Genomic DNA, 72,089 nt, shown 5'->3' with positions numbered 1-72,089 from the left:
TATTTTACTTGCAAGTCAGAGTTAGACAGTGGGACAGAGATCTTTCATCACTGGTTCACTCCCCAGAAGGTTGCAAGGAGCCAGGAGCTTCTTCTGGGTCTCCAACATGGGTTCACATTCCCAAGGTCTCGAGCCATTCTCTGCTGCTTTCCCAAGCCATTAACAAGGAGCTGAACCAGAAATGAAGTAGCCAGGACACAAACCAGCATCCATATGTGATGCCGGGCCAAAGGTATAGCCATTGTGCTGGTCCCAAGAACACTAAACATCTTAGATAATATGTGACCCTTCTGGATTTTGATGCTTTTTCCCTTTAAGAGCTGCTGTATATTATTATGTTGTTGTTGTTGTTGTTGTTGTTGTTGTTGTTATCATTGTTAATAGCTTACCTAGACTCTACCCATGAAATCTCTTTCCCACACTGTATGAATGTTCATTATTTTTCTCAGTGTTTTTCCTTGTATTTTCTATTTTTAATATTACAGATCAATAGACAGAGTTCCCATGTACTGATTCATTCCTCCTGCATCCACAATAGCCAGGGCTGGACCAGGCCAAAGCTAGCAATTTAGGACACAGTCCAGGTCTCCCACCTAGGTGGCAAGGATGAGACCACTCCTGTCACTACTTACTGCCTTCCGGAGTTTGGATTAGCAGGATCCAATACTGGGAGTGGAGCTGGGATTTGAACCCGGTGCTTAGATGTGGAATGCAGGTATCCTAACAGTGGTTTTCCTGCTAGGCCACATGCACCACATTTCTTTTGCTTGTTGAGCCTGACTTTCTTAAGGGTTGCCCCTGTGTTTGTTCAGCTTAGAGTACAGTCGCACATTGGACAGGAGGGTACACAAATACCTCCAGCGGCCAAGGCGTCTACTCCTTAATGATGAGCATGGATGTGGCCTGGGAAGTATCTTCAGAGCTCAGATATAAACGATCAACCCCCGCTGTCATTTTCTGCTGCATTTTGCATGAACATAAGAAGTCTCAACTTCAACAAAAAATGGGGGAATTAGTGAGACTGTACTCCCCTGGAGTCGCTGGAGTCACCCCTGGGAGCGTTTGCCAGCCAGCACCTGCTGTCTAGGTCCTCAGTGCTGATGAGGCTCCTTGGCGCTTCTAGCCTGGTCCTTCAGCTGCTTCTCTGTATTCCAAGATCCATCCTTCCAACAACGTAAGTCCGCTTTTGACTCAACTAGCCCAGAACAGGTTTCTGTTACTTTCATGGCAGAAGGCTGACAGGGTGTGGATGAGATGATGGAATGTTCAAAGCCTCTTGCAATCATGCGGTTCTAAGACAAAGAACAGAGGTATGATCCGGCATCTCTCATAGGAGTCAATCATCATAGATGTGCTGGAGAAACAGTACTTGGCTCAGTTGCTTAAGCAGATATGTTGGCTCTAAACACGTGAAAACAATGAAGTAAAGCGTAATTTGCAGCCCTGGGGATAATAGTTCCAGAAACAGGCTCAAAGCATGCTTAGTGGTGATGTTCAGAAAACCTTGGAAGGGAGCGCTGCCACTAGACCACATCATCCACCAACGCTGACGTCAACACTAATAGAACAACGGCGAGAATGTTGGAGGAGGGGCAGAAATCGGTAACAGAAAGAGGGCGTGGACACTAACCTTAACCATAACCACTAACCAGCACAGAAATCAATGGCACTGACCGAAAGCTGAAGAACTCGAGACAATCTCGCTCTCTCACCAGAAAAGAATCACATGTTATATATGATCTCTCTTGATGCGTTTAGTGGACCCAGTACAATGTTGCATCTGCTCACCATGTTTTAAATCTTAGCATGGTTGCAAGTGAGTAAAACTAAATAAAGAAAAATAAACAACAGGGGTTCTTACTCTGATTTGAGAGAAGGAGCATAGTTGTAAGGAATTTGGAAAAAAAACTTCTCTTGATTCATCTTCAACCTTCTTCATGAAAATGTCTTCCAAAAACAAGTCTCTCTAGACATTTAAAATTTTTTTTTTTTAAGATAGAAAGTGTTTGTCACCAGACGAAAAGCATTAGGGTTTGTTGAACAAGGAGATGGATTTCTCCGCTTTTGAGCTTCTAGTGGCAGGTTAAATCTACCTCGGCCAGAAGAGATGTTTATGAATTGCCTGATTTCTCTGTCTGCTCATGTGCTCTCCTTAATGGCAGCACATACGTTAAGAGACAAAGCATATTTGATGGAAATTTGCTGTGTTCCCCTTTTTAAATTATTTAGTAACATTGGGTAGCTAAGAAATTGACTCTGCTCCCGGAAAAGCCCATGCTAATTGTGGCCAGCAAATTAGTAACTCTAACAGATTCTACAAAGCAGGAAAGGGCTCCGGTAAGAGACCAAGTAAAGAGTGCAATTAGCTGGCTCGCCTTCGCACGTCTTGGCTCGGAGTCTCTCTGAAGAAGGAAGAAGAAAGCTCTGCACCCAATTGAAGAGGACCAGCTTTCTGATTGTGTCCTGGGGGATTCCGAGAAAGCTCACACAATCTGATGAACACCCTCAGGTCGCACTCGGCAGAATCCCTGACCTCTGCCGCATGCTATCTATCACACGCCTGTATCAGGAGGAGATGCCAAATCGCAAGCCATTTGGTAGCACATAATTGCTCGGATATTGACAGCAGAGCTGTCAAATATATTGTCTCCTCACGTTAAAAAAGGGAGGGAGCACATCGTGCGAAACAAGGCAATATAAAAACAAATTTGAATAAACGTTAGGAGGTCATTAAACCAATCTAAAATTCAAGTGGATATTGAAATAAATTGAAAGATTCAATATAGAAAAAGAAAATTATCCATAATGTATGCATTCTAATAAGACCCTTTCTAGTCTGTTATAAATAGCGATGAGTTGAAGAATTGAGAGAAGGAACGAAGGGCTGGAGGAAGGAGGAAAGAAAGGAAGGGATAGACTTGTATAATAGAATAGTTCATGAACGTGCGGGACTGGATTGAAGTGGTACGTGCAGGATGTGGGTGATTTCCCAGATATAAAATTAGATGGTACTGAACTGCACAAAGGTCTAGGTTCCAGTTCTTTTGCTGACATAAAAAAAAAAAAAGCCCCAGGGTTTGTTCTCGGCTTCTCTTTAACACTTCTAAACCTCCCTCCGACAGGGGGGATGGTAGCCGTGTTGAATAGAGGAGGCGGCAGGCTGAGTCTCTTGGGCGGACAATGCATTCTAGTTGGAGATGAGTTACGTTGTTTTTATTGCATGTATTTTCTGTGGCTACTTGTATTTATGGCGAACAAACTGATTCCCATTTGGGCTCAGCCTATAAAATTTCCCCCGTTGTTTACATTTTAAACAAACAGTTTAACACTAGATAAATAGGAGTCCTGGGTGAGAAAACAGAGAAGACAGTAGTGGGTCTAATGTGGTTGAGTAAAACTTTTGGAAGGGGCACTGAAATGATGTTAGTGAAGCAAACATCAGCTTTAAGTCTTATGTGTCTGGGAGACACAGAAGTTGGTGCTCCAGTACAGGAGGACACTGAGGTCAAGAAACTGGGCAGGGCTTGCTGAGGTCCCATAGCCTGATCTAAGCCCACCACCACCTCCTGCAATGCTGCTACCGTTATTTGATTCACAAAGGCCATCTGTGTCACAACTGGCTAAATGCGTCCAGTTGGGAGGCAAGCCGCAGAGCTGTGCATTCTCTGCTACATGTAAAATTTGCTCAATTTACGGAGCTGCAGTGTCATCTAGTGGTACTCTTCGGTAATGCAACTCCTGATGTCACTGAAAAGGACAACAGTTTTATAGAAAATCCCCCAGTTTGAGTTCCACCTGAGTCCTAGCAATTTAACAGGAACACTAGGTAAATGAAATGGCCTTCTCCTTCATGTTTCCTACCAAGAGGCACAGGAAGCAAGCTTGTCTCATTCATGCTGTCAACTGTTATTCTTTGTTCTTGGTGATATCTACCCATTTTATCTCCTATTTAAAAAGAAACCACAGCTCTTCTCTAATTAATAGGTAGTTTGTGGAAAACTATTTGCATAAGTACCTTTTTCCTTTGTAAATTTCATCCTCTTGATTTAGTCTCCTTTGATCATTCTTGCCTGTATCAATTATTCATATAATGGTTGAAAATGGTAATTTTCTAATTGCCATGCACTTCTATATTTTTTACAGTTTTACTTTTTTTATTAGAAAGGCAGATCATATTTACAGAAAGAAGGAGAGGCAAAGATCTTCCACCCTGTGGTTCACTCCCCAAGTGCCCGCATCAGCTGGTGCTGAACTGATCTGAAGCCAAGAGCTTCCACCAGGTCTCCCATGTGGGTGCAGGGTCCCAAGGCTTTGGGCCGTCCTCCACTGCTTTTCCAGGCCACAAGCAGGGAGCTGGATGGGAAGTGGAGCTGCCGGGATTAGAACCGGCACCCATATGGGATCCCAGGCATGCAAGGCGAGGACTTTAGTTGCTACGCTATTCTGCCGGGCCTTCTACAAGCTTTAAAGTATACAATAAATAAATAAATAAATAAGATTTTAAGCAATTAGATATTTTAAATTATTATCCAAAACAAACAAAAAGCAGGAAAAGGGTGAAATACTTGTGCAGCTAGAGACCTGAGAACCTCAGTTTCAGCTGCTCAAATTTCTTCCCCACTGTGTACAGTCTGAGACACAGCTCTCTCCATTTGGAAATTATCTTGCTAGTCAAGGAAATCTATCATAAATGATGAGTTACAATTCCCCAGACATCTGAAGAATCCCTCAAAGACACGTTTCTAGGAAAGCTCACATATGGAATGCTGACTTGTACAGAAAGCCCAGATACCAGCATCAAGTCCTGGTCATGAATACCATTAGCTCTGATCAACCTTAATTTGGATTTGAGGAAGCTGGCAATCCATAACAACAACAATTGTCCTAAAATATAACTTTTCCCATCTTGAAAGCAAAGGGAAATGGAGTGTTGGTGACGGGACGGCTGAGCGAGGGACTTACAGGATACAGAAGTCGATGCAGGTGTCATGACGGGGCTTACAGGTCCCACGGTGCCAGCCTCCTGGGCACAAGGTAAGAGACCCTTCTGTGCCCCAGAGTGAGTCACCGGGCTGCTTGGATTCCCCTTCCACCTTCTAAGGTCAGCAGCACCCTCCAGGGATGGGACCATCAGAGCTGCGGGATGCGGGGCTGGGCATGGCGACCACCACCTGCTCTGCCCCAGATCCAGAGCTAGGGGCCTCAGCTTCTGAGAAACCCGTCGTTTTCTCCCCCTCCACTTCACTTGCATTTTTTTCTTAATCAGAAGGCATGAAGGGGTCTTCTTCCCTCCATCTTAGAGGTCCTAGGGGTGGGGCCCCAGGTGATGGGGCTTGGACCTCTGGACTTGGAGCTGGAGGAACCAGCTGGCCCAGGGAGCAGGGTACCAGGCATTGGGGCTCAAGTCAGGTCCCCAGCGCCAAAGACAATGCTCTGGCTAGGTTGTGGTTCCTACTGGTAAGCATGAGAGCTGGAATGGGGGCAGTGGTCTGGGCTGGACATGGCTACAGTGCCCCTCAACATGGGTATGAACTGGGCTAACTCCAGCACCTGCTGGTGCTCCTGAGAGCCAGAATGGGTGTAGAACTGGTTGCAGTAGGTCTCAGCTCCCACCGCATCATGTGAGAGCTGTGTCAGGGAGTGGACCAGGTGTGGCTGGGTAACAACACCCAACAGTAAGAACTGGGTTGAGTTTGGGCCATTTGGACAAGGCCACTGTTCCTGCCAGGACAGAAGATGGACTAAGACTGGACCAAGGACCCACTGGTGTGCATGAGATCCGCCACTGGGAGGAGACCCGATAGAGGAGCTTCAGGAACTCCCTTTGTCAGGGTACAATCTCTGCTGGTGAGTGCAAGAACCAAGGCAAGGAGCAGCCCAGACCAGCCAGGTTACAGTACCCACCAGCATATGTGTGGCTCAGGTCTGGGAACCAGCGGTGGAAATCAAGCCAGGGCAACCGGTGTGGGACACAGGCATGGCAAAGGGCACTTTAACCGCTGGGCCAAATGCCCACCCCAGGCACTCGGCAGATGCATTCCTGAGGTATCGTTTCTTCAAGCTATGATCTGCATGCATTCTCTCCCAATGCGCAAGAAACTAGAAAAACCTAAACCCATAAAAGAAACAGAAGCAGCGCATAGGCAGGCTGTGAACCTGTAAAACACAGATTGAAAGTTTTAAATGTTATAGAGCAAATTAGCTCGTTAGCACACAGGGTCTTTTAGATGTCACCCCCCTCCTCCACCAGCACAATATACCTCGTAGTAACAAAAATAACTCTAAGTACTCCCTTAAAATCTCAGCTGGGCTTCAGTTTTAGGAAGAGGGGAGGAGTTCTAGGGTAATTAAGGAAAAGCTGAGCGCTTTGGAAAAGATTTATGAAGCAACTAGACAGATGATGGGAGTTTCTACTGTTTACATCTCATGTGTGCCTCTTAGAATGATTTAATACTAACCCTGGGCGGGAAGCAGTTTAATCTTTTAGAATTCTCTAAACCAAAGTTTGACACCTCTGCCTTAAACACTTCCCATCTGTTCTGGCGATCCGTTGGAGTCCATGAGCTGCACAAATTTGTGGCTGTAATACACAGGGAATAGGTTCCTCTTAAAGGCTTCCAGCACGGCTTACAACCAGAAGCCTTTAACTTTCATATCTTGATAGAATGTGACTTGTCACAAATCAAGATTCATCCTACATCCCAACCATAATTTATTGACTGTTTTCCCTTTTCTCACAATTTACAGTTTTGATCTGATTGTCTTTAAATAGTACGTTATCCCAGAAACTGTTTTATCTTTTTGCTTAAGTTCACACTTAACATTTTTAAGTTTACACTTCTTTTAACATAAAAGACATGGATGTTTTGATCCTTCTATTTTTAAAAAAACAAAGATTTAAAGCTTTATTTATCTAAAAGGCAGAGAGAAAAGAAAGAAGGAAGGAAATAAGAAAAAGCAAGCAAGCAAAGAATCTGCCACCTGAAGATTCATTCTCCAAAGGGAAGCAAGAGCCAGGGCTGAGGCAGACCCGCTGTCAACGCAGTGGCCCAGGGATGTGAGCCGTCCTCCACTGCTTCCCCAGGACACAGCATGGAGATGGAGCAGGTGTGGGAGCTGTGGCAGAGTAGCCTAGACCCCTGATTGCAGGACCGGCATCCCATACGGTCACTGGTTCCAAATTCAGTTCCCTGCTGTGGCCTGGAAAAACAGCGGAGGACGGCTCAAGTCCTTGGGCCTCTGCAGCCATGTGGAAGACCTGGAAGAAGCTTCTGGCTCCTGGCTTTGGATTGGCTCAGCTCTGGCTGTTGCAGCCATTGGGGAGTGAATCAATGTGTGGAAGATCTCTGCATATCCTTCTCTCTCTGTAAAATCTGCCTTTCAAATAAAAAAAATAAATAAATCTTTAAAGATAAAACATTAAAAAATACTAAATAAAATAACTTGCAGAATAATCTCCAGGGTGAAATATTAGTGATTTATCTTTTTTTTTTTTTAAGATTTATCTTTATTTGAAAAGTATGTTTACAGAGAGAAAGTGAGAAAGAGAAAGATCTTCCATCTGCTGGTTCACTCCCCAAATGGCTGCAATATCCTGAGCTTGAGCCGATCCCGAGGCAAGAGCCAGGAGCTTCTTCCGAGTTTACCATGTGAGTCCTGGGACGTAACCAGGTGGGCCATCTTCTACTGTTTTTCCAGGCACATCAGCAGGGAGCTGGATCAGAAGCAGAGCAGCTAAGGCTTGGCCTGGTACCCATATGGAACACTGGCACTGCAGGCAGTGGCTTTACATGCTATGCCACGGCGCAGGCCTTCCTAAATATATTCCTAAGCAGAAACATCCAAATGCTGAGACTCCAGAGTGTCCCACGTGTCCCATACAATGTTTGAGAATTAGAATTAGGGCACAGTGTGATGGCTCAGTAGCAAAATCCTTAGGTTGCATGCACTGGCATCCAAATGGGCATCGGTTTGTGTCCCGGCTGCTCCACTTCCCATCCAGCTCCCTGCTTGTGTCCTGGGAGAGCAATCAAGGACAGCCCAAAGCCTTGGGACCCTGCACCCATGTAGGGGGCCTGGAGGAGTCTCCTGGCTCTAGGCTTCAGATCAGCTCAGCTCCGGTCACTCGGGGAATTAGCCAGTGTTCAGAGGATTTTCTCTGTCTCTCCTTCTCTCTGTAGATCTACCTTTCCAGTCAAAATAAATCTTTTAAAAAAGAATTAGACCGGCGGCGGCTGTGTGCAGCCTCGTTGGATCCTTGGAATAATGGCCCAGGAGGGTGGGGTTTCTCGCCACGGTGTCTATAGCCATTACTTACTTGCTACCTGCTAAGCAGAAAATGAATATTTTAAATAAATGTTAGTGAAGTTAGCTTTACAAACTCCTTTCAAAATTAATAACAACCTAGTAAAAGTTGGTACAGTTGTTCACTGATCAACGTATAATATGAGCTGGCTTTTGTTAATCAGATGGCTCTTGCAAACAAGCTTTTCATTTTTGCTGTCCTCAGTTTTGTATATAATACATAATTTTAGATGGACAGAAAGTAAGCAGCACATTTAAAAAATAATTCTAATGAGACATGTTAGAGATACGAGAATTTTGCAGAATAGTTTTGTAAAGTGAGTGGCAGCACAAATTGGAAAAATAGTAACAGGAAAGTTTAGATAGCAATCTAGAATCAACGGTTTTAAAGTGATTAACAGTCTTTTGACAATGTGAGAGAGGTCTCTGGCTAGTAGGCTTATTACCACTAGAGGGAGCCATACTCTGGTTTCTCTTCAAATCGTATTAATCTTTCGCCTTTTACCACTAGAGGGAGCCATTGGCTTTGTTTTCTGTTTAACCAAGCGAAACAGCTATAGTCTGAACACTTTTCTATTTTTTTTATTTATTTTATTTTATTGTATAGTTGTTGACAATATTTACATAGTTAATTATGGTCCATCGTGTATCTGAGGTAAAGGGGGATATTGAGGGAGAATCCCCACCCGGCTTCCTGCCCACCCCAAGTCCCAGATGTGGAGCATGCTCTGAGATATTTGCTCAAGTGGTTTTAATAGTTCTCCAGTTATGATTCGCTGCCAGTTTCGCTCGATGAGGTCGTCCACTGATTGATATGGTCCATCATAAAGTCTCCGTTTGCCCCATATTTCGCTGCCAACATATAGCTGAGATGAATGATTGATCTGCTCTGTCTTCTGTCTTTTCTTGATTAGAGTTCTGAGTCCAGCAGTTCGATTGGGGAGATCTCCAAAGAAACTTTGAGGTATTCCCAGACTAGATTCTTGTATGTTCTAGCAAGCACAGGGCCCGGCACAGTCCATCACCCTGATCAGCTGGTGGTTTCAATTGCTGGGTTGGTTCTGTTTTCGGTCCCGAGTTGCACTGGAACCAATGGGTGTTGCAGTCCAGTCTGGTTCTGCCCAGCACATACTCGGCCCGTCAACTAGTGGGAGCTGCAGCCTAGCCGGGGCGACCCACAATAACCCCCACCAGGCCCGCCCCCTACCCTGGCTTGCCAGTATGAGTAGCAGTAGACCAGTCTGTCCCCCATCCCATTTGGCTCTTGTCATTGTCAATGGGTATTAAAGCTTAGCTCCATCTAACTCAACCATCCAGCCCTCACAGATGTTGTTGGGTGCCTCTCTGTCTAGACATCCCAGCCCCCATCCTAGTTTTCATGCCCTCCCGCGGGAGTAGTAACCCAAGAGGGGGGAACCCACTATTTCCCTCCCGGGTCTCTCTCAATCCCGGTTTATGCACTCTTTAGGTGGTTCTGTGGTTTGACTTGACAGAATTAGCCCCCAGTGCCAGCTTCTGCCATCTGATGCTGTGGCTAAGCCCTACCAACCCTCACCCACTCTAATTTATGCTTGCACCAGTAGGAACAATCAGCCCAGCCTGGCTTTTCCCTGACCTAGTCCACATGCAGCGCACAGGTGAACACTTTTCTAAATGCAATACTGTCAAAGGTGCCAGACTCGTCAGAGTCTATCTAGGAAACTCTGAAATGCACACTCAGTCACCCTTCCAACCTTACCTCCAAAGCAGAATCAAGCCAAAAGTGAGGGTCAGCACCTCCCTCTTGGGTTGCCACTCCCACTGGTGAGCATGATAACCATGTCTGGGACAGGCATAACTAGACAGTGGCACCCAATGGCACGTATGTAGGCTGGATAGTCAGGGTAGGTTGGGTTGAACTAGGCATCAATGTCCATTGACACGTATGAGAGCTGAGTGGGATGTGGGACAGACTGGACCAGTCTGCTGTACGTACCGGCAAGCACAGGAACCAGGACAGGGGGTGGGCCCGGTGGGGGTTATTGTGGGTCGCTCTGACTAGGCTGCAACTCCCACTGGTTTGCATGGGGGTTGAATGTGTGGTGGGCAGGATCGGCCTGGACTGCAAAACCCACTAGTTTGTGTAGAAGACAGGGCTGGAGACAGAACTGACCCAGCAATTGCAACCACCAGCATGTCGCATAAGCCGATTGAGGCGATGGACTGTGCTGGACCTGTATTGGCAAGCACACACAACAATCAGGTATGGGATCACCTCAGATGAAGTTTCTTTGGGAATCCCCCCAACTGAACTATTGGACTCAGAACCCCAACCATGGAGAGAATTGCAGGTTCCATGGTCTGACCATGGAGTGCATGTGTCAGAGCTGGGCCTCCTCAGTGGCTCAGACGGAGCAGTAAACAGCATATGCAGGTGCGTATGGAGGATAAGGCAGTACACTGGAACCTGCAGAGGACACCTGGTACCACAACAGAGGATGGAGGACAGAACAAATTGACCAACTATCCCAGCCAAGTGTTGAAAGTGAATAACGGTGGACTATGTCAGCCAATGGATTCTAGAGAGATTTCATTGTGCTTGGAGTAGCCAGATCGGCAGTAATTCAGAACTGTCGAACTATCAAAACTTTCTGAGCAGTGCTCTCAGAGCCTCAGAGAATGCCCCCCATCAGGAACCCTGGGGTGGTGCTGGGTGGCTGTCCTCCATCCCAGCTAGGGGGCAGAGGCATTTGGGAGGTTGGGTTTGGCTTCTCTTCTTGTCTCATCTCCTTCCCCAGATACAGGAAGGAAATAAAGAGAATGAGGAAGTGGTGATCTCACCCACATTCCTGTAGCCCTTGACCCTACTCAACTATGTAAAAACCATCAAGAATAAAAACAATTTTTTAAAAAGTGGGGGGGTCAATCTGCTTCTGACACAGAAGGCTTCCTACACCCTTTGAGATGATTCCCAAGAAGCAGCCCTTCCAACAAAAGGGTTTTGTCACCTTTGTGGTATTGGCAGGGATCAATACAGACTTGGGTCCCATCAGACAAAAGCAGGACCTCCTCCGCCTACAAACAGAATGTCAACAAAACCTTGTACAGTAACAGTGAGTCAACAGGCGCAGGGTGCGATTATCGTCAAATGTAAATTTATTAAGACATTCAGCTATGTCTGTCAGTATACATCCAAATTTGCTACTAAAAATAAAATAAAGTCACATTCCACATTAGGAATACCGAGTCTGAAAAAACACTTTATGAGCCGAGCCTATTGTATAAATAAATGACTAGTTTCTTTTCATATCAAAATTCCCATAAAAAATTACATTCCCCCCGCCCCCCGTTCTACCTGTAGCCATGATGAATGTAAAAATTTAAATATGACACATCCTTGCCAAAGAAAAGGTGCAGCAGTCTATTAACAGCTTTAAAAGTGGCATTTGCAGAGTGTGATCATACAGTTAAGTACTCATTCCCAAAGTGCAAATGTTGCCGTAATTTAACACTGTTTTGATTCAGTTGCAAGAATTAAACATTACGCAGGATTGAACAGTACACCCAGGGCCTCTATCGGTGCCCTAAAGCCCCTCCCACTTTGGTCTCCTTTTCTAAAGAGGAATCCAAAGTGTTCATTAGAGTTTTAGTTTACGTCACACAGCCAACAAAGTATACCATGTATTAACAAAAATTTCATATACATCAAAATACGGGAGACTCCATCATAAAGTTCCAGAGTCTCAGATGCCAAGAATGCACCTGCGGGGACCCCCTTGCATGCCTGCCCATCCCCGGAAACCTGGGCCGAGGCTGTGCCGGCTTCCATCTGAGCACGATCAACACTCCTACAGCTTGGATCTCATCTCAGGGCTCTACAAAACTCAACCAAAACCTGTCTGAGTTCCAAGGACCTGACAGGAGGGGGCTGGGGAGTCCGTTGCCCATCCTCTGTAACAAGAGCGCCCCGTCCCACATCAAGGGAAAGTCGGCTCCACCTCTGCCCGCGACTTCCCTTGCTGTCCTTGTTCTTTAGCCTCGTTTCCTTTGCCCCTTTCAGACACACACACACACACACACACACACAGTTGGTTTATTTATCCCTCAGAGACCAGAGGCAAAGTTTTTAAAGTTGATGAGTTGGATTTTCTTGGCAAACCTCTACAAAACATCAGCATAGGATATATAAATACGTTTTCATTAGCAGACACTGCAAAATTCCTCCCACAACTGTCAAGGGGATGAAAGTAGGTGGTCTCCATTGAGAGTGTTTCCTGGATTAGATGCCTGGAATGTCAGTTTCCTGCCCAATCACTTCGCACAGTCATTCCTCAACACTGAGCGTGAACTCCATGTTGCATTCACTCCTCCTACTGCTTGGCAGCAACGTGCTGTCCCTGCATCGGCCTCTAGGTGGCCTCCGCGGCAGGTGCTGTTTCTTTGGCACTTCCAGGAGGAGATTCTCTGGGGTCCACAGCCCCTTCCTGGATGTGTGCTTTTCCAGCAATGCATTCATTATTGCCCCTTGAGCCTTCCTGAGCTGGAGTTCCTGGAAGGTGCTCTTGGTCTGGGGGTGCAGTGCCTCCAGGGAGCCCGGCATTCTGCTCCCCTCCAGGGTGAGGCTGTGGGACAGGCTCGGCTCCTAACCCCGGGGGCTGGGAGGAGGTTTTGAGGTTGCAGTGGCACAGGGGGCAGGTCTCCTGGACATACAGCCACTTCTTCAGACAGCCTGCATGGAAGAAATGACTGCAAGGCGTGATCACAGCAGACTTCATGTCCTAGAAGAAAAAAAATAATAAACGCCTCATGAAGGTCTATTAGCTCAGTTTCTGAGATTACTCTCTTCAGTTATTTTTCTCCCACCATACAGAAAATCTGACACAATTCTCACAAGAAAATTTGCTTCATATTTCAGTAATGATCCTGTTACCTCAGCACCAAAGACCCACTAAAAGAATAAAAATAAAAAGTAAAACAAGACAAAAAGACAATGCAGAACAAACTACCAGCAAAACTGCTTTTGTTTGCTTCTGCCCTAGTATGATTAACAAAGATCACACAACTTCAGCACTCTTATTACTGGGTCTCCCCTGGTTATGATGTGAGTACAATTAAAACCTCAGAAAATCTGAGGAAGACTGGATCTTTCACAGTCATGCTTCAACACAACTGAACAGAGTATTTCATGATGAGATTATTTGCAAGGAGACAAACTGAAATTAGCCACGCAACACCAGGGTATTGGCAAGGAAGTGGCAATTCACTAGGACCAATGTGTACACTCAGTTGTCAAGACGTGGTCTCCAAAAGCCAGCACAAGTCAGTGTCTGTCACGCTGCATCCGAACTGACTAACAATGCAAATCCTAGCAGCCTCCCCACTTCTGAACGAGGATACCTTAAGAGTCACAGATCTATAGCTGCAACAAGCTACCCTCATGACATGAAGGCTCTTTAAAGTTATTTTGGATAATCACTAGAATAAGGAGCCGTGCATTGGCATTAATGTTTCTTGCACATATATTTGGGGAGAGAAGCCGAAGGACCTAATATTTTGCTAAGTACACACATTTCAGGAATCAACCATTAATTGTGTCTCAACACCCCTAACACAGGGACATGGCTATCCCAGGAATTCCTTGCCAAAATCTGGTACCACTCAGGACAGGAGTCAATGTGTAAGCAGAAAGCCATCCAAAGAGCAGCCAGCCGCGAGGCTAACCATGTGACAGCAGCAGGTAGTCCTAGCACCTTGAAAAGTGATGTGACAATACAAGTACAGAAAAAGAAGACACTCGCATCCCAGAAATGGAGAATTTAAGATCTGATGTGCTTTGTCCAGAGTGCAATGAGGCTACCTGGTGCGAAAGAGCTAGAGGGTACTTTAACATGAAGAGTAAAACTAACAGAATGACCACCTGACTGAGGGGAGGAGGATTCTACTACTCCTCATTCCCTCCAAATGCAAAATAATCCAGAAAAAACTTTTGCTATCGTCCAAGTCTGTTTTAATTACAATTAAAAAGCAGTGGTTGCCTTTTCCTATTACAGAGAATTCTAGATAGTTTTAAGTACATACAGATATATACACTCTCCACTGAAACCTCACATTCCCTGTATTCTCACTGGCCCTGTGTTTAACCTGTCTCTAACGGAGGTAAGACAGATTTTACATGAAAATTTTGGCTGTTGCTAATCCCATCATTTCTGTCCGTAGTAGCATCAGCACAGTTCTGGAGTCCAGCCCCCTTGTCAAGTCCCCCTTTTGCACAGGTGACTAGTGACTACAACCCAGACCTATTCACGACTGTTTTACTTCCAAGGCAATTTAACAACTACCTTTACTTTGTACAAAAGGCAATTATTAGCCCTTTTTTGGTATCTATGCCAAAGGCAACAGCAGGCCACTTCCATGTTCACCAAGGAGAGCTTTGACCATATGCCGAGACTGCCAGCTACCCTGTCTCAGGAGCCTGCCCAACTCAGGTGGGCACCTGGGTTCATCACATGACCACTTCTTCCCCATCCCAGAAATGCTCAGAGGAAAATAATCAGGCTCTTGACACAGCACTTTTCAGAAGTAGCTGACTCCCGATTGACCATGTATATATGTAAAAGTGTGTGTGTATATGTGTGTGTGTGTGTTTAGGGGTAAATATAAAATACACCTGACCTGTTTTTCCTTTATTTGTGGGTAAGCAATAATGTTGAAAACAACAATAAATTAGAACCTGAGGGATGGAACTGAAAGCTTAGTTTGAAAACAGAATGGAAATATTGTATCAGGATTTTAATAGATTTCTGAGGCCCAAGTTTTGCTTCTAACTTAGAGCGGGTAACTCTGCTGGGATAGTCCAGCTGGATTTGCTTAATGTGCTGTAATCCCAAGGAGCACCTGCGTGATCAACCGACCCTGATGGAGTCTCACCAAGCCAGTTACCTGGTAGCAGATGGCACAGATGTCATTGTGCTTCTCCAGCTGCTCTTCCGTGGCGATGGGCAAGGATTTAATCTTGTTCACAGCATCCCTGCGGAGGAGGAAGCTCTTCCACCCAAGCTGGGCCCGAAGCCACACATTGTAGTAGGAATGAATGAAGATGATCATTGAGCCCATGACGGTCCACTCCCCAAAGACCGTCTCAGAGACGCCGTAGGCCACAACGCACAGGGCCACCAGGAACTCCAGCAGCCTGTAAGTGCCGTTAACGTAGTAGATGACGTCATCCATGTTCTCCACGGGCTCTTTTCTGAACTCCTCAACCATAAATAAGACATAAATGAAAAGTGTTCCCAAAACCTGAAAAACAAGACATTTTTCATACACACATACATAAGCATATACACACTGAAACTAAATATGGCTATTAAGAAGTTTTAGTGAACAAATTTTTAAAAAGTGACAAGTACCTGCCATTTTTTTTAATTTTTACTCTTCTTTTTAATATTGTTTACATAGCTCAGAGGGAGGCCCATCTGAGTCTCTGGTTAGGGTACAGAAGGGTCAGCTATGGAGAAAGGTGGGTGGGACAATGCTTCGGGTTCCCCTCCACACCTCCCGGCGCCTGCACCTGGGAGAGGAAGGGGGCTGCTCCTTGCTGTCAAACTATATCAGCACCAGGAGGCTGGGGGACGGTCATCTGATGACGCCTTAGAGACCCCTACGAATCTCTGATATTTTAAGATGCCATCTTTAAAGTCTAAAAACGAACACCAAAAAAAAAAAAAAAAAAAAAGAATACCCAGGGAAAAAGAAAAATAATTCCAAAGCATTTAAATTAACTAAACTGTGGGTAATCTCAACAAGCCAGGCATTAATACCAAACAGCCATGCTTTCAGACATAACTTTCTAAAACCGTCCAATGAGCGAACCATTTTCTCTGATGTATTTTCTCCTCTTTCCAGATGTTCGCTTCTTCTTTCTGCCAATATCATCTTTACTCTTTTCATTCTATGGCCCTTCTTATTCCTTAACTCACAAATAGCTTTTCCTTTTACAGGGAACAATGAACAACAACAGAAAAAGATGGGACATTATCCCCAAATAGGCTACTTATCACCATTAACCTTATAGAAGTTTAATTCCTTTTTCTGGGAGGAAAAATGAAGTCAATTATTACAGAAAGGTAGTTAATCTTGGGCTTACCTGAAGAGAGGTGAGAATGCTGCTGGAGATAATGATCAGAAGCCAAAAATCCATGTGGAAAAACTGGCAAATCATATACGCCATGTACGCAGGGAACACCAGTAAAAACAGACAGAGGCTTACAGCACGGAAGTGTTTCCATAAACTCCTGAAAAAAGATGAAATTATGAAGCGCCTGCCACCTTATCACACCACTGAGGCTGGCAGCACACAGCTATCTACACGGCATCTACACTGTTTTCTCCACGCCAGTCAAAGGCTTAGCATTTCCAGCACACTGCAGTCAGTCAATTGTTAAGCAGCGTCCATCTCTTTTTTTCCTTCCATAGTTTGTTTCCAATTTCACTTCCAGCCTTGACTTTTACTCTTTTTTTAAATGTATTTATTATTTTTAATTCATTAATTACATTGTATTATGTGACACAGTTTCATAGGTACTTGGGTTCTCCCCACCCCTCCCCAAACCCTCCCACCATGGTGGATTCCTCCACCTTGTTGCATAACCACAGTTCAAGTTCAGTTGAGATTCCCCCATTGCAAGCATATACCAAACATAGAGTCCAGCATCTTATGACTTTTACTCTTAAACCCTAACCTTTCCACAGCAATCTTCTCCGTTAGGAAAGGCAGAGGGTGTAAGAATCATCTGTGGAGATGACCTGGCACTTTTCTCAAATTACCAAGCATTCCTCTCTTTGCCACCTGCTCCACTCTGTGCAGCGTGTGCAGAGCCTGATAGGGAGCGCTCTGCAGGAACAGATACGCAGTGGAGATGAGGCAGGAGGCCGGCACAGCTCCAGCGACAACTCTGCCTCTCTCCTCCAGCTCCCGGTCTAGCCTGGTCATCACCCGCAGGATGACACTTCCTAAAGCTCTGCTGATTTTCGGCACCTTCTTGAAATTTCAAAGACTGGCTTTGAGGTTCCCCATTCACAATTTTCACTCCAAATTTATCCAGATTTGTCCCTCAAGCCAGGTGGTTACCTGTCCTCTCAACAAAGCACAGTTCCCATATATCCTACTGGAAATGAGTCCACATCTGACCACAGTAGCCAGCCTGTCTACACCGTGACCCTCCCCGAGAACGTCCCACAAAACCACTACCCTCACTCTGTGTGCTTTGTTTTCACTGCTTGCTTCACTTTGTAAGTTTTGTCTCAGTAAGTATTCCCAAGCAGTACATTTTAGGATTTTGTTTTCAAAATAAAAACAACCTATACTGTCATACTTAATTTTATTATGTTATAATTCATTCAAGTATTATTTTAAAAGAATATATTTACTTGAAAGACAGAATGACACAGACACAAGAGAGAAGGAGAGACAGAAAGAACTTCCACCAGCTGGTTCACTCCCCAAATGGCCAAAACAGCCCGGACCAGACTATGCGGGAGCCATGGGCTCAGACTTCCATCCAATATCCTGGTGGATGGCAGGGTTCCAAATACTTGAACCAAATGTCCCTGTTTTCACAGGCATATGAACGGGGAGCTAGATCTTCTGCTACTTTCCAAGGGGCATCAGCACGGAGCTGGGCTAGAAGTAGAGCATCCGGGACCCAAATGGGCACTCCACTACAGAACGCCAGCATTACATGAGGAGACTTAACCTGTTGTGCCATAATACCATCCCTGCAAGCATGACTGTTTTTAATATGGCATGTGACAATTATCACATTTTTATTCACCCCCTTTCCTGTTTGACTGGCATCTGGGTTGCAGCTAGGCTTTTACTGTTGGGATTTCTGCTAGAACATTCTTCTACTTGTCTCCTGCCGTGCAAGTGCAAAGTGCCTCTTGAGTGCAGACACATCTGTGGGAAGACAACGGCAAACTCTTCCTTCAGTGACTCCAAGACTGTAGACCGTGCAGAGCTGTCTCCCACCTTGCGTTCAGACAACCCTGCCTCCTCCTGTTATCTGTTCACAGCTCTAAGGTAGTCTGCCACTGAGTCTTGGTTCACATTTACCTGATGACTATGGACGCAGGGCGTCTCCTCACACACTCTCGCTAACTATGCGGCTGCTATGTGTTCTTGATACCAACTCTCAGGAGGGCACACTAGGAAATGCTTCTCCCAGTTTATGATGATCTTACAAAGGTTCCTCTAGGTTAAATACTGCTATTACAAACCTAAATTCAATGCATTAATCTTCTTTCACAAGCAGCCTCAGTCTTGAGTAATTAACTATGTCAGTTTAAAAACATCTTCCTACTCAGAGGTCCCAAATGCCCTAATCTAAGTAGACTTTTAACTTTTTGTTTCTGATATCAAAGCTCCTACAGTTCTGGAGTTGATTCTTGCATTTGTAGCTAGAAACAGAGCCCCACTTTCACATCCTTCCAAACAGAGACCACTTTTCTAAAGCTTTATTTTAGCCCTGCCCCATCTGCGCTGTTCTTGCCACCCTCACACATGCATACAGTCTGGCTTAGGGGCTCTTCATTTCACTGATTCTGTGTAATAACAGAGACACCAACTCAAAGTAACTCCCAAGACCCCTGGACAAGGCTTTGCAGTTGCTCCTTCGTCTCCAGATCTCCTCTGCACTGGGTTTTGGAGGAAGAAGCCAGAAGTGAGGCCAGCTCAGCGCCCTGGAAAGACTTGGCAGTGGATCTGTAGGCTCTGTTGATAGCGGCATTACATATTCTAGTTCCTTTCTCGTTTCCAAACTGTCTATAAGGTTATATTAATCTTAGTAACAGTGTGCCACGTTAATTAGTATAATTAACAATAAAGGATATTGTCAGAGATGACAAAATATCTTATTTAAGAAAAAGCAACCTACTCTTCAGATCTAAGACATGGCCATTCAGTTGAGCTGGGCTGTGAATTCAGCATTTTAAATGACTGTTAAAAAAAATATCTTAAGCCTCAAAAACAAATCTCAAATAACTATAATTAACCATCATGATCAAGCTGGTCTGAAACACAGCCAAGAGTGCCAAGCTTATTTAAACAGTACAGTGTTTGGCAATGTGGTTTACAGGAACACAAAGACAAATCTGATGAACCACAATTAAAATGCTAATCCTGGAATGTTTCAGAGATCTTTGTCACAATTTACCTAAGAGACTGCTTACTCCAACTGATAAATCCAGATACTTCCTAATCAATAATCAGGGATAAGTGTTTGGTGCAGCAGCTGGGACACTCCCTGGGGTGCAGTGAATTCCAGGACTCTAGCTTCAGCTTCCTATTAATGTACTCCCTGGAAAGTGGTATGTAATGGTTCAGTCACTTGGGCCCCTTCCAGTCACATGGGAGATGCAGCCGAATGGAGCTCCAGGTTCTGGGTTTGGGGTTGGCCCAGCTCTGGCTGCTGTGGAAAATGGGGAGTAAACCAGTGGATTAAAGACATTCTCTCCGCCTCTTTGCCTTTTGAATAAAAACACAAAGTTGACAATTCAAAAAAGGAGTCATGCTTGTTTTATATACATAAATCTGAAAAGCAGAATGCAGGAAAAATAGTGACACTAAATTTTAAGCTTTTTAAAAAATAAAATTTCCATATGTAAACTGCAATAAGCCAAAAAACTAACGACTTGGGTTTTTAAAAAGCTTTATTTATTTCAAAGCCAGGGCCGCAGAGAGGGAAATTTCTATAATGTAAGACATACATGAATACAGCAGTTGATTTCATTTGGAAAACTCCCACTACGATCTTGTCTACGAGCCTATCCAGCATGGCTACTGTTCCAGACGCCTCTCCTTATGACTGCCTGACTGCCTTTATTGTTTCCTCCTCCATTCGTCTTTCTCTTCATATCTTCTCTCCTTTAATTACAAGTAAGCACTACACGGAATAAAATTATATATCATTTGTCATATTTAATAGCCTAAATGTCCTGTTCTGTGTTCTTCATTTAAAAACGGGACAAATATAAAAAGCGTTAGATTTCTCTGTAGGAAGGGTTGGCGTATGATTACATGACCTCTGATGTAACTTCTAATCATAAAAAATTATAAGAGGAAAAAGCAAAGAAACACAAGTCAAATGTCTCGTACGGAAAAGTAAAAAACGTAAGCTTGCTTAATTAACCTAAGTAAGCACCGATTACTCATCCATTTCCCATCTCTAAACATTCCCCAAATCTTTAGTAATTCATTTAAGGACCCTTTTAAAGAAGTTTACTTACTTGTCTCTAGATGCTCCCAGCGCCAAAACAATGGGATCTGCAATCTCTAACATGGACTGCAGGATGGAAGCTACAACGATAAAGAGGATGATGCTGAGCAGGAAGGCCCGGTGGACGACCTGGAGTTCTATCAGCCCGGTCTGCACTGCCAGGATCAACAGTGTCACCCCTTCGGTCATGCCCCTACAAAGCGGACATTTCACAAAAAATTAAATCCAACTAAAATTTCACTTCATTCAAAGAGACAAGAATCCAAAGGCTTAGGCCTATCACAAACAGTACACATAGATAAAAAACTAAATTTGTATTATTTTTGAAATTTGGTGTCCACATGAAAATAAAATAACACAAAGTCCTAAAATGTTTAATACCAATCGCTTGTTTTAATAAAGAACTTATAAATAAGCAAAGGACTGGCACAGTTTCATAAACAAGAGGTAAGAAGATATTTTGAGGTTTGATCGTACTAAATACAAAGAATGTCAGAGAAAATGAGCACCAGAGTGCTGAGATATACAAAGTTAAAACTTTCCTGGGGAAAAATTTGCTAAGCTAATTTAACATAATCACATCCTTCGAGTCAGTAATCCTCCCAGTAATAACAGAGTGAACAGCAGAACATGTTCTATGACACCACAAGGAGGGAGAGGGTCAGCAGAACCCAAACTCCTGGTGCCTTCCCCCAAAGAAACGGCAAGGCCCTTCAACGTGAGGAACCTTATTTGGATCTGGAGTTCTGCTAACAGAAATGTTATCTTTTATCTCCTTTGACTTTTACTATCAAGAATGATCAATTGGTATAGTCAGTTTTTTTCCTTCCAAAAGACAGATGGAATGAAGGATTTCTGGGCAAAAGGATATTAACCTGTATGTGTGGGATTATCCCCCTACAGCTGCAGCCAGAGGATGATGAGGTGGGCAGGGTGGAGGAGTGGCGAGGGGCATGTACACGTGGCCGGCTGTATTGTTGGACACCAACAGAGCAGTCCATGAGGGCCATTGTCCTACTCTCACAACTGTGACTTTCTTTTTTGATTAAAAGATTTTTCAAAAGTCTGTTCTGTACACAGATACAGCAGAGTACTTTAGCCCTAATTTTGCAACCATCCCTCAGAATTTCTTTTTCCCCTAAAATTTTTCAAGCAAAAAAAATTCATTGATAATAAAAAGTCTAAGAAATTCTAAATTCAAAAAAGTCTAGAAATTCTAAGTTCAAATAAAGAACTTACCGGTTCATGGCAGGATCATTCATGAAAGCGCGGTAACCTTGCAAGTAAAACTTGCAGAGTGTCAGAACCCCCAAGGCAACGAAAGAAACGGTGAAGACCAAACCCAACAGGGAGTAAGGAGTGCTGCAGCATTCAGCAATGCTGGAAAACAGAGGGGCGGGAGGAGGGAGAATGATTCCACTTGGAATAAAATCACTGTTCGACTTTAAATAACAACCCAGCTTAATCTAATTAAAACATTCCTAACTGAATTTGATAGGAATCATCTAGTCACTCCAGTAATCATTTAGCTGACAAGCTTTTGAAATAATCCTACAAAAATGTTTTAAAATCTGAATTGAATTAATATTAAAACACCAATAGTGTGTAAATGAAGCAATCAGGACTGAAATGTCAACATGCCGCCCACTGGCCAGAAGTTTGGTTAAATAAGGAGTTGCAAGAAGCAGAGCCATAAAGTATGAACAATGTGAACATCCAACCTTTTGCAAAGTGGCCAACTGTGTACGTTTCTTTTGAATACATGACAGCATGCTCATTATATATTTGTTAGCACTTGAACAAAACAAGGTCTTCGAATTACAGTACATTTGAAGGAGATTAAAAAGAAGAAAACCAAAGACCTAGCTGCAAATCTGGTGTGATTATTTGCTCAAGGAACTAAAACATGTATGCTTGAATAGAAAGACAATTAATGTCAAGGCCATTTGAAAAAATTTCTAATATCAAATTTTAACATAAGAGTTTCCTGTGATATGAATTATAAGGATAGCTATAAGACCTCATATTAGAGCTCAGAAATATTTCCGTAGAATAAATATTAATGTAGATGTATTCTATAAATAAATGCACTATTGTGTATTCATGATCTGACTTTAGCATTTATGCAGCACACATCATCTTGAGGCTTAGTACTGCAGAAAAGAATTTCATTTGTGTAGATGAAGAGATTACTTCAGTATACAGATCCATGTTTCCATACAGTAATTTTCCCACACAATTATTTCTAAGTTGGTTGTTACGTGGATCAAACTAAACTATCCACAGAAAAGCAGGCCTGGCTGTCTGCCTGGAGCCGGGGTATTCACCATCATAGTGGCTGACTGCTGAGAAAGTTAGTAAGGCATTTTATGGTAGTCCTGCGAATCCAATTGCCTAAAGGTCTGACATTTTTCTAACAGAAATCACAATTCAATGTTTAAACAAAATGTCTACAATTTAAAAATGATAATTATGGCTGAAATACCAAAATTTTAATTCATTCTCACTGAAAAAAATCTAAAAACTGTAGGTGAAGTCTCAAATTTTGTTTATTCTCATCTCTGCATTTAAAGAAATTTATATCCAAATAGTATGATTTAGCACTAATGAGGAACACGCTCTCTTTCTCTTTAAAGGAAGAGGTTTTTGCCCAAGAGTTCACACTGAAAAGTTCAAGTGGTTTCAACCTAACTTTGGGGAAGTGAAAGAGCTTGGGAAATTTACAGAAATTTTTTCCTCTCTCCCTCTCTCTCTCAAAAAAAAAAAAAAATCTGATTTCAGATTCTGTTTTCTGGCTGCAATGAAAAACCTTCTGTTGTTCAGCTTGTTTGCATGAGCTTTTTGTGGGTCTGTTTGTTTTGTCAGAGCATGGTAATAAATACCCATCACCTTTCTATAAGTAAACTGCTTTTTGGCAAGGAAACATAAATATAACCTGGCATATGAAAGTGCCCTCATGGTCAGTGAAACTTTTTAGATATATATATATATATATCAACAAAGGAGTCAGCGTGAGGATTTCTCAACAGCCAAATGGAAACATTCTTTATCATGAGAAAGGGCACTCTATCTTAGCCTTGTAGAGAAACAGAAAGAAAAACTACCTTGACACAGCATCTACAGTCCCAGTATCATTTTTTTAAAAACAAGTATTTTTTCTAAACAGGAAAGAATTCATTCATTTATCTGAAAGGCAGAGTTACAGAGAGAGATCTTCCATCTGCAGATGGCCACGACTACTTCACAACAGGACACAAGGATCAGGGACAGGCTAGGTCAAAGGCAGGAGCCAGGAGCTTCCTCCGCTCTTCCGCACAGATGGCAGGGGTTCAAACACTTGAGCCATCTCAGGTGCTCTGCCCAAGCCATGAGCAGCAAGGTGGATCAGGAGTGGAGCAGCTGGAACAGCTGTGGCTTGAACTCATATGGGATGCTGGCACTTATGGCCTTGCATCCCCACCCCACGATGCTGGGCCGTAGTCTGTATTATTTTGTCTATGTAAACTGACATTCAAATTAACTCACAGCTTAGTAACTTGCTAAGCCTATGATCCTAGGCTACACCTACTCTGATCATGCTTTCCAAAGGTTAACAACTGATTCTAGTCGCACACTGAGGATATTTTCCTAGCAATAAATTGTTTCTTTTTCTTTACATGGCTAATTTTTAGATCATTCAAAAATCCTGCAAATATTCCATAATATTTATGTAACAACAATAACAAACATATTTAATACTGAATTGGTCATTAAAACCTTGACTTTTCTATTTTTCACAGAAGCTACTTACTTATATTCAGAAAGAACAAAATCTGGTTCAGTACTCATTCTATTTCTTGCTTAAAATAGGTACTGTTTCATTATGTTTTTATTGATACTTAGATTTATGTTTTCCATTTTAGTAAGTGAGATGATCTTTTTTTAAAGATTTATTTATTCATTTTTATTGGAAAGGTAGATATACAGAGAGGAGGAGAGACAGAGAGGAAGATCTTCTGTCCAATGGTTTACTCCCCAAGAGGGCGCAAAGGCTAGAGCTGAGCCGCTGAGCCAATCGGAAGCCAGGAGCTTTTTCCAGGTCTCCCACGCAGGTGCAGGGTCCCAAAGCTATGTCCTCAACTGCCGTCCCCGGCCACCGACAGGGAGCTGGATAGGAAGTGGGGCTGCTGGGATTAAAACTGGTGCCCATATGGGATCCCAGCACGTTCAAGGCAAGGACTTCAGCTGCTATGCTATCGTGCCAGGCCCATAAGATGATCTTTAAAGACAAATTTGTATTGAATGTTGTCTGTCTCCTTCCCCTGTTTAGTAAACAGTGCTTCATCAATACTGGATGGCTCAGAAATATCTTTAGCAACTAAACTTGAAATTTGTATTCAATGACTTATGCAATTACTTTGCAAGAAGACAGACTTTTTTCTTTTTTAACAATTTATTTATTTTTATTGCAAAGTCAGATATACAGAGAGCAAGAGAGATAGAGAGGGAGATCTTCCATTCGCTGATTCAGTCCCCAAGTGGCCAAAACGGCCAGAGCTGGGCCGATACAAAGCCAGGAGCCAGGAGCTTCTTCCAGATCTCCCACACAGGTGTAGGGTCCCAAGGCTTTGGGCCATCCTTGACTGCTTTCCCAGGCCACAGCAAGGAGCTGGATGGTAAGTGGGCCCCCTGGGCTACGAACCAGTACCCATATGGGATCCTGGCGCATATAAGGCAAGGAATTTAGCCACTAGGCCACCGTGCAGGGCCAGAAGACAGACTTTCAATCTTGCCATTTATGAAGTGACAATGAGTCAGGGACCCAATATTTTAGTATATATTACATTCTGAGGGCTTGAAATTCAGAGTAGAAGAAAGGCAAATGTGGGATCAGCACAGCAAGTACAGCCACCACTGAACCTCCCACATGGATACCAGTTTATGTCCCAGCTGCTCCACTTGCAATCTCACTCCCTGTTGGTGGCCTGGGAAACGCAGAGGTAAATGCCTGGGTGTTCGGGCCTTGCCCCCACTGTGGGTGACCTGGAACAGTTTCCCAGTTTCAGCCTGACCCAGCCCTGGCCTGTTGCAGCCAACTGGAGAGTGACCACTGGATGAAATATATCTTTCTCCAACTCCAACTTTCAAATAATTAAATCTTTAAGAGGAGGAGGAGGAGGAGGAGGAGGAGGAGGAGGAGGAGAAGAAGAAGAAGAAGAAGAAGAAGAAGAAGAAGAAGAGGAGGAGGAGGAGGAGGAGGAGGAGAAGAAGAAGAAGAAGAAGAAGAAGAAGAAGAAGAAGAAGAAGAAGAAGAAGAGGAGGAGGAGGAGGAGGAGGAGGAGGAGAAGAAGAAGAAGAAGAAGAAGAAGAGGAGGAGGAGGAGGAGAACATGGATCCTGTCAAAACCTTATTAATAACGACACTAAAGGGGAAAAAGGACTCAACTCTAAAAACTGAACAACAAAACCTTAAAAGTCAAGGAAGTCTTCAATTCTTTCAAGTTAAGGCAGTAAAGTTTGACATACTCATTTCATGAATTATTTGAGTCTTTCTCAACATTAAAGCACAACTTAAAAATAAGAGGATACAGTATAAACACATAGATAAGTGGCCAGTTTTGGACTTATGCTGGGCCAACTCTACTTTTTGCAGCAATGTCACCGAGGTGGATTAACTCCTAGCATAGTTTCTTTAACTATAAAGCGGTAATAACAATACAAGCACCTATCTCCCAGGGTTGCTACAGAGATCAAATGTGAGGGATAGTGTTTAATAGCAATGTGAACACTCATCACATAATACATGATAGTCATTTTGTAACATTTTTTTCTTAAAGACCCAAACATTTAACTTGAAACTGGGAGAAAAAAAAACCAGCAGAAGGTTTGACAACCCACTGTGTGTCTTTCTGTAGGTGACCTGGTGCATTCGGCTCTTAGTGCTGCCAGAGAGAGCAACACCCTTGCTTATCAGCACCTTCCCACACTCACACTGCAACACGAGGGAGCCACCAAATGAAAATCCTGTCCTCATTAATTATAAAACTGTATAATATGACTGATGAATGCAATCTGCAAACCTGACTGTCCCTAGAGCAAAGTTCCCAAAGATTTACATACGGTACCACAGGCTCTTCATTACCTAGTCAGGAAAAGGAAGAGAAGCCGCTCCCGTGACGCAGGCTGATCACGGGTACTGAAATAGGAGTAGATCTGAAGCGCAAATAAGACGAGCCAGAAAACCATAAAAAGTACTGGGACGACCAGTTGATTCCACAGGGACATTCCCAGTGCGAGAAGGCCATAGACCTCCACCACCTGAATAAAAACACAAGACACACAAACATCTCTCAGCACCTGAAAGCTGAAATACAGAAAGTGAAAATTTAAGCATGTTTTCTTTTTCTGCAGCATCATTCCAGCTAAATACTTTTGTTTTATACATAATAACATGTTTGTAAAGCTTAAAAAATGTGCTTTTGTTTTAAAAACTACCATACACTCTCAAATAATGGCAATGGTAAGTTGTCCTGACCATTTAGGATTAAAATCAAAATAAGGTCGTATTCAGAACCACGCTACATCAGTAGGTTGGGGAGATTTGGTTAATGCTCTTTTCAGAAGAATCAGTACTAGCATGAGTGGTAGAATTATACTTTCTCAGGGTTTATTCTTCATTGTCAGAGCTGAAAAAGCAGTTCCAAGAAAAAGAATCTTTAACTGTTAGAGAAGTTTACTCTGTTATAGAGCAAATATAGCCTTCCCCTCCCCCCAGACAAATCAACCTCCCTTTCTTTTACTGGGTATTTACAAAGTCACATGTCGCAGTTCATCTGGTTTGCCAAGTACATTAACATCAGCAAAGAGATGTAAACTTGCAGTGTATTCTCACCCAATTAACCAGTTTTCTACGTTATAAAACAAATTCTTAGTAAGAATCAATTGCTAGAATCTGATTCACTCTGAGATCACAGAAGCTTCCAGAGCTACAAAGCACAGAAAAGATGCGGGAGACAGCAGGGTTCTGCCAGGCAGCCAACAAACAGCCACCGGTCCTGGTGGAATCTCTCCCAATGTGATACCACAATGTTTCCGCTAGCTGTAAAGATCAAATATTAAGTCAGAATGCAATGATGTGCAAGTTGCTCCACACTTAAAATATTTTCATCTGTCCAGCAAATACTATTTCTACAACAGAGTCACAATTAGCTTTTATTTTCCCCACCTAGAAAAGATTCACAAAAAGGAAACTGCTCAGTGGACTGTAAAATTATTACTAGAGGCAAACTGATCATGGCTGGTGAGACAGAATTTTCTTTCCTTCCATTCAAGGAAAAGACAAGTTAAAAAAAAAACCCTGTTTCCATTTCTCGCTCATCCAAATTTTTGCAAGTCATGCATTTCAGAACCTATAATTTATTTCCAACAACATCAATTTTTTCCCAAACATGAGAATAAACATTTAGAAAGTAGAAACTTCTTCTTTCATGCTATTAAATGCTTAACAGTTAATAAATATTTATTGAATATCTACTGTTTATTACAAACAAGGATAGCTCAGCTACACAAGACCAAAATCAAAGAAAAAAACACAGATCTTAAATCTACATTTCTTACGGTGAATACAACTCCACCCTGTCCTTGTGAAGTGGCTGGGTCCTCACTGACAGTGTGGAAATAACCTCCTTTTCTTTGGAAGATCCACTTCTGGGAAAGCCAGCCAAGTTAACAGTTGTGTATGCAGAAAGAAAATAGGCTATGATCAAGCGCTTAAGAATTTTTTTTTTCCATTCCTAGTGCCACAAGGCAACATCTTTCCTAGTAGTTTCAGTTCAGTCTCTGAACCTTACACTGTGCTTTTCCAGGTATGTACACAGTGATGACATGCAACAGACCTGCTTTGTATGTTGAAGCTCAACAGTGGAACAGAAACATTAATCTCCCAAATGTCTATTGCTTGTCTCAGGACAATTTGTCCCAGTGCAAAAGCTGAAAACGTACAGGAGGGATCATATTCCAAGAAGCATGTTCCACTGGCTTCAATCCCTATACCTAAACAACATCCATATCATAACCCAGAACTATCTAACTGTTCAGTTTAAATATGACAGGCAAACAAAAAGAAGAAACTGTGAACTACAATCAGGAGAAAACTCAAGATTTGGCCTCTTTGGGTACTTACTATGTTTGTCTTCCTAAGAGCTCTTATATACTTAACATCATCTGCCTAGAACTGAACTTATTGTTTAAATCTCACAGCAACCCTAGAAAAGTATGCTATTAGCTCCATTTTACAGAAAATGAAGCTGGGATTTGGTCTGAAGTTACAGAGCTGAGAGCTGGTAGGTAGCCTTAGGATGGAGACCTAGACATTGTGTTTCACAGGCATTTCATTTTGCTGACACATACCTGAACTGAAAACAGTTGCTGGTTTAAACTGTAGAAAAGAAAGTCATCGTAACTATGATCATGAAAAAAAACGAAGCAGACTGTCACGGAATTTTATCTACCTGTGGGTGGCTTACCTGAACCAATTCTCTGTATGCAGACTTAGCAAGATTATAAGGTACTAAAAGATTAGATCCAAGAAAATAGAGAACTTCCAATCCAGTAAAAATCATAGCAAATTTGTTGATGATAACAATAGTCTCCAGAGGAACAAGGCAGAGTCGTGCTAGCAGAGGAAGCATATGAGCTGAAAAGAGCCAGATTTGCTTCGTTTTCATGACACAGGAGCATAAAGTACACACCACCAACTGACCTAAAACACGGGATAGAATGCATTTAATTTTAAGTATATGGCATCCACAAAATAAAAACAAACCAAAAACACTGTTATAAGGATAACTGCACAGCCTTTGAAGAAGTCTACATTATCTCGGTAATACCTAATGCTAAATTTTTAATTATTTTGCATTTTATTCAAAAGGCAGAGAACGACAGAGAAAGCAACACGGAGATATTCGCCACCCTTAGGTCCTCCCCACACTGCTTGTATCAGCCTGGCCAGGGGTCCAAAACGCAAACTGGGCCTCACTAGAGTCATGCTGGCTGCCCCCTAGGGCATCCCAGCCGGAAGCTGGACCAGAAGCAGAGGAGGGGGACTCAAATCGGGCCTTCTAACATAGGAGGCAAGCATTTCAAGCAGCGCACCAGCCACCGTGCCTGCTGCCAATCACTGGATAATCTTTTAAATCAAGTTTAAGTTACATCTGTCATAGTTACATTTCATTTAAACACTGTAGTTATGTACTGTCTTACAAGCTTTTCTCAATCCATTCCATTTATCTCTCAATACTAAAATATAGCTATTATACACGGGTTTTTTTTAATAGTTGCGTGATATACTACACTGAATTTAAAGTAAAACATTAGAAGGATACTTCAAAAAGTTCATGGATTAAACGGAACTTAAGAATTTCAGTGTAAAAATTTTCTTTTGTAATCAGTGCACAGTTTATCATGATACAATTTCCATGAACACCTTAAAGATCCTTCATAATAGCACCTGGGGTTTTCAAAATATTCCATAACTATAAAATACTTTCTGTATGCATAACTTTAGACATTATGACATCCTTGAATAAACTATTAGGCACATACTTCCTAGCATGGCACACACTTCTTAGCATTTTCTTAGACTAAACTCCTAAAGAGAAGAATTAGTATATCAGAAGAAACGACTGGCGAGGGTTTAACACAAGTTCTATCAGTAGGTCCTCCAGAAACAACTTACCTTTATTTTTACCATCTGCTTACTGACGTCAATACTAAGTACAATTTTGACAGGAAAGAACAGAAACACCTCTAAGTTCTTTAAAACATTGCATTTAATCGGTTGCCAATGGAACTGAGTATATAAAATTACCAGTGAACTGTTTCTTTACATTTCTCTGCCCATTTCCCTGTTGGCGCTTACATCCAATCGTTTGATACACACATTAGTCTTCAGCCATCAGATGACCGTGGTGGCACGTGTGTTAGTATCTTTAGTGACTTTTTGTTTATTCTTTTCTAGAAGTTTCTACTAAAATAATCAAAACAGCTAATGTTTTCCATAATGGTTTCCATCTTTGCTGCTGTGACCAGCTATAGAGCTTCCCTATTCAAGACATTACAAGACCTATCTCTGAGAGGTTTTTTGAAACTTCAGGGGGAGGGGACCAGTGCGGTAGCCTAGTGGCTAAAGTCCTTGCCTTGAACACTCAGGATCCCATATGGGCACCGGTTCTAATCCCGGCAGCTCCACTTCCCATCCACCTCCCTGCTTGTGGCCTGGGAAAGCAGTTGAGGACGGCCCAAAGCTTTGGGACCCTGCACCCGCGTGGGAGACCTGGAAGCAGCTCCTGGCTTCAGATTGGTGCAGCTCCAGCTGTTGTGGCCCTTTGTGGGTAGAAGATCTTTCTCTCCTTCTCTCTATAAATCTGTCTTTCCAATAAAAATAAATGCATCTTTTAAAAAAAGTTCAGGGCCCGGCGGCGTGGCCTAGCGGCTAAAGTCCTTGCCTTGAACGCCCTGGGATCCCATATGGGCGCCGGTTCTAATCCCGGCAGCTCCACTTCCCATCCAGCTCCCTGCTTGTGGCCTGGGAAAGCAGTTGAGGACGGCCCAATGCATTGGGACACTGCACCCACGTGGGAGACCTGGAAGAGGTTCCTGGTTCCCGGCTTCGGATCGGCGCGCACCGACCCGTTGCGGCTCACTTGGGGAGTGAAACATCGGATGGAAGATCTTCCTCTCTGTCTCTCCTCCTCTCTGTATATCCGGCTTTCCAATAATAATAATAAAATCTTTAAAAATAAATAAATAAATAAAAATAAAAAAAGTTCAGAAGAATTAAAAAATATAAGTTTATTTTGGTATTCCCCCCCCAAAAACCAAAGTTTTGAAATCCACTGTTTTTCATATGTTTTTCGTAAGTATTTTGCATACATTTGTTATTTTTACTTTTGAATATGATAGAAAGTAAGTATCGAAATTTGTTTTTTCAAATATTTGGCCAGTTGTCTCAAAACCAGCTGAAGAAAGATTGTCTTTCCCTTCTTGTTTCTGCATTTTAAAGCAAAGGCTATTAATACTTTAAAAAGATAAATCTAACAGATAATAGTCAATAAAAGCAAGCTCATGAATATGACAACTATGGTATCAATAAAAATGCAACAGAGGCAGAAGATACACTTGGGAAATTCCAGAAAAAATTCAGGAGAGGAGCCCATGCTGCAAATCCATATGCAGTAACAGGATTTCCAGAAGGAACAAAATACAAAGCAACAAGCAAGAAATCATCATGAGCTGAAAAGAAAGTCCTCAAAGAATTCACACCCAACACGAGAGAGGAGTGATGCAGGAACAAGATTTTCTTCCCAAAACTGGGGGACTTCTTTCAATTTTTAGAAGTGCATTACTTTAATTAAAAAAAAAAAATTAAATCTGAAGCACAAAAACTCTGAAAGGAAATACTTGGAGGAAATGCTTGAAAAACCAGGAACAAAGAAGAAAGACCTGTCACTCCAGCACCTCTTACTTTCACTCCGCCCAGAGCTGGGAGGCTTACGTTTCCTTGTGTCATGTGATGTGAACTTCCTCTAGCCTCTGAAAATCCCCCTAACCCTAGGCCAGCACATGCTGTGCTCAGCTCGGGGTCACGGCCTTCACTCTTCCTCCTTCACAGCTGACTGTGACTCATGAGACACGTGCACACATTCTCCCCAAGAGAAAACCTCTCAGTCTGTCACGCGGGGACAGGAGGAAAGGATTCATGCCGCTAGAGAAATACCCACTGGAGCTCTAAAATAAGCTGCTTGGTATTGATATGTTTATTCCAACTGGTAATTACAACCAGATCAAATTCATAGTTTATTCTCTGGATGTCAGGATTCCATCATTACAAATATCTGAGTTTGTAACACCCTAACAAATCATGGTATACTCAAATTGCCCGTTTTATTTAAGTGATACTTATGGTTTAAATGGAAAAAAAGGAGTAGGAAGTACAGAAAAAACAAAACTGGAATAAAACAGGCTATTTAACAGTTAAGAATTTATTTAATTCCCACTTAACTGAATTTTAGTTAAGTAAACAGATACCATGGCCACTGTTAAGAATTTAAAGAAACAGGGCCCGGCGTGGTAGCCTAGTGGAAGTCCTCACCCTGCACATGCTAGGATCCCATATGGGCGCCGGTTTGTTTCCCCGCTGCTCCACTTTCCATCCAGCTCTCTGCTTGTGCCCTGAGACAGCAGTCGAGGACAGCCCAGAGCCTTGGGACTCTCTACCTTCATGGGAGATTGGAAGAAGCTCCTGGCTCCTGCCTTCAGATCAGCTCAGTTGTGGCTGTTGCAGCCACTTGGGGAGTGAACCAGCGGATCAAAGATCTAACTCTCTGTAAACCTGATTTTCAAAAAAAAAGTAAATAAATTTTTAAAAACAAAACAAAACACGGGGCCCAGCGCAATAGCCTAGTGGCTAAAAGTCCTCGCCTTGAATGTGCCGGGATCCCATATGTGCCGCTTCTAATCCCAGTGGCCCTGCTTCCCATCCAGCTCCTGCCTGTGGCTTGGGAAAGCAGTTGAGAATGGCCCAAAGTCTTGGGACCCTGCACCCGCATGGGAGACTTGGAATAGGCTCCTGGCTCCTGGCTTCAGAATGGCTCAGCTCTGGCCGTTGTGGCAGCTTGGGAAGTGAATCAACAAATGGAAGATCTTCCTCTCTGTCTCTCCTCCTCTCTGTATTTATCTGACTTTCTAAATAAATAAATAAATAAATAAGTCTTACAAAAAAATTTAAATAATTTAAATTTGTGCAGACATATCACAAAAGAAAGCTTTATAGGCTTTCTAGCAAAGTATTCCAAATATTTCTAATACGCAGTAAATACTTTCATAATTGAATATTACTACTGTTAGATACACCACTTCATGGGATACGATCCTAAAGCAACACATACTTCTGTCTCCCGCTGACTTAAATCTAGCTATTCTACTGCGAGTCTCATATCTTTTAGTCCAGCTCACATTACAGTCTTGATTTAATAACTAAACTTTACAATTGACTTGAAATTGGGATTCCCGAACTCCAGCTGAAGCCTCCTATGGGACTGGACAGAAACCTGCCCTGGGAGAGTTGTTCCTCGACACAGCACGTCTCCGCGCTCAGGTTCACCCGGGGCTGACGCGAGCAGGGAAAGGAGCGGGAAACTGGATGCTGAGAGCGATGTGGTCTTGGTGTTCCCTGGACGTCAGGTGTTCTGTCCCCAGCACTTCTGATGAGTTCTTCTGGAACTGCTCTGATCACTGCAGCACCCCTGGTCGTTGGTGTGCAGCCACCTCTGACTTTTTTGGGTTATTTTCTCAGTTTCTGGGAATCTGGAAGCTCAATTCCTTTTGGGACCTTCTCATTCCTCTAAAGGACCTCTTGAACAAGATCTGAGAAAATCCCACAAGACTCTAAGGCCCTCACCTCCTCCACTGCAGACTCACTCACATCCAGACCACCAAGTGCAGTAAAGCAACACACGACGTTTTACTTCACCTTCAAAACACTGAAAAAGCAGCTAGCTATATATCACACCAGACCTATAATACATAACAAATCATTTTAAGTGTTCTAAAAAGACTCATTTTAAGAAGTTAAAATAGGAGAAAGTAACAAAGTATTTCAGAAAACTTAAAAATTAAAAATATTATCAGTTGGATACTCAGTCTCTATAAAACTTAACAGGAGATTTTAGACTATGTCTGAACAGCACAGATCAAGTGCTCAATAGCCATTCATGGCTTGCTTAGAGCCTATCATCAGACACTACAGGATACCTGCCTATCCCACAAAAGATCGGCCTCTCCAAACACTGAATCCTCCAGATGTAAATGTCTGTGGAGATTTTTCAGGAAAAAAGAGGTCACTCTAATAAGATTCTCCTTCAATCTCCAATATTCAATCTTCTAAAAATCTTATATTTAAAAATCTATTTGAAAGGTAGAGAGATCTTGCATTTATGGTTCACGACCCCCAGTGGCCAGAACAGCCAGGGCTGGGTCAGAAGCAAGTCAGCGGCTTCGTATGGATCTGCCTTGTGCGTGCAAGAGGCCCAGGCACTTGGGCAGTCTTTGGTTGCTTTCCTAGGTGTGTGACCAGGGAGCCAGATTGGAAGTGCAGCGTAGGAGATGCTGGCTGGTAGGTGGCAGCTTTCACAGCTGCTCCATCAGGTCAGCCCCAAGAGTCAACCTCTTCATGTCCTTCTACATGACTGAGTCCAACAGTCATAAAATGGGTTTTCTCTCACTTCCTTTTCTGCCCTTCTGGCATTGTAGGGTCTCAGTATCTCACTTTGAACATCATCTGTATTATTTTTAGACCTTCACCAACATTTGTATTTTTAACATTCTGTTACCTGGCAGTAGCTGATATCTTTCAATAAGTAAATTTAAGCTATTATGTAATTCGTTTTAATCTTTCAAAGTAATAGTTTCCTCTGCCTAAAAATATTCTTGGATACTTAGAATACTCTTACACACAAACGCACAAGCAACTATGGGTTCTGCACAACATGAGTATAAATACATAAACCAAGAAACACCTATCTGTGTGGGGAAAAACAGTCACATTAAGCAACGGTTATATTTGGAAAGAATCTAACAAATAGATTTGTCTAATTTTAAGCAAGTATACATCAATTCTATAAAACAGAGGCAAGGTTGGTTGGCACCCTCCTGTACTATTAAATTATTCTCCAATACTCACCTATCAAGGCTGTGGTAAACCGATTCATGGAGAGAGGTTCTAAGTACATTGGTCCTTCATAGGCAGACTCCAGTTCACTCCTAACATAGTCCCTGGATGAGAAAGATATAAGAGATCAGACACATTCAAAGCACAAACGGAGAACAGAAACAGACAAGTCACAATATTCTTACCAAGTGCACTATCTTAATAATGTCTCTTTTCATATGGAAGGGAAAACTTAGCTATGATGAATTATACAGAAAGGGACTCCAATTCCAACTTTCACACACTGGAAACAGACACTACTGCAAATAAATTTTACTATGCACAAAAGGCCATGAAAGCTATACTTGGTGAATTTTTCTTGCTTCTCATGGCCTCATCAAATTATTTTATGCCCAGTAGAAGTCAGTAGAGACATCATCTCTCAATCTTACTGGTTAATTGATAACACCTAATGCTTATACATTCAACTGTCTCCCCCCTTTTTTTTCCTGCTTATACTCTCCTATCTTATATCCCACCAAATTTGGTCCCCAAATACATGTTGTTAAAAATAAAATCAAACACCATTAAAAAAAATTGGCTCAGGTCAATAGTTAAAAACCATTTCAACATTACAGGGAGTCTGTAACGAGAATATTTAAGTGGGCTACATATCTATTTTGTAATAGACGTTGGGTCAAACAAAATATTCCTTTCAAAAGTTAATTCATTTAGCAGAAACAACGGGCTGTAAGCAATAACCAAAATTCATTTTACACTCTAAGGATACACAGGCAGAAAGCACAATAATAATTTAAGTTAACTGGCAATGCTAAAAGATAGCTGTTCAATTTTTTGGCATCAAAGGGAAGTTTGTAAAAAAAAATCTTTTCAACTGTTAAATGCTACATTCACTGTACTTTTAAATAGTTAAAATATTTCAAGTATTTCTGAATAAACTTATACATATGTATTTACTTTTTCCATGAAATTACTTCCTGTTAGGCAACCAAGCTGAATTCCTTTGGCATAGCATAGCCAAAAAGGAAAGAGCTTTACATAATTAGCCTGGGGAGTACAGCCCTCCCCCCCCCCGCCAAATCAAAATGTATAAATAAAATAATTTTTTAAGATTGGGAACAGTTTTGGAGATGATTAGAAGATCAATGACTAAATCACAAGCAACTAAGCCCAATGCTCCTTGGTCACCCGATGACTACTGCTCACCCACACTGTATTAATAATCTTCTGCCAAAGAAAAAGTCACATTCTGTAGAAGAACAATTTCAATGTCATGACTGTTAACCTAAGGCCATTTTATTCCTGAAGGAATATTTAGCAATGTCTGGGAACATTCCTGGTTGTTAACAATTAGGAAGGTGAAGGTGTTACTGGCACCTGGCTGGGAAAGAACAACACTGCTAAAAAAATGCCAGTGAAGGGACAGCCCCCAGCAGGGAGCATTACCAGGCCCAAGTGTCAAACCTGTGGCATGCAGGTAACCATACTTCAAAGACACAAACATTACACGTACAAACAGTCCATTAATAGCTGTAACCATGAATGTAATTGTCCTTTTATAATTTTAGGATAGAAAGCTAAAATTTTTAAATTTTAAATAATCCAAAAATATAAATGCCATTACTATTTACAAAGTCCTTGAAATGTTATTACCGAAACAAACTTAGAGTTAAAAGAGATACAATCCTGAGACCAACTCATACTTAGGTCTTGAAAGTCCAGTAATTTCTTTGGGCTACAGTATATCCCTCTACAACAGGGACACTTCCAGCAGAAACCAGGGAAAACCCAGGGACAGAAAGCAGCTGGTTGCCAGGGACTGGAGGAAATGAAAGGAACTGCTTAATAGGCACTGCATTTTATTCCGAGGTAGTGGGAATTTTGAAATAAAGTGATAAAGGTGATGGTGATACGCACAATGAATGTACTAAATGCCACTGAGTCAGTCACTTAAAAACAGTCGATTTTATGTTACGTGGATTTTATAAACCAGGGGTGTTTTACCCTGATTACTCATGGTATTGTATCAGTGATGTTCTGAAATACAACTCAGAAAACTCAACGCTTTTCCAAAACTTCTTCCTGCTGAGACATTTGTTAGTCATTCGGCCATGCTTCACAGCCTATTTTAGTTATTCCTCACTTACAAAGTTTGTCTTTCTCTAAGGGTATATCTTAAATTATAATTCCACATAACAAAACTTGTTAGGAAAAAAGTATTCTCTGTAATGTTTAAATAGATTTATTTATTTAGTTAGTTATTTACTAGAATAGGACACTAAGGGAGGTCTGCATCTCAGGAAAAGAAATCATCAGCTTTTGCTCCCAGACACCTTGAGGTTAAGCAGCATCCTCCCTTGCTTATCATACTTTGTCCTCTGTTAGGACCCCAGGAGGAGCTCTCACCAACCTGTCCCTTTCCTATCCAACTGAACTCTCCGTATCAATTATTTTACTCTAGAAAATCAGTACTTCCCCTCTGTCCCTTTCCTCATTGCTCAATTCCCTTCTCTCTCCAGACAGTTCTGGCTGACATCTCGTTAAGATCCACTTCAGTGAAGGTGGCCAGGCACCAGAAGAAGCCTGCAGACTCTCCCACTGGGCCAACTGGGTTTAGCTTGCCAGAACCAGAGGGAACTAGCACAACCATGCAGCCCCTACGGCAAAGAACTGAAGTAAGTACCAGTGTGAAGCAATATTTGTATCTCTAACTTATGTACAACTCCGGGGCATCTCTTGCTGGCAATGAGAACTCTTGGTTACTCAATCCCCCTAGAGACTCACTCACAAGATAAATACAAGACAGTAAAACAGGAAGGAGCCAAACAGGATATACTACCTCTCATTTTAGATCAATAATTAGTTTCTAGATCAATAATTGGAGAAAGTCACAAAGTTGCACATTTTAATATTTTATTCCAATAAGCTATTCAAGAGACATTATGACGTTTCAATTTAGAGGACTAAAAATAGTAAAATACATTTATTATGTCAGAAGCAAGAATTTCTGCTATTCTATGAACTAAATCATACCTTTTCTTTAACTCTCTTTTCAATTGTGCAATCTGTAGAATCCTAACAACCCTGAGCACAGTATGTCAAACACTCCTCAAACCCACCTCCCTTTTCTTTTGATGGAAATTGTTTGAAGGCATAATGAACACAGAAGATAAACGAAAAGGGTCTCAAAGACAAACTGAAGTTAAAAAATTCTTAGTCAACAAAGAGAGAAGTCAAAGAAAATAAACCAAGCAACCAAAGAAATAAATAAAAAAGAAAACCTCTGTGTGTTTGCAACTTCACCAAATGAGGAAAGGCCTCTATGTACAGTAGTCTTTACGCTCTGACTCTCCAGCCCCCTGCTCTTGTGTCCTCAGCAACTGAACAGTTCATTTACTGAAATTGTCTTGACACCTTTATCCTCTCTCTCCACTTTGTTTCTGGATTCCTAGGTATTTAGCAGTTGTTTCTGATGATAAAATAGATCAAATATTGAAAGTCTATTTTCCTGTTCAATATTAATGAAAATGAAATATAAAGATGATAAAAATCACTTTGCAAATTCTTCTACTTAGAGAAGTGGCTCAACAGTGGGCAGCTATGCTCCTCAAGAGACAACATGTAGCAGTTCAGGGTTACTTTTAGTTATCATCGCTGCTGGCAAAAGGGTCCAGTGGCATGCTAGTAGGTAGGACAGAATAGCCTTCACAGAAAGCAGATCCCAGGCCAAATGTCCCTTGTCCACAGGCAGAAAAATCTTCAGTGTACAGCTTGAATTACAGAAGTTTTCATAAAATAGAAATCTAGGGACCAGCAATGTGGTATAGGGGATTAAGCCGCCACTTACAGTGTGGACATCTCATATAAGTGCTGGCTCAAGATCCGGCTGCTCCACTTCTGATCCAGCTTTCTAAAATGTGCCTGGGAAAGCAGCTGAGGATGGCCCAAATGGCTGGGCCCCTGCACACACTTCAGAGACCTGGAAGAAGCTCCTGGCTCCTGGTCTGGTCTGGTCTAGCTCTGATTGTTGCAGTCATTTGGAATCAGCAGATGGAAGACATCTCTGTCTCTCAAATAAATAAGTCTTTAAAAAAATAATACTAAAATAGGACCTGGTGCAATGGCTCAATTAGCTAATCCTCCCCTGGCAAGCACCAGGATCCCAAATGGGTGCTGGTTTGTGTCCTGGCTGTGGCACATTCTGTTCAGCTTCCTGATTACGGTCTGGGAAAGCAGCAGTGGATGACCTGAAATCCTTGGGACACTGAATCCACATGGGGAGCCTGGAAGTTCTTGGTTCCTGGCTTTGAATCGGCTCAACTCCAGACACTGTGGCCATTTAGGGAGAGAATCGACAGAGGAAGATCTTTCTCTCTGTTAATCTGCCTTTCAAATATAAATAGATACATAAATAAATACATAAAATTGAGAGTTAGTTATTTGCGTTTTCCACATAGGTTAAGGCTACATTTAAAACAAAGCATACAAACCCAACAGTCACAATAATAGCAGTATTATTTTCATCTTTTCAAATCCACCTCTACCTGGCCTTGAACTCAAGTCACATAGAATATCAATACACTGGTTCATAAATCTAGTAAATCAAGGAATTCAATACTGCAGGTGGTTTTAAAGGAAAGCACACAACCACATGGTCATGCCCATGTACAAAGCTTTTCCTCTTTTTTCCTTTAATTATGGATAAGTCTTCTGTCCGGCAGCGATGGATTTGGTGCAGAGAGGAGACAATTAATAACACGTGTGGACTACCTACTGATGGTCAACAGCAACCACTAGCATGTCGCATAAGCTGATTGAGGCGATGGACTGTGCCGGACCCTGTACTGGTATACACACACAAGAATCAGGTCTGGGATCACCTCAGATGAAGCTTCTATGGGAATCCCCCCAGCTGAACTATTGGACTCAGAACCCCAACCATGGAGAGAATTGCAGGTTCCATGGTCTGACCGTGAAGTGCATGGGTCAGAGCTGGGCCTCCTCAGTGGATTAGACGGAGCAGTAAACAGCATATCCAGGTATACCTGGAGGATATGGGAGGACACTGCAATCTGCAGAGGACACCTGGTACCAAAACAGAGGACAAGGACAGAACAAAGTGACCAACTACCCCAGCAAAGAGTTGGCGGTGCATATCCTGGCAAACAGAGACTCGAAGGTGGACTATGTCAGCTAGAGGAGTCTGGAAAGATTTCATTGTGACTGGAGTGGCCAGGTCGGCAGTAGTTCAGATTTGTTGAACTATCAAAACCCTTGAAGCACGTCCCTGCAATGCTTGGGAGGTTGGATGTGGCTTCTTATCCCTCTCCTCCCCCCAGATACAGGAAGGAAAAAGATAATGTAAAAACAAAACAAACAATGAAACAAATAAAAAAGAAGTAGTAGTAGTAGAGGATGTCCCAAAGCCTTGGCACCCTGTTTCCATGTGGGAAACTCAGACAAGGTTCCTGGCTTCTGATAAGCTCAACTCTGGTCATCGTGGCCACTTGGGGAGTGAACCAAGGGGCAGAAAATCTTTTGCTCTATTTCACCTTCTCTCTGTAAATCAGCCTTTTCATTGGAAAAAAAAAAAAAGTAAATAATTCCTATAATTCAAAAATAAAAAGCCACATCATCTTAAGAAATGATCAGCAAAGTACCCAAAGGTTTACAAATGGTTAATGAACATCATTAGTCAACAGGGAAATAAAACTGAAAATCAAAATATTTCTTTCTCACCCACACTTACTAAAAAGAATCTACTGAAAAAGACATTCGTAAGTATTGGCAAGGATGTAATGGAAATAGTTTTATATTCAATCTGATACTAAACATTTTTTCAGGGCAAGTGCTTCGCTAAGTGGTTAAAATGCTGCCTGAAATACCACACCCCACTACTGGAGTACCTGGGTTTGAGTCCTGGCTCCAATTCTAATTCCTGGCTTCATACTATTCACGCCCCGGGCAGCAGATGGGACAGGTTCCTGCTGCTCCCATGCAATACCCAGACGGAGTTCCTGGCTCCTTGTTGCAGCCCAACCCAGCCCTGGCTGCAGGGCTCCTGGAGAAGCAAGCAGATTCAGGAGTCTTTCTCCCTCGTCTCTTTGTCTTCCAAATAATGAAACAATTTTTTATAAGGATATGTTATAAAGATATTCATTTTAAAAATAAATAACATAAAAATAGAAATAATTTTCTTTCCACTATGTTTGCTATCTTTTTCAGAATGAAAAAAACTGGATTTAGGTAAAAGTCTGAGATTTTCTATTCCTATTGGTGCACTTCTGTTTTTTTCATTTGTAAACCTCAAAGAATTGTAATAAGGATCAAAATGAAAAACAGAACTAGAAAGCATCTTGCCCATTATAACAGTTTATTTATAAAATAAGCTTAAATTTCCTGGTAATAAAAGCAAACTTTAAACATTAGGGGAAAAAACCTGAAATTACAGGAACAAATGTCAGAAGACATCTTACAGAGTTTGGGTGCCCTTTTCCCTTACATAATGGAATTTTTGCCTTTGGAAATGTCTGCACATTAGCACTGTAGATAAACACAGAGCAACATGGTTTTAAACCAAATGGAAACCAAACTTTTAACTTCAAGAAAACTGGGACTGTAATAGTTCTATTTGCTTCTTTTTTTTTTTTTAAGATTTTTATTGCAAAGTCAGATATATAGAGAGAGGAGAGACAGAGCAAGATCTTCCATCTGATGATTCACTCCCCAAGTGAGCACAACCGCTGGAGTTGCACCAATCTGAAAGCCAGCAGCCAGGAACTCTTCCAGGTCTCCCATGTGGGTGCAGGGTCCCTAGGCTTTGGGCCGTCCACGACTGATTTCCCAGGCCACAGGCAGGGAGTTAGATAGGAAACATAGCCCCCAGCATTAGAACTGGCGACCATATGGGATCCTGGCACATTTAAGGCGAAGACTTTAGCCTCTAGGCCATGGCACCGGGCCCTATCTGCTTTTCACATCGAGATTTTCCTGATTGTTTTTCAAAACCATATCACCTATAAAAAGTTTTTTATTACACATATACACCATAGAATACTAACATCAGAAAAAAACTGTTTTCTAAATAATAATACACAAGGAAATGGTCACAAACATTGCTGTATTCTTTTTTTTTTTTTTAAAGATTTATTTTATTTTCATTACAAAGTCAGATATACTGAGAGGAGGAGAGACAGAGAGGAAGTGGAGTGCCGGCATTAGAACCAGCGGCCATATGGGATCAAGGCGAGGACCTTATCCACTAGGCCACACTGCCGAGCCCATATTGCTGTATTCTTAACCCAAGATGTTAAGTGTTAAAATTCACTGAGCATTTACTTTGTATCAGAAATCGACTCATCACGTTGGATTTTACAACAAACAACTCCTACAGGTGACGAAATGATGGTATCAACTCAAGTTTATGTGGCAGCAAATAAGGAACCAAGCACCAATCCATCTCTCCAAGAAATATTTGTGATTCTTAGGTGCTCAAGCGCTGACACACACCATAATGCTGACTCCAGAGCCCAGAAACCAATTACTGTTTATGTTCTGCAGACAGGATTTTTGTTTTTAAAATGAACAGATAGGGTCAGGCATATGCCCTAGTGATTTACAATCCCACAACCCATGTCAAAGTGTCTAGGTTCGGGCCTGGCGTGATAGCCTATTGGCTAAAGTCCTTGCCTTGAATGCCCCAGGATCCCGTATGGGTGCCGGTTCTAATCCCGGCAGCTCCACTTCCTATCCAGCTCCCTGCTTATAGCCTAGGAGAGCAGTGAAGGATGGCCCAAAGCCTTGGGACCCTGCACCCATGTGGGAGACCCATAGGAGGCTCCTGCTCCTGGATTTAGATCGGCTCAGCTCTGGCCACTGCGTCCATTTGGGGAGTGAACCAGCAGATGGAAGATCTTTCTCTATCTCTTCTCCTCTCTATATCTGATTTTGCAATAAAAATTAAATAAAACTTTTTTTAAAAAAAAGTGTCTAGGTTCAATCCCCAGCTCTAATTTCTGATTCCAGCTACTGCAGACCCTAGCAAGTAGCAGTAATATCTTAAGCAATTAGTTCCCTACCATCTATGTGGCAGACCTGGATTCAAGTTCCCAGTTCCTGGCTTTGGGTTGGCCCCGCCCCACCCTTTGCAGGCATTTGGGGAGTAAATCAGTTTGGGATGTCACTTTAATTCTTTCAACTTCTGCTACTGCTCATGCCAAGCATGATGTCAAAGTTGCAACATCTGGAACTGTGAGGGTAGTACTGCACTTCCTGTCATCTTAACTGTCAAGTGAAGCTGTGTTCTACTCAACACCGAAAACAGAGCCCTTCTTTGTTTTCTGTCACTCAAATGAGTGACCTCTCTCAGCAACAAAGCGTAAACACATAGGAACAGGCTGTGAAGGGTTTGGGGCTTCACAATGAGACAGACATCATCATGTCTGTGTCAGCACAGGCCGTTGGACTTCCAGTTGAGCTTAGCGGAAAAACACTACAGACAGTTTACCTTGTTTTCACCACCCCGTCTAAGAACTGGAACATACCTGAGTGAAAACTGAGCACCACCCCAGATACTGAGTCTGAATGATAATATCCATTGAGAAAACTCATTTTGAACACATACCAGTGCCTCAGCATCTTAATGGTACTCACAGAAAAGGAAATGATTTACGTTCAGTGATGTATTTTAAAAATAGGGTCACATTCTTACCTGGAGATTTGATGACCAGCATAGAGGAGCAGGGCAGTCAAAAAATAGAGATAAAGCTGAACCAGGTGCTGCCTGGGCAATGTGAGCAGCACAACACTTAAGATATAGCCTGTTAAAAAACAAAAAGATATAACCTGGTGCAGACATTGAGAGAGAAATCAAACAAGAGTCTTCCTTAGAATCCCAATTAATCACGCTAATAGAAACAGCTTGGAATAAACTATTTTCCAACTAGTTTTCAACAAGTTCTGAGGTTTTCTGTTGCAGTGCAATAGTAAATTCAGCCTATCACTCTAGGATTTCTGTTTAATATATAAAGCAGTTGGAAGAACTGAGTATATTAATGTCAATCTCTAAGGGTTCCCCGTTCACTTGATTGAAGATCCTATTTCCAGAGTTGGTGTGTGGTGTAGCCAGTTAAGTGGCTACCTGTAAGGTTGGCATTTCACACAGGCACTGGCACAAGTCGGTCCAACTACTTGGGTCCCTGCCGCCCACATGGGAAACCCAGAACCAAATGAAGCTCTTGACCCAGCCCCAACCACTGGAGCCACTTGAAAAGTGAACCAACAGATGGAAGATCTATCTCTCTAACTGCCTCTCAAATAATCTTTTTTTTTTTTTAAAGATCTTATGTCTCCAACTTCTGAAAATGCTTTATTTCCTGTATTGTCAATCATTGCCTTGACAAGGGTACCTTTGTTGCAAAGGATACACAGAGCTCTTCAATAAAAAAAATGATTTTATACCAATTTTCCTTTTTCTTACCACCTGCTTTGTTTATTCTACTGACAAATATTTCAGTATTTGGCCCCATGACTCTATTTCCTCCTTTATTTTCTACAGTCCACAAAACCTTTATAAGCCTCCTAAACTCTCCTACTCTAAAAAAGCCTGAAATCAGCAATTGCACACTTGTCAAACCCAGGACACCTGCTTCTCCGCGGTCCTCCATGACGTAACCACCCTCAGAACAATGTTTACTCTTGAGCTTGTGACATGGACTTTCTTTTACCCTAGCTTCCCCCGGCCTCTACTAGCTTTGCACCTTCCTAAGCAAACACAGGAAACTCAAAGGGATCAGGGATAAAGGGGAGTGACTGCTGACTTCCAGGTATCTTCTGAGCCGAAGGCTGAAAGGGGTTTCCAAAGGTCCTGTAAATTGTAGATGAAAGGCTGCTTAAGTTTGACTTGGCCCTCAACGGATGAGCAATTTCTTACAAGGCATTCTTACACTAGGCAAAATGAACAGCAGAAACAAAAATCGCACATTAACAAAGGATGCTCTTAGTGGACAGTAAATTCTGTAGGCCAGACTAGAATTGAGCACTAACAAAAAAGGTAAAAAGAGTGTAGAATGGACTAATGATTCTCCATTTAGATACTTGTTTAGGTAAATTACTCAACCGCATTAAAAAAAAAAGATGTTTGCATGTCAAAATCTCAAGGTGAATCAGAGAACTGAAACTACAAAAAATATTTTCAATCCTTAACAAAGGGTTAATTTCCCTAAAGTATCCCAAATTCCTGCAAATTATTACAAAAAAAAAAAAAAAAGCATACAGCATAGAAAGCTGAGTGAGATGTGGGGTGAGAATTCTTCCAAGAAATACAATTTTTCTTAACACACAAATAAGTTAAATCTTGTATAGTGATGGCATAATAGACTACTATTTCCAGATGTGAAGATACAATGCAATACGCATCCCTACTTCCAACTCAAAGATGAACTCCCAATGAAACTGTTGGACATACCCTAGACAATGGGATGCTGGACTGATACTGTACCAGCAATGTCGGGGCACGCTTAAATAAGAAACTGATGAAATTATGACTCCTTATGAAGGGATATACTATTGTAATAACATGGGTAAACCAGCCACGTGTGGGAATTGGGCTGGGGGTGGGGGGAAACTCCAGACCCTATAGAATTGTACCATAAAATTAAAAAAAAAAAAGTAATAAGTTAACTCTTGCTCATAAAAGAGGAACCAAATCAAAACTACACCAAGTTAAAAAAACAATGTTTTATTTACTAGAAATACAAGTTCGATAATGCACTATTGTGAAAAGATGTAGGATTTCTATAACACTCAAACATTGTAGATACAAAATGATGAAACCCTACAAAGAATGATACATATCAACATCACAAATGTATATTCTCTCAAGCCTTTCAATTTCATTTCTAATAATTTAGCTTCAGGCTGTATCTGCACCTGCTGAAATTATGGCTGTGCAGTTATTCAGTACATCACTGTGTGAGCAGGACAGATAGCATCTAAAATGTTCACAAGTAGATTTGCTAAAGCCATTACAGAAATGTCCTTAAGAGGATACTGCTACACCACTGGAAAACAGAACTGGGAACAGGGAGAAATGAGCCCTTAACCTCTAACCAGAGTATTAAGATTTGACACAATGCAAAGCGTCAACATAAAGCAGAGCACAAAACTTCACTAGCAGTCACAGCTCCACAGCACATAAGCCAACACAATCGGGATTCAGAACCATATCCGTTTTGCGATCATCCGAGCAGAAAAGGGAAAATACAGATATATTTGCTTAAGTAGACAAAAAACATCCCTAGAATTCTAAGACAAAAATAATAGCTCCTGATTGGGACTCACTTTGAGAACCTGGTCTATGTGGAACATAGAAGATACTTCTCACTATACTTCTTCATAAAATTTAAAAATACAGTTTTTTTAAAATGAATCTAAGTGTAAAATTCTGCAAAATGCCTCACTGCATACGTACTACATAACTTTTTGATGGAGCTTACTCCATCTGCAAACTGTTGAAGCTGAAAATATCCACTCGTGTTCATCACCAAGGTTCCTCTCCCTAGGCATGCACTGAGTGTTTTAGAAAGCTCAGCCCAGCTGACTTCCCAGTGTGACAGGCCCAAGATGAACTTAACTGGACCAGAACCTTCGCCATCCCTAATATGGAGCTGTTCTCAGAAGTATTTCAATTTATTCAGAAGTAACATATGATTAGCACATTTTTTTTAATCACAGGGTGAATTACTTTGCTGATTACGGTAAAAATCTTTGCCAAGTGCCTAAGTGTTTCACAACTGACTAGTATTACTTTCCATAAACTGTCTAACATACAAAGCCTTTAATAAAGGGCTGAGAATTATAGTGTTTTGCAACATAAAGGAACCTTCTCATTACACACACGTTCCCAAGGTGGTGCCAGCTACAGGAGATGAGCTTAGTGAGCCCAGACATTCTGTCGCTTGTGCAGAGCCCTTTCAACCATAGCACTCTTCTCACGGTGGCTTTCCTGGTGCTTTTAGCAGCTAAACTGTGGAGCCCAGAAAGTCCCACCATAGATTAAAATACATCCCACAGACACAAAAGCCTTCACAGTTTTATGAATGGTGTGCTTTGTGACGGGAAATTCTAATAAAAATATTATTAATACTCATGATAAAATACCCTTCAGACCACAACAGCAATGATAAAAATATATATATATATTGTGAAACTCAATAAATACAAACTAAAAACTAACCTAAAACTTAGGAACCTAAAACTTAGGATCATGACTTTTATTCAGGAGGGATTTTATTTTTCTCATGTCTGTATTTCCCTATTCTCTCATCATTATTTCTACTACTAACAATTATTATTCTAGGAGTACTTTTTAAGAAAGAAAATATTTTGTACCATTTACCACATTTCATTTAATTGAAATAAACATTTTTATCTTCAATGGATATTAATATTTTAGTTTCTCTCAGGAAACAATAAATATTACATTTCAAAGACCTTATCTTCTGTGGCAGGCATGTGGCACTGTGCTTAAACTGTCATTTGGGATGCCCATCTCCTATCTCAGAATGCCAGTATTCAAGTCTTGATGCCACTCCCAATTGTAGCTTTTTGCTAATGCATCCTAGCAGGCTGTGGGGCTGGCTCAGATAGTCCCTTGCCACCCACATGGGAGATCTGGAGAAAGTCCGGCTCAGGCTCAGGGGTGGTGGGGATCTGAAGAGAGAATCAAGTGAATGGGAGCCGGCTCTCTCTCTTTTAGCCTCTCAAAGACAACAAATTTTTGAATTACTATCACACTCTAAAACAAGAATGAATGAAAGGAAGTCAAATGTCTGGAGAATAATTTCTCATAACTTACATTTTATCATACTGAAACCCAAAAAATGTTTTCTTCTGTCTTCTACTTTTACATAATAAAATAAATCTCAAGACCACCTGCCATGCTCTTGTTCTAATAATTTCATGCCATGATAAGACAAATGGAACAAGAATTAAGATTAATAAATATTTACCAAAGTTTCCCTAAGATTTCTAACTGAACCTCACTTTTGCACAATTCAAAAATATACAAAGACATAAATCAGAATGCTCACTATAGGGTCAGAAAATGTGATGGAGCCACTTACCTACATAATGCATATTAAGAGCCAAATACTTATACTGGAAAAGGGGGTTGTTGTTGAGGCTACTTCTTTGGATCTGCTGGAAAAAGGAGCTGACATCCCATCGGTACAGGACATCCAACAACATGATGCTGGGGACCCGCAGGGCAACATTTAACACTGCCTCCAGTTTCTCCTTTGCAGCCATGTTTTGTCTGTTTTGTATTTTCTTTTTCTTGGAGCAGACCTAAAATTCAGAAGACACAGCATGTAAAAAGAAGTCAATATAAACTGTTTTTAGATATTACCTTATAAATGCACCAGTTGGGTCATACACTACGCAAAAACCATTCAAATACATAAAACTCCCTGGCCATATCTATTATTTTTAGGTATTTATAAAATTAGTTTTGCATTGTTTTCACAATGATACTTTAAAGACTGCCCAAGTTTATAATTCTTACTAAATACGCAATTCTCAAAATTCATTAAAACAAAACAAAACACAACAAAAAAAAACCCTACTATCTCCAAACACAGACAATTAGCAACAAAACACCCAGTAAGGGCCTGGCATAGTAGCCTAAAGGCTAAAGTCCTCACCTTGCTTCTATCTGCTTGGAACCAGTCAGTTCATATCCCAGTTGCTCCACTTTCCAACCAGCTCCCTGCTTGTGGCCTGGGAAAGCAGTCGAGGACGGCCCAAAGCCTTGGGACCCTGCACCCACCTGAGAGACCCGGAAGAAGCTCCTGGCTCTTTGGATTGGCCCAGCTCTGGCTGTTGTGGTGACTTGGGGAGTGAATCAGCGGGTGAAAGATCCTTCCCTTTGTCTCTCTTCCTCTCTGTTCATCTGACTTTCCGGTAAAAATACATATTTAAAATAACAACAACAACAAATACCCAGTAAGAATACTGTGCTTTGGAGTTACCTTGATACCATGTGCTCCTCAGGAGCAGCAGGCAGCTTCAGGGGCCTGCAGGGGGTCCTTCTGCCCCACCCCCCAGCTGGTGGCAGCAGAGGTGTCTCCAGACTGGGAAGCCCATGTGCCAAATGCACTGTATGAAGCCCTCGGACCGCCGGGCAGCATCACACTCTAGGGACTTGGGTGTGTAGGTTACTGGGGTATGGGTTATAGCACAAGTGAGGCTGAACGGAGGACCTCAGGGTTCATGTCCAGAAGAGAAATGACTACTGTGGTACATCAATGGACAAGGCCACTGTAATTTTAGGTAAGCGAAGGTGCTGAGTCTGAGCGGTTTGGAGGGGAAATGGGAAACCTTTAAAGGTCAGCGTGAAGCACCAGCACACATGGGAGACCTGAGCTGTGGTAGTTAGTATCAAGCATCACCGAGCACCACTCTCTGGAACACACTAAAGCCAAGGCCAGAGCCTACCAGACAGGGAAAGATCACAGTAACCACCTATGAGAGTTGGATCAGGGGAAGGATGAAGTTAGGATAGGCCAAGATAATAACTAGCAAGTGAGAGAATCAGGGCTTGTGGCAGAATCTGTGGGGGATAAGTGGGCTTACTCCTGTGGAACTACAATCTCCGCTGGCACGCCCAAGAACTGTGGATGGGAACAGGCCTGGCTAGGAGGCTAAGGGGGCACACCAGCTGGGTTGAGCATACCACTGGTGAGCACTGAGAGCTGGGCTGAGTGCAGCACACTGGTCTGGCCACAGCTATAGCCTCCTTTGGTGCAAATATGGACTGGAACTGGGAAACAGCAGACTGTGCTACACTCCAGCATCCACTGGTACTCGAGTGCCAGGGTGGGTGTAGAATGGGCTGGGCTGGGTCTTGACTCCTGCTGAACCACGTGAAAGCTGTGTCTGGGCATAGACTAGGGGTGGCTAGGCTGCAACACCCAACAGTAAGAAACAGAATGGGTGCAGGCCAGTTGAGCAAGGCCATTGTTCCTGCCAGGACATGTGGGCCTCCAGTCAGGTTGGACAAAACCAACCTGGGCCAAGGGCCCACTGGTGTGCCACTTGGAGGAGATCCAACAGAGGAGCCCGGGAAACTCCTTTGTGGGGATGCAATCCATGCAGGCGAACCAAGTTAAAGAGCAGCGCAGACCATGCCAGGTTACAGTAGCCACTGGCACACATGTGGCTCAGGTCTGGGGACAGACCAGGCTGGCTAGTTCACAACATCCACTGGCAGATCTGGAAATCAGGACAGGGTGCAGGATGGGTCAGGTCAGGTCGCAATGCCAGCCAGCTCACACTGGGGATGTTGAGGTGCAGAGAGCCATGCCAGCCTGGGGTCTTGGGAGCCAGGTTTGTGAACCACAGGGGGCAGGGGGTCTGGCAGGGCTCGAGTCACCTGGCCCGGGGTCCTAGGGCCCGCCTGCTCAGTGGGTGCCAAGTTCGTGAGCCCTGGGGACAGGGGATCCAGTGGGGTTCAGGTCGCCTGGCCCAGTCCAGTGGCCCACCTGTGAGGTGGGTGCTGGGTTTGTGAGTCCTGAGGCAGGGATCCACCAGGGATCCAGCAGGGCATGGAACTGGAGGCCCACGTCCGAGGTGGATGTCAGGTTTGTGAACCCTGGGGGATAGGGATCTGGCAGGACTTGGGTCAGCTGACCCTGGTCCTTGGACCTGCCTGAGAGCAAAAAAGGCAGAGCAGTGGACACAGACCCTGATGCACATGGAGAATTTGGCAGCCCATATGGTACTGTAGCAGAGGAAGGAAAACAGAGCAAATTGGATAACTACCCCAGCAAACAAGGACAGCAAAAATCTGGATGAATGGAAACTTGAGGTGGACTATGTCAGTCAATAGACATTGGGAGGGTTGCCTCACCCCTGGATCAGCGAGATCAACCACATTTCAGAACTATCCAAACCACTTGGTCAGAACCCTTAGAACATGCACTACATCAGGACTCTGGGTTCATATTGTATGGTGGTTCCCCATTCCTGGGTACTGGGACATTTGGCAGGCTGGGTGCGGTTTGTCCCTTTAACTCTCCCCTTCCACCAGAGACAAAAAGAAATAAAGAATTTGGAAACAATTTGGAATTTGAAAACAGTTTTCCTTAACCCTCAATCCTTCCCACTCTGGTCAACCAGGTAATCATCAAAAATTAAAATTAACAAAATAATAATACTGTACTCATACTCAATTGATTTGAAAAGTTCACTCCTATAAAACTACTTGAGATATACATGACTCTTGAAAAAGAGGGGATATTTTGAGTACTTACTATATTGAAAACAAGCTATTCAATAAAAATTTGCAAACTTCAGCATCTCAGCCTATCCTTTCTCTTCACAACAAAACTAAAGTACTAAATTTACAATTCAGAGAACCCAACTATCATACGGTAATATTACTTGTAATGGTGTTACATTAAATTATTAAACTCTTAGTTTAAGTCTCATAAATTTCCTTCGAAGTAGAAAAATAATGTTCATCCAATTCTTCTGCTGATACACAAACACATACAGACACGGAGGAAACCAGATACTGAGTCTGTAAGATCTCTGCTTAGATGTTGACATGTACAACAAAGAGGAAAAAGAGAGAGAAAAAGGAAGGAAATATAAGGCACTTATCAGGATATCCTGAATAATCCACTCCTTAAGAGGACAATTCAGTGCAATATTGCGTTATACGGAGGAGCTGCAAACTAATCTGAGGAATCATGAGAACAGAGCAAACAGAAGTAGGAAAGGACAATTTAAAGAGTAAAGATCATTCTGGATTGTTGACTCTGACAATTTCCTTTTGAGAATTCTGCTGAGAAAGCTAAACACATTTCTAGCTTTGGCAGTAATTTTAAACCTTATGGGACAAATGAAAACATCTATTTCTAAAGAAAATTATAGTGACAGAACTGCTATGCTACGGATAAAAATTCATACTTCCATCTGACCCAACAATATGCATAACTTCTTAGATGAAACTGTTAAAAGTCAAAGAAAGGGGCTGGCATGCCATGTGGGTGCCAGCTCAAGACCCAGCTGCTCTACTCCTGACCCAGGCTCCTTGCCGATATGCCAGGGAGACCAGCACAAGATGGCAGAGTGTGGAGGCCTTGGTACTCACATGGGAGACCAAGAAGCAGCTCTGCACTCCTGCTTTGCCCGACAAGTCCTGGTTCTGGCGTCCATTTGGGGAGTGAACTAGTGGATGGAAGATCTGTCTCTCCCTTTCACTCTATGACTTTGCCTTTCAAATAAATCTTTAAAAAATAGAAAAAACAAAGGCAACTCAGGTATGTAGTAACACAAGTTTTTCAGTGATCATTTATCCCTCATCACCATGAACCACAGGCTGTCATCCTATCAGTAATGCAGAATTACCATTTTTTAAGATTTAATTTTTATTGGAAAGTCAGATTTACATAGAGAAAGAGAAACAGAGAGAAAGGCCTTCCATGTTGTTTACTTCACAAATGGCTGCAATGGCCAGGGTAAGCCGATCCAAAGTCAGGGGCCAGGAGCCTGCTCTGGGTCTCCCATGTGGGTGAAGAGTCCCAGGGCTGGGCCCGGCGCCATGGCTTGGCAGCTAAAGTCCTGGCCTTGAACGTGCCGGGATCCCATATGGACGCCGGTTCTAGTCCCAGCAGCCCTGCTTCCCATCCAGCTCCCTGCTCGTGGCCTGGGAAAGCAGTCGAAGACAGTCCAAGATTTTGGGATCCTGTACCCATGTGGGAGACCCGGAGGAGGTTCCTGGCTCCTGGCTTTGGCACATCACTGGCCGTTGCTGTCACTTGGGGAGTGAATCAATGAACGGAAGATCTTCCTCTCTGTCTCTCCTCCTTTCTGTATATCTGATTTTGTAATAAAAATAAAAATAAATATTAAAAAAAAAAAAAGAGTCCCAAGGCTTTGGGCCATCCTCCATTGCTTTCTCAGGCTACACACAAGGATCTGGATGGGAAGCGGAGCAGCAGGAACTTGAACTAGCGCCCATTTGGGATACCAATGCTTGCAAGGGGAGGATCAGCCATCACCCTGGGCCCCAGAATTAGCATTTTCTAAAGATTTATTTATTTTTATTGCAAAGTCAGATATACAGAGAGGAGGAGAAACAGGAAGATCTTCCGTCCGATGATCTACTTTCCAAGTGACTACAACAGCAGGTGCAGCGCCAATCCGAAGCCAGGAGCCAGGAACTTCCTCCAGGTCTCCCACATGGGTGCAAGGTTCCAAGGCATTGGGCCATCTCAACTGCCTTCCCAGGCCACAAGCAGGGAGCTGGATGGGAAGTGGAGCTGCCGGGATTAGAACTGGCACCCATATAGGATCCCGGCGCATTCAAGGCAAGGACTTTAGCTCCGAGGCCATGGTGCTGGGCCCCAGAATTAGCATTTTTATAAATACTATACTTTGGGTTATTTTAAATGAACAAGATTATTTAAATAATTTTCCTACAAAAGAAAAAAATTGTAGAAAACAAAACCAAATAGTTGAATCTTAAAGCAAGAAAGTGCTAAAAAACAATTCATAAAGCTCAACTAAATTTCTCAAAGCTTTTGATATTACAGGACTCCTGTGTTCTACATCCTCAGATTCAACCAACCTTAGATTGAAAATATTAGGAAAAAAACTCTGCACTGATCCTGTAGATTCTTCTTATGACTATTCACTAACAAAAATGTGTTAACAACTATTTCTACAGTATTACATTCTGTTGGTAGTTTAATACAGTAGGGTATACCCAATTACTACACCATTTGATTCAGGGATTTGAACTTCTACAGAACTTAATATCCTTAATAGCCTGGTGGTGGCTGTGGTGATGGTTGACAGTGATAGTGGTGGTGATGATGGGGGGGGTGAGGTATCCTGCAACCAATTCCCTGAGGACACTGAGGGTGGCTGTATTCAAAAGAAAAGGAAAAAATATATATAATATTGAGAAGGAATACACTGAAATATATAAAAATCTTTTCAATATTCTACCAAGTTTTCTAGTACCTTTGTGCATTATTTTATCATGATGGTAAAAAGTATAGCACCTAAGACATCTAGATTACTTCAGGAAATAACTAGTTAGTGTGGTGGTCAAACAGGTAAGTTAACGCTCTCTTGAGAATTTATTTCAGAATGCATGAACAATATATTCTTCTCAGCAAACCCACAGCCACATCTGAAAACTACCAGATACTGAGAAGATAGTATCACAACAGACTTTGTACTATAAAGAAAAAGTCATTATTTTCCCAAATTCTAGAATCCAAAATCAATCACTACACTTCTACTTTCAAGTAACAAAAGTTAATACTTGTGGTTTATGCTTATTTCATCTGACTTGGAAGCTTACTCTGTTTTTGATGTTTCCTTGCTTTTAAATTTGTCCATTTTCACCATTTACTATAGCTCTTAAATGGATAAAGAAAAACATTTTACAAATACACCTGCATTAGAAATTAAGAGGAAAAAAAAAATCTCCCTAATCCTTACTAAGGATCACCTCTATTACAAAAAGTCATCAGGGGGGAATCCCAGTACCTATGAAATTGTGTCATGTAATGCAATGTAATTAATGAATAAATGAATATTTAAAAAAAAAAAGTCATCAGAATAACACCTGTTCTCCCTTAATTTCTGCTCCCAACTCCTATATGAAATATAATAAAATTCAACAGGAAATCTTAGACCTCAAAGCTGTAAAGACAGAATAGCCAAAAAAATGGACTTCAAAACTAAACAGCATGCTCAACTCAAGGCTAAAATGTTTTTAGGAAGAACCTTGGACAGAATAAAGCCTGATGAAACTACTGCTTACCCAACGCTTCCCTTATTCTGCGCATGAGTGATATTTTGACAAGTCATTGGTAAGCTAGCCAAGGATAAAGGTATGAAGGAAACAAACTTAAGCGGCAAGTTAAGGAAAAAAATAACACATTTTTCAAAACGTTGTAACCGTGAATCTTTCCAAAGTATATAAGACAGGTGGAGACCATTACAAATAAATCCTGTACTCTACTGTGGGGTAGAATCAACTCCACACCAAATTGCCATCTTAAAAATTCTGAAATATTCATCTTTTTGCAGACCCCTGAGATCATTCACACACATCAAATTCCCATATTATATACTAACTTGAAGAAAAAACAGAAGCTTCTTTTCTAAAGAGATTATACCTCTATAATGTTCGGCTTGAACCTAATTCATCCAAGACTTATTGCTAGAGATGTAATTGAGCCCATTCTCAAGCCACAGAGCAGTCAAAATTGTCTTGAAACCCAAACAATACAAAATTATCATAGGAAAAAACAGGAGAGCTGACTGCAGAAAAAATTTAAAGGTGTGACACATTCAAAACCAAATACATAAACTCTGTTTTACTTTCCATGCAACATCTTAAAATTCCTTTCTTGAACTACAAAAACAATTGGGAAAGTAAAACCCCCAATTGAGGTCTCTCCAAATAATGTGAACTAAACGTGACTCAAAGATGCTTCTCAGAGGAAATTTTTTTTTTTTTTTTGAAAAAGACATTTCTTTCTAAAAGCCACAGGAAAGGTTCAACAAATACTAAGCAAAAGCAAGACCTCAAGGATTTCAATATGACTTTTCCAGGCAATGGGTACTTACAAAGAGTGTACAGATACAACGTTGCACAGTGTACCATTCATAATTGTGGGAATACAAAAACAATTATCCTAAAGAGTAAGAACAGCAAAAATTTAAAAATTTACAGCTGGTCTCCATTGGATAACTGCGTTTATCCAAAAATGGGGGTGGGGATCTGATATTACCAAAAAGTAAGACACATCTCCTAAACTTTGTAAAAACGGAAAGCACAAATAAGAATGACACATAATTCAGCTTAAAAGCTATCTGCAACAATGTTCAAACAGTAAGCTACAGTTGGAAGTTTCTGTATCTTTGCCCCTACAACAACACCCAAAATAAATCAGCATTAATCTCCTATCTTTTAGAAACCTGTTGTTTGTGTTGTTTTTCCAAATTGGACCATCAAATGAGGCTTATCTTAAGACAGATTTTCAAGCTGCCCATCTGGTGGGATGGTAAACTCTGGTCAAATGGAATAGAGTAAAGCTATGGCTAACATCCCAAATCAACTCAGAATTGAAACAGCAGGACCGAAAACGCACTTCTTACATAAGCACTGGCACGTTTTAAATACAGCTGGTCCTCCCCACTCCCACACCACGCACGCTAACTTTTTATGTACCTCATCTCCACATAAACTATTGAGAACTCATCAGCTCCAACACAGCCAAGACAGAGTCCACTCTGAATGCAAGAGCTGTCTTTCAACTCCAGGAGCAGAAAGAGGAAATAAAAGCAATGCTACCTCTGCCATGGGGCGCTCAGCCTGGGTCACGACTGCAGCACCGACAGCTCATCCTTTTGGTCAGGATTCAAGACTCAGAACTGCACACTCCGTGCTTTAAAAAATGAAAAGACACACAGAGTCCTCTCCTTTCCTTTCCGACTAGTTTCCTGTTTACCGCAGACAGCGATGCAAAGCCATCCATTAATCTTTGATACCAGCTCACTGCAAAGGCCCCTTCCTCTCTCCCCGCACCTCCTCCCCCACGCCTGCTGATCTCAGATGCGTTTGAACTCTAGTAACCCCAACCAAACCCGCTTGCAGCCAGCAGGCAGCGCAGTGGCAGCGGCGGCAGCAGCAGCAGCCGCCCAGGGGCTGGGGGATTAAGCTCAGCAAACTCAGCCAGGAGAGGGGCCCTAGGAGCTCCCCTCACGCCTCTCCGAAGGTGCTAGTTTTGCTGCGCCACGCACCAAAAAGCTGACAAAGAAAGATGTGGGTGAAGTTGATCTTTCTCAAACAGAAGGGGGCTGAAAAGGGTTTCGGGATGGGGGTCTTTGGGTGAGGAGAGCAAAACTGGAAGGGGAGGGCAGAGAAATGGCACGTGGGAGAGGAATCCAAGAGGACAAAAAGGGATGAGCTTTGAGCCTTCGTGCTGTCAAGGCAGACTGACAGATGGGATGCAGAAGGATGGGTCCCCGTTCAGAAAAGGGTTTAAGCAGGTCCGTCTGTACCCCCAAACAGCCGTGAGAAAGCAGAGAGGCTGGGGCTGCACAGACCAAACAAGCGGAGGCGAGGGCAGACAGGGAGGAAAGCTGGGAAGCCATGTGGACAAAGAGGCATAGGAAGCAAAGTTGGGTAGGGAAACTGGAGAAAAGAAACTGAATAGGGGGTTAGCTCTGGAGGGGGGCTTGGAAGGAGCCTAGAAACTGGGCGGTGGGGAGGAGAGCCGCAAGTGCGGGCATCTCAGGAATGCGCGGGGCATCCCCAGGCCCTGGAGGGAGGGAGGGAGGGAGGGCGGGGAGGAGGCGGCGGCCCACAGGCCCCGGAGCTGGAGAAGGGGTTCTGCAAGGGGCCCCGGGGGGAGGGCGCACAGAGCGAGCTCCAGGGTGTGTGTGGGGGGCGCCCACTGGGGTTGGCGGGGTGGAGGGAGGAGCTGGTGCCGATGGAGAGGGGATGTGGATTCCGCCCAGCCTGGGGAGAAGAGGTGGGAGGGAGGGAGGGAGAGGCGGCCAGGAGGAAGGGGCGAGAAGGAGAGGAGTGATGGGGGAGGGGAGCGAGGATGTGGGAAGAGGATGAGGAGCGCGAGGATGGAGAGGGGCTGGGTGGCCAGACGGCGTGATCACCTGAGGTTGCGGCCTCCCTCCCTGCGGCGCGGCGCTGCTCTGCGGGCGGGCAAGCTCCGCAACTCCCCGGCTCTCTCGCCCGCCTCCCGTTCTCCTCTGGCGGCGGCGGCGGGGGGCCGGGACGGCGCGTCTCACAGTGGCGGCTCCTCCGCGCCGGGCCTTGGTTGTTGCGTCCTGAGAGGCGGAGGCAGCGGCGGCGGCAGCGGCCCGGTGCGTGTGGTCACCATCGTCCGCGGAGGCAGGCGCTCGCGGGCCGAGCCCCTCAGCAGCCGGCAGCAGCGGCAGCGGCGGCGGCGACAGCCATGGCTTCTCAGGCTCTTTTTCCTCCCGCCCCCGGCGCTCTGCGGCGGCGGCCGAGCCCGGCTCCCGCGCTCTGCGCCTGCGCGCGGCCCCGCCAGCGCGGCGCGCCCCGCCTCCGCCCGGCGCGCGCGCCCGCGCTCACTCACAATCGCGCCCGCGGGTGCTTCCCGCGCCGCCCTCGCTGCGTGGGCGGGAGACGCAAGCTTGAGGGACTGGTGGGTGACACTGCCTCTCGGGCGGCTGTGGAGAGGCGTGCCGGGGCGACAGCTGCCCGCGCACTGTGACACTCGCCATTCTGACACACGTGCGCCCTCACACCCCTGAGCACCCCGAGCCTCACGCGCTCACACCCACACTTCGCCTGCCGGGAGCACGTGGGAGACGTGGAGAGGCAGTAGCATGGTTGAGAGAATTTTGTCGGCTCCCTCACTGGCTGGACTACAATGCCGTCTCCGAGTGGGCTGCAGCCTCTGTGGAAGAAGTGAGTGGACCAAGCAAGGCCTTAGCTGAATGCTCATTGCGTGTCTTCATGTTGTTTTGTTCTCTGTATTTTGGTTCACGGATTTTATTGTGGTAGAAAATAGAGAGACCCTGTATGGCTGGTTGGTTCTTACACACACACACACACACTGAGGTTAAAAGGTTACTGGACAGAGTCCCCTCCCGTTTGCTGTGTGCAGTTCTGGTACTGAAGTTGCTGCTCCAACTTTAACTTGGACGGATATCAGCACCTTTTAGGGCCAGAGCTATCTCCTACAATGCATAGCTTGAAGCATGTGTGTGGACAGAACGGTCCAACCGTGTCACTGGGGCTGAGCCTTGGAAGGAGTTCTTCCCAGGTCCCTGCTGCCCTGCATCTCAGGGCATCCCAACCATCTAAGCCCCTACCTCGTTCCTGGTTATCGGTTTAGTTAGCTATTGAGAGATTCAGTTGCTATTAGAAACCGCCCTCGGATGTCCTGCGTGCCTCTGCACACTCAAGACGGCACGTCCAGCCCTGGGTGAGATGTTGCAATGGGGCTGACTGCCTCATTGTGAGAAGGGGAAGGCCTCAGCTTCTGCGTGTACTAGTGAAATCAACGTTGTGAGCTTGGTATCTGTGTTGAGAACCCTCCTCAGAGAGTCCAGTCTCTGGCCTCCATGGTTTTGTTTTTGGTTATTTTGTTTGAAAGGCAGAAAGAGAGAGAGAGAGAAAGAGTGGTCTTCCATCCACACCTTCACTCTGGAAAGGCCCACAGCAGCCAGAGTTTGAGTTAGGCCATAGCCAGGGGCCTGAAATTCTATCCAGGTTTCCCATTGTGTGACAGACCCACATATGAGCTCTCACCTACTGCTTGCCAGGGTGAGCTTTAGGAAATTGGAATCTAAAACAAAACAAAAATTAAAAAAAAAATAGGGAATTGGAATCTAAATCTGAACCAGACTCAAACCCAGGCCCTCCCAGATGAGATGTTGCTGTTCCAAGTGCCCACTCCCTTGCCTCTGTACTTTAAGTGGCTTACCCCTCGATTCTGAGCTCCTTACATCATGCTAAAGGTGTAGAAGCAAGCTGTTTGTAAATATGCAATCCCTGCAGGCATCATTCAGCTATGTGTAACGTAACTTGCTTTCTGCTGACTGGATAGCTCTATAGAAGACAAGTTTTTAAAAATTTCAAGGGATTGTGGTTGTATCTCTGCGTATGTTCCCTTCACTCAGGTATATCAGATTACTTTAGGATAATCATTAAGCCTGTCACATCTCAGGAGGGCAGTCTTATGACTCTCCTTATATGGCCTGTTAAGTAAGAAATTACACAGGTCATAAGAAAAATGACTGGAATAGGAAGCTGTCCAAGATAGTAAAGGCCTTATGCCTTGTTCCCTCCCTGCTTTAACTGTTTTATTACCAACCTGGTCAAGAGAAATAAGACCCAGCATTACAAAATAGTCGAATATCTTGAAAGCAGTGCTTAGCTGTTGTTACTGGATGTGTTTTATTTGAATGGCATAAGGGCCTACCTACATCTTGTATCATCTTTCCTTCTTGAGAGGAGTGAAAAATGACTTCAATACCAAAAATACGATTCTCATTGTTAAGTACTCTGGACTTGTAAAAGCAGGAAAAAAAAAAAAAGTCACATGTCTTTTAAGCTCTGAATTTATAGCAGCTGCCTGTAAATGCTGAGGTTCCAAACAAGTAAATTGCTCTGGTAATGAAAGAGTTACTGCTGTTATGGTGTGGTTAATCCAGTTCTGGGAAAACTCCAGCTTGCCAGAGGCCAGGGACCCAAATCAAAGTGAAAGAAAACCAAAGAAACAAAGAACCCAAATGGGATGGGAGAGCAGGCAACTCAATACCCAGGTACTTGAAAAAGTTTGTGGAGTGAACTCAACCAGCAGGTGGAATGCAAGATCTCCATATTTTTCTTTCCTTCTTTTCTCTCCTTTCTACCCTTCTCCATCAGCTTGCCTGACTAATTAAATCTTTTGTTAAAAAGTTCATGAAACATGTAAAAGATGTTTATTTCAGTGGGGAAAAAAATGTAGGAATCCATGCGCCTTGAAGAGTATAGGGAAATGTATGATCTGGAAAAAATTACTAAGTTTCAAAAGTTTTACACTCAAGTAAAAATCCTTTAATTCTGTTTTCCACAAACTTTTTCAAGTTCCATATTGAATGAGAACAATCACAATTTAGAGGAACGAACTCCTTTCTAGAGACACCCAAGCCCACCCAAATCAGGAAGACCCAGGAGCTGATCTGTTGTAAGAACTGGAAATAAACTGAAGGCACAGATGCAGTTGCTTAGTCATAAAAGGAACTCAGTTTAGGGTGCTGAAAGCAAAGAAGTAGAAAAGTAGTTTCTGAATATGGAATGGCAAATCATTCAAGAGTCTAAAGGTTAGGGTGTTTGTTCAAAGTCCGTGGGCATTTAGGAAGACCAGTGAGGTCTGACAGCATAGGTATGTATTTTTGTCTTTTTTACTTGTTCATTTCTTTGTTTGTTTGTTTGTTTTAAGATTTATGTTTTTTTATTGGAAAGGCAGATTTACAGAGAGGAGGAGAGACTGAAAGATTTGTCTGCTGATTCACTTCCCAAGCAGCCACAGTGGCCAGAACTGAGTAGATCTGAAGCCAGGAGATTTTTCAGTCTCCCGCACAGGTGCAGGGTCCCAAGGCTTTCGGCCGTCCTCCACTGCTTTCCCAGACCACAAGCAGGGAGCTGGATGGGAAGCAGGGCTGCCGGGATTAGAACCTACACCCATATGGGATCCAGATGCGTTCAGGGTGAGAACCTCAGCCGCTAGGCCATGGTGCTGGGCTCCATCCTCCACTGTTTTTTTTTTTTTTTTTTTTTTTTTTTTTATAATCTATTTTATTGTGTTGTTGACAATCATCCTCCACTGTTTTCCCAGGCCACTAGCAAGGAGTTGGATGGGAAGTGGAGCAGCCGTGACATGAACCAGCACCCGTATGGGATCCCAGCTCATGGGAAGGAAGGATTTAGCCACTGGGGCCACCACGTTGGGTCCCGACAGCATACATATGTGTTAACAACTGTAGCCACTCCAGAATTCCTGAAGCCCTTTTAGAATTGATCATTTTCAATAATCACATGAAAATAGCGTTTTGTTGCAAATCTGAGTCATTGATGGCCAGTTCAATATATACTGCCTTATAATTCTGGAGATAAGGTCTCATGTATGAGACCAAAGTCTAAAGAAATTAGATAATCGATATTGGGAATATGAGAGAAAGGAGAATTCCTCATTCATTTGTGCTTGTATTCATTCGTTTATGTACTTTTACTTGTTCCTAACTTTAAAGGTTTCTCTATCATGTTTAAAAAAGAAAGAAAGAAAAGGCCCAGCGCAGTGGCCTAGTGGCTAAATCTTTGCCTTGAATGCACCAGGATCTCATATGGATGCCAGTTCATGTTACGGCTGCTCAGCTTCCCATCCAGCTGCCTGCCTGTGGCCTTGGAAAGCAGCAGAAGATGACCCAGAACTTTGGGACCCTGCTCCCACATGGGGGACCTGGAAGAGGCTCCTGGCTCCTCGCTTCGGATTGGTTCAGCTCCAGCCATTGAGGCTACTTGGGGGAGTGAACCAGCAGATGGAATATCTTTCTCTCTGTCTCTCCTTCTTTCTGTCGATCTTTCCAATTAAAAATAAATAAATAAATATTTTAAAAAAAAAACCCTGAATAATCTAAAGTTGCCCATTCAATTATCAGCTTTCTTGATTATAAGAGCCTGAGTTTTATATAGAATTCCATTCAACCTGGCTACCTCAGTAATTTGATTCTATAAGCCAGATCTGTTAGGAAATTGTAGTTAGGCAAGATAGAACAGTAAAGAGGGATTCACTTTATTTTCTGGCTGAATTCAATTCACCTATGTTAAAGTGAAATTCATCCTTTTGGGGTGTATTTAGAACTGTGCTACCATCACCATAATGAATTTTAGAACGCTGCATTGTAACTTCTTTCCAACAACCTCTGCCTTCTAACTCAGATAACAGTGACTCTCCTTTTTTTACGGCCCTAAGCAGCCCCTCGTCTATCTATCTCCATAAATTTGCCTAGTCTGTATATATTATGGAAATCAAATTATACAATATCTAGCCTTTTGTGCCTGGTTTATTTCTCTTAGCAGATTTTCAGCATCCATCTATGCTGTAATATGTATTTTTTTTTAAAAGACTTATTTTTTTTTATTACAAAGTCAGATATACAGGGAGGAGGAGAGATAGAGAGGAAGTGGAGCTGCCGGGATTAGAACCAGCGGCCATATGGGATCCCGGTGTGTTCAAGGCGAGGACCTTAGCCACTAGGCCACGCCGCCGGGCCCTGTAATATGTATTGATACTTAATTTCTTTTTCTTGCTAAGTAAAATTCCATTGTGTGAATATATCCTATCTTGCTTACCTTTCCGTAGTTGAAGATGTTTGGGTTATTTCTACTGTTTGACTCTGTGAACATTTGTGTACATATTTTTTGATGCGCAGTTGTTTTCCTTAGTCTCAGTGTATACTTAGTACAATCTCTCGGTCCTGTGGTAATTCTGTTTTACTTTTTGGAAAATCACCAGACTTTTCCAAAGTGACTATTGCATTTTACAGTTCCTACCATCCGTCTGTACGGAGGGATTTAGCCGCAGGTGGAAATGTCCCCTGCTTGTGAGCAGGGAGACCCTGTTGCAAGTTCCAAGTGTATGTAACTTACAAAGGCTTCCATTGCTTACCTGGTATCTACGAGTTTTTTCTTTTTTTAAAGGAATTTTATGTGCAAAGCGGTTAAGTTTTTTAAGATTTATTTATTTTTATTACAAAGTCAGATGTACAGAGAGGAGGAGAGACAGAGAGGAAGATTTTCTGTCCATGATCCATTCCCCCAGTGGCCTCAATGGCCAGAGCTGCGCTGATCCAAATTCAGGAGCCAGGAGCTTCTTCTGGGTCTCCTACATGGATGCAGGGTCCCAAGGCTTTGGGCCATCCTCGACTGCTTTCCCAGGCCACAAACAGGAAACAGAGCTGGTGGAATTAGAACTGGCACCCATAAAGGATCCCAACACATTCAAGGCGAGGACTTTAGCTGCTAGGCCACTGTGCTGGGCCCTCTACAGGGTTTTAATGAAAAATGAGTGAAATGCTACATTATAATATTAGGATACACAGTAAGTCTTGGGTAAATATTATTTGTTGCCTTCTTAGCTTAGTTGTTAGGTTGGCAACTTCTATTGTGTTATAAAGTCAAATAGAGAAGAAATTATAACTTCCCATTCATAAGTGTTACAAAAAAATACATAAATGAACTTATACAAAAGAGTTCCCTGGCAGGCAGCAAATGATATCTGAAGTACTGGGGTCCCTGCCAGGTGGAATTCCTGGCTCCTGTTTCAGTCTAATCTAGCCCTGACTTTTGCAAGTATTGAGGAGGAATGAACCAGCAGATGGAAAGCACTTCTGTTTAGTTGCTTCTGCATAGCTGGTGGTGAACATATGTTTTATAGATAATTGAAGTAAAAGTTACATAGTTTTAATACCAGAATGAATTTATCTATTTTTGCTTTATAAAAATTACCCATCACAATAGGAGTTGGAGGAATAGAAAGAAGACAAGTTTTGGTGGGGAGGGTTTTTTTTTCAGATTTTCCTGAATGCATTTTTTTTATTTCCCTAAATATTATTTTGAAGAATTTTGAATATATAGAAAATGATGATACTAATACTGATACACACACCATCTAGATCCAATAATTGTTAATGTGGTGTGAGCTTTTAATTAGGGAATCTCAACGGAACTTGAGCTGTGGTTATGCATCAAGGTGAAGGAATTCACCATGGGGGAAGGGTTTGGGTTGAAGGGGGGGGGAATCCCAGTACCTATGAAATTGTGTCATGTAATACAATGTAATTAATGAATAAATGAATATTTAAAAATATATATATATACCATATTTGTGTATGCATGTCTTACTAATCTGAGTGTATACAGGACATCAATAAATTGAACCTCTAAATACTCTAGCCTTCCTCTTCTAAACATAAGAGCTTTCTCTAACTTATTGAATACCATGCTCACACCTAAATAGATGAAGTGTGATTTCCTGAGTTTCCTTCTATCCATTCAGTACTCAGATTTTCTCCTATTGTAGAAGTATCTTTTCCTGAGAGATGTTTATACACAATGAAGATCATGTCAAGTTTCACTCATTGTCTTAGTTGATATGTCTGACAAGCCAGTGTCACTTTTTTTTTTAAAGATTTATTCATTTTATTACAGAGAGGAGGAGAGACAGAGAGGAAGATCTTCCATCCGATGATTCACTCCCCAAGTGAGCCGCAACAGCCTGTGCGCGCCGATCCGAAGCTGGGAACCAGAAACCTCCTCCAGGTCTCCCACGCGGGTGCAGGGTCCCAGTGCTCTGGGCCGTCCTCGACTGCTTTCCCAGGCCACAAGCAGGGAGCCGGATGGGAAGTGGAACAACTAGGACATAAACTGGCACCCGTATGGGATCCCAGTGCTTGCAAGGTAAGGATTAGCCTTTAAGCCATCATACCAGGCCCTAAAATATTAATTAGTAAACATAAATATACTTTGGCATCTTGTTTTTTTCTTTTGTTTGTTAGCAAAAAGTTAAATATATTTGAGTTTGTTCATAAACATGAAAACTTGTATTTGAGTAAAGGAAAGAAAGATAATAGGAAAAGAAAGAAGAAAATACAAGAATGAACCTGCAACCTAGTTACTGTATATGAGTCCTGATGTAAGCCTCACCTAAAACCAGCCTGCCCACTTTCATATTCTTTAAGTGTACCAGCTGAATAATTACCTTTATGACTTATTCTGGTGTGTTGTCTTTCTGTTATTCACAACCTGAAGAAACACAAGGCATTCATTCTTTTCAGGTTGCTTGCCACTCACTCCCAGGAGTCACATACTGCAATGAAGATAAGGAGTAAGTAATGATGTTATGTACATAAAAACACAGTTGTACAACTTAACATCCTGTTGCAATACACAGCTCCTTAGTGAATATCTGTAAGTAGAACCTAGTCAACATTCCAGAAGTCTCTAGAATGCCATTTTTAATTGCAGCTGTTTCATGAACCCCAAAGGCAAATGTTTCCGTACTTACATGTTGTCTCTTCCTTCTTTGTTTAACCATCTAGGTATTAATCTCTATATACTTCAGTTTGGTTTTGCCTGTTCTTGAATGTAATATAAATCAAATCCAATGTCAAATATTTATTTTGAATAGATTTTTCCACTTAATGTTATAATTCAGTTGTGTTCTTGTATGAAGCTATAATTCGTTCATTTTTATTGCTGTATATGAATACAACATTTTTTAGTCATTCTAATGTTTATGAACATTAATTTCATGAACACTTAAGTCCCGTTTGGAATTGTTAGGAATCATGATGCTATCAACAGTTGAGTGCTCATTGGTAAATTACTCTTGAAGAGAATTGTTAACCCGTAAGGGTTGTATCTCTTCAACTTGGATTACTCCAAACTCTTTTCCATAGTTTCCATTAGCAGTATACACTTTCAGTAGCTGTCTTTGAGAGTTCCTGTTGTTCTCACTTCTAGCAGTGTAAATCCTCTTAATTTTTACCTTGCATTTCTCGAATTGCTAGTGAAATTAACTACTTTTGCGTATGTTTATTAGTCTTTTAGGTTTCCTCTTTTGTAAGCTTTTCAAGTCTCTTACCCAATTTTTCTCTTGGGTTGGTGGTCTTTTTCTTTCTGCTTTGTTTTTTTTTGTAATTATTTGTATATTCTCAATACAAGCATGAAATTGAGAGTAAGAATTGGGACTTGAATCCAGTCACTGATAAGAGATGTGGATACTCCCGCTGGTGTCTTAACCATTAATCCAAAACCACCTCAATTCTTGATGTGTTTGTGCCATTGCTAACAGTAATTGAAATATTATTTTATGTTAGATTTTGATTAATTCTTAGGAGTTCTTGATCCTGAGTATTTCTTATGTCCTGAGACAGACAACAATAGTATGAGTAAGTCATAGAAATAATGTGAGAGGCCTGGTGTGATGGCTGAGTAGCTAAATCCTCACCTTGCAAGTGCCAGGATCCCATGTGAGCAACCATTCATGTCCTAGCTGCTCTACTTCTCATCCAGCTCCCTGCTTATGGTCTGGGAAAGCAGTGGGGGCTTTGCACCCTTGTGGAACACCCAAAAGAAGCTCTTGGCTCTTGGCTCCTGGCTTCAGATGGGCTCAGCTCTGGCAGTTACACCTGTCTGAGGAGTGAACCAGTGGATGGAAGATCTTTCTCTCTGTATCTCTTTCTCTCTGCTAATCTGCTTTTCCAATAAAAATAAATAAATCTTAAAAAAAAATAAAATAGTAATGTGAGTTGGCTGTGATAGAAGTGAGCAAAGGTTGCTGTGAAAACACACATGTGGGATAAGGATGAGCCAACTATATGGGGCCATAGGGTGGTGAGAAGGGAGAGGCTTTGCTGGTATAAAAAAAGTACAGAGGATGGCCCGGCGGCATGGCCTAGCGGCTAAAGTCCTTGCCTTGAATGCGCCCAGGATCCCATATGGTCATCGGTTCTAATCCTGGCAGCTCTACTTCCCATCCAGCTCCCTGCTTGTGGCCTGGGAAAGCAGTCGAGGACGGCCCAGAGCACTGGGACCCTGCACCCGCATGGGAGACCTGGAGGAGGTTCCTGGCTCCTGGCTTCGGATCGGCGCACACTGGCCGTTGCGGCTCACTTGGGGAGTGAATCATCAGACGGAAGATCTTCCTCTCTGTCTCTCCTCCTCTCATATATCTTTGTAATAAAAATAAATAAATCTTTTAAAAAAAATCTTTCTCTGTTTCTCCTTTTCTCTGTAAATCTCTCTTTCCAATAAAAATAAAAATAAAAAAACTTAAAAAAAAAAAAGTACAGAGGGGTGAGATAAGAGAGCACAGGGTGAGGCCAAGGCAGGGTTAGAGTGCCATCACAGCCAAGAGCCATGATGAAGCCTGATTTACAAAGAGAATGAGGAATGCAGGCAAACTGGTTCCAGACTCTAAGACTGCTTTAACCAGATGAGGATGTGGAAAGAAATATCTTTACAGGAAACTGCTGTTAGTGCTGCTGGCCCAACATAAAATCATGCTACTTCCCTCTTCTCCAGTCCTTGGGACCATTCACAGTGGTTAAGCTGTATTCTCTGTTCAGGGCTAGTGCATGATGTCCAACTTAGTGAAAGCAAAAGCCTGTGGCTGAAGAGAAAGGTTACCTTGGCATTGATGAACACTACTAGACTCTGTCGGAGGAAGAGGAGCCTGCATATGTGCCACACAGAAAGAGGACTGCCACTGTTGGTTAAAGTCCAATGCAATAGGACTAAGCAGAAGGGCAGAGAGACTGGCAGTGAAAAGCTGGGTCACATTTGATCACCAAGAACACAGATGAATTCACGAAGATTCTGGTTATTAAAACTAATGGTGTTGGGCCCAGCGGCGTGGCCTGGCGGCTAAAGTCCTCGCCTTGAAAGCCCCGGGATCCCCTATGGGCGCCGGTTCTAATCCCGGCAGCTCCACTTCCCATCCAGCTCCCTGCTTGTGGCCTGGGAAAGCAGTTGAGGACGGCCCAGTGCATTGGGACCCTGCACCCATGTGGGAGACCCAGAAGAGATTCCAGGTTCCCGGCTTCGGATCGGCGCGCACCGGCCCGTTGCGGCTCACTTGGGGAATGAATCATCGGACGGAAGATCTTCCTCTCTGTCTCTCCTCCTCTGTGTATATCTGGCTGTAATAAAATGAATAAATCTTTAAAAAAAAAGAAAAAAAAAACTAATGGTGTTCAGGCAACTTATGGAAGACTGTTAGCTTCTTGACATAGCTGGTGAGTTGTGAAAATCCTGCCAGCTTCTTCCAATTGACACATCAGTAGTGGCACAGTGCCAGTTGTTTAGATGCTGTATAAATAATAAATGTATGTTATATGTTCTTTTTTTAGCAATTTTTTTAGATTTATTTGTTTTTATTACAAAGATATATGAGAGGAGGAGAGACAGAGAGGAAGATCTTCTGTCCGATGATTCACTCCCCAAGTGAGCCGCTATGGCCGGTGCTGCGCCGATCCGAAGCCGGGAACCTGGAATCTCTTCCAGGTCTCCCATGCGGGTGCAGGGTCCCAAGGCTTTGGGCCGTCCTCGACTGCTTTCCCAGGCCACAAGCAGGGAGCTGGATGGGAAGTGGAGCTGCCAGGATTAGAACCGGTGACCATATGGGATCCTGGGCGCATTCAAGGCAAGGACGTTAGCCGCTAGGCCACGCCACCGGGCCCATTTTTTTTTTTTTTAACAATTTTTAAAAAGATTTATTTTAATTGGAAAGGCAGATCCGATTTACGGAGAGAAGAAAAGACAGAAAGATTTTGCATCCACTGGATCACTCCCCAATGGCCGTCCTGGCTGGAGCTGAGTCAATCTAAAGCCAGGAGCCAGGTGTCTCCCATGCAGATGCAGAGGTCCAAGGCTTTATTCCATCTTCCACTGCTTTCCCAGGCCACAAGCAGGGGGCTGGATGGGAAGTAGAGAAGCCGGAACACAAACTGACAGCCATATAGGATTGCAGCACTTACACAAGGTGAGGACTTGGCCACTGAGCCATTGTGCTGGGTCCTATTTGTTCTACAGTGGGGAAGCCACCTGTGTACTCTGCCTGTTAGGGCCACTTCATAATTACTGCATGGAGGAGCTTCATTGAGCAATTAAAAAAATAAGCAATGCTAGGGGCCCTTTCATCAATTCTGGCACTTTCTACTGTGTATCTCCTCAAACAACTTCTATTTGTCATACAAGAGTATGCCTTAGGAGACAGGGAAGTTTGGCTACCTTCCAGATCCAGAGAAATTGAAGGCCAGGAGCAACCTGAGCTGCCTTGGCTGGTTTCCACCAAGGTGGAGTATGATGTAGCTACGGATTCATAAGGAGAACTGAGTAGGAAGACAGAATAGGAGTCAGCCACAGGGCTTCATACATAGATGGAGAGAACTCTCTTTTTTTTTGAATGGAGATGGAAGCACTAAATTAATATCTCAGCTAAATATATTCTAATTACCAAATGAAGTCTTATTTCTGACTTAAAATGAATAGGACTGCCCATTAGCTAAGAGTTCTTGGTATCTGTCCAAGTTTCTAGTGGAAATTAGGAGAAAAATGACAATTTCTGAGTAAAAAGTTAAGAGATAGTGGGTGCAAAAATCAGGTTACATTTCAGTTACATCACAAATCATGCTGGTTGCCCCAGAGTCAAGTACATGACATTTTTTGGGGCCCGGCGGCGTGGCCTAGCGGCTAAAGTCCTCACCTTGAATGCATCGGGATCTACCCCAGCAGCTCCACTTCCCACCCAGCTTTCTGCCTGTGGCCTGGGAAAGCAGTGGAGGACGGCCCAATGCCTTGGGACCCTGCACCCGCATGGGAGACCTGGAAGAGGTTCCTGGTCCCAGGCTTCGGCTTGGCACAGCACCGATCGTTGCGCTCACTTGGGGAATGAATCATCGGACGAAGATCTTCCTCTCTGTCTCTCCTGCTCTCATATATCTGACTTTGTAATGAAAGCAAAATAAATCTTAGAAAAAAAGATCTACTTATTTTTATTTGCTAAGAGAAAGTAAAACTCTAACTTCACAGGATTGGAGTGATTTATTTTTAAACATTCAAATATTTATTTATTTGAAAGACAGGGAGCATGAGAGCATGCTCCCACAATTGGTTCACTCCTCCAGTGGTCAAGGCTGAGTCTGGGCCAGTGTCAACAGCTAGAAATTCGAGATGGAAGGATCCTAATTACTTGAGCTATCACTGAGGTCACCCAGCATCTACAATAAGAAGCTAGAACCAGGAGTAGAGCTGGGAATTGAACCCAGATCCTCTGTTGAGGGATATGGCTGTCTTTCCTAGCATCTTTAATGCCTCACTAAGTTGGGTTAGTATTGCTTTTATCCCCACTTTATAGACTGAGAAACTAATATACAAGGAGGTTGAATAATTAATTATTCAAGCCTATACACCTAATATGAGTCAGAATTTGAAACTGGGTAGGTTGCATTGTGGATCTGCCTTTTTTGCTTTAAAGATTTATTGATTGGCGGCCCGGGGCCATAATGTAGTGGTTTAAGTCCTCACCTTACACGCACCTGGATCCCATATGGGCGCCGGTTCTAATCCCGGCTGCTCCACTTCCCATCCAGCTCCCTGCTTGTGGCCTGGGAAAGCAGTTGAGGACAGCCCAATGCACTAGGACCCTGCACCTGTGTGGGAGATCCAGAAGAAGCTTCTGGCTCCTGGCTTTGGATTGGCTCAGCTCCGGCCGTAGTGGTCTGTTGGGGAGTGAATCATCAGACAGAAGATTTTCCTCTGTCTCTCCTCCTCTCTGTATATCTGCCTTTCCAATAAAAACAAATAAATCCTAAAAAAAGAGATTTATTTATTTTTATTGGGAAGGCATATCTACACAGAGAAGGAGAAACAGAGAAATATGTTTCATCTGCTGGTTCACTTCCCAAGTGACTGCAATGTCCAGAGATGAGCTGACTGAAAGCCAGAAGGCAGGAGCCTCTTCCAGGTCTCCCACATGGGTATAGGGTGCCAAGGCTTTGGGTCATCCTCTACTGCTTTCCCAGACCACAGGCAAGAAGCTGGATATGAAGTGGAGCAGTTGGGACACTAATCGGTGCCCATATGGGATCCTTCCACATACAAGGGGAGGATTTAGCCACTAAGCTATTGCGCCGGGCGCAATGGTCTGCTTTTACTGCTGCAGAGAACGCCTTTCCTCTGGACATGTCTTTAGAAAGTTCATGGAAATTTTAATTAAAAGATAAATTTATTTTTAGTGCATAAAGCTTTGAAATTCATGCACAAATTTTTCATAATCATTTTAATGAGATTTTTTTAAGATTCTACATGGATTTCACTTTATTTTTTTGCACAAAAATAGTGTTTATAATTCCACTTTCTGAGAAGCCCTTCAGATATGAGCCAAGTAGAATGTTTGACTCCTGCCCCACCTCTGCCTTAATCTTCCCTTCCCTGCTTCTATGTCTTAGGATTTGATGCCATCAAATCTAGTTCTAGAACTCAAGCTTGATTCTTCTCTTTGCTCATCCTTGCTGTTTTTTACTCTGTTCACCAACGATCCCTACTGGTTTTATCCCCAATCTGTCCATTTCTTGGCATTTTCAGCTAAACTAGTTCAGACAGAGCTATCTCATCATTACTGTGTTACTATAATACCCTTCTCCCTAGGCTTTCTGCTTTCATTTTTGTAGTGAGCTCACAGCCCTGCATCTTGATAA

At 42.7% G+C, this 72,089-nt stretch overlaps 1 protein-coding gene across 1 annotated transcript; it reads right to left on the bottom strand.

The window, feature by feature from the left end:
• Nucleotides 1–11,684: 11,684 nt before the first annotated feature.
• Nucleotides 11,685–58,357, bottom strand: RNF145 (ring finger protein 145). The gene is made up of 11 exons (XM_058677242.1): nucleotides 57,969–58,357; nucleotides 48,386–48,608; nucleotides 43,972–44,080; nucleotides 35,274–35,365; nucleotides 29,059–29,294; nucleotides 26,676–26,851; nucleotides 21,795–21,935; nucleotides 20,566–20,748; nucleotides 16,427–16,574; nucleotides 15,223–15,579; nucleotides 11,685–13,061 (listed from the first exon to the last, which is right to left on the bottom strand). Exons 2-11 carry the CDS (start codon nucleotides 48,567–48,569, stop codon nucleotides 12,693–12,695), a joined length of 1,995 nt encoding a protein of 664 aa, XP_058533225.1. The 5' UTR covers nucleotides 48,570–48,608; nucleotides 57,969–58,357; the 3' UTR covers nucleotides 11,685–12,692.
• Between the last annotated feature and the right edge of the window lie 13,732 nt (nucleotides 58,358–72,089).

The sequence above is a fragment of the Ochotona princeps genome, chromosome 19 (assembly GCF_030435755.1).
Source record: "Ochotona princeps isolate mOchPri1 chromosome 19, mOchPri1.hap1, whole genome shotgun sequence".
NCBI lineage: Eukaryota > Metazoa > Chordata > Mammalia > Lagomorpha > Ochotonidae > Ochotona > Ochotona princeps.
Note: the sequence above shows the minus strand (reverse complement) of the source record. Positions and strands in the feature narration are given on the sequence as shown.

Excerpts from the sequence above, each read along its gene's own strand:
- RNF145 (XM_058677242.1), bottom strand. The coding sequence starts at position 48,569 with ATGGCTGCAAAGGAGAAACTGGAGGCAGTGTTAAATGTTGCCCTGCGG. Across the intron at positions 16,575-20,565 it reads CTGGGAGCATCTAGAGACAA|GAGTTTATGGAAACACTTCC; the intron begins GTAAGTAAACTT and ends ATCTTTTTTCAG. Across the intron at positions 13,062-15,222 it reads TCTGTGCCATCTGCTACCAG|GACATGAAGTCTGCTGTGAT; the intron begins GTAACTGGCTTG and ends TTTTTCTTCTAG.